The sequence below is a fragment of the Poromitra crassiceps genome (assembly GCF_964638095.1).
Source record: "Poromitra crassiceps genome assembly, chromosome: 14".
In the NCBI taxonomy this organism is placed as follows: domain Eukaryota; kingdom Metazoa; phylum Chordata; class Actinopteri; order Beryciformes; family Melamphaidae; genus Poromitra; species Poromitra crassiceps.
Window position 1 is genome coordinate 4,982,594 of NC_139633.1, and position 71,032 is coordinate 5,053,625.

At 43.0% G+C, this 71,032-nt stretch overlaps 6 protein-coding genes across 8 annotated transcripts in view; 3 read left to right on the forward strand and 3 right to left on the reverse strand.

Moving 5' to 3' along the window:
- The window catches only part of LOC310789357 (leukotriene B4 receptor 1), a 2,385-nt gene extending 1,338 nt beyond the window's left edge, over positions 1-1,047 (reverse strand). The window contains exon 1 of the mRNA XM_083650986.1: positions 1-1,047. This exon is cut by the window's left edge and continues 1,338 nt beyond it. Within this exon, the coding sequence (XP_083507112.1) occupies positions 1-1,037 (1,037 nt within the window). The 5' untranslated portion in view covers positions 1,038-1,047.
- A 2,551-nt stretch (positions 1,048-3,598) lies between these two features.
- On the reverse strand, positions 3,599-4,654 carry LOC310788755 (leukotriene B4 receptor 1-like; the record flags this gene model as incomplete). Its single annotated transcript, XM_083650319.1, has 1 exon — positions 3,599-4,654. The coding sequence occupies one exon, from the start codon at positions 4,652-4,654 to the stop codon at positions 3,599-3,601; it is 1,056 nt and encodes a 351-aa protein (XP_083506445.1).
- A 585-nt stretch (positions 4,655-5,239) lies between these two features.
- Positions 5,240-20,412, forward strand: LOC310788832 (E3 ubiquitin-protein ligase AMFR-like). Of its 3 annotated transcripts, none has more exons than XM_083650404.1 (14): positions 5,240-5,568; positions 6,020-6,369; positions 6,466-6,558; positions 7,038-7,202; positions 8,485-8,637; positions 8,988-9,028; positions 12,275-12,407; positions 12,813-12,946; positions 13,282-13,392; positions 13,825-14,021; positions 14,969-15,072; positions 16,214-16,348; positions 17,598-17,788; positions 18,228-20,412. In XM_083650404.1, exons 2-14 carry the CDS (start codon positions 6,106-6,108, stop codon positions 18,382-18,384), a joined length of 1,878 nt encoding a protein of 625 aa, XP_083506530.1. In that variant the 5' UTR covers positions 5,240-5,568; positions 6,020-6,105; the 3' UTR covers positions 18,385-20,412. The 3 variants fall into 3 exon arrangements, with proteins under 3 accessions (XP_083506530.1, XP_083506531.1, XP_083506532.1); XM_083650405.1 differs by having other exon boundaries at positions 16,214-16,330; XM_083650406.1 differs by having other exon boundaries at positions 14,969-15,009.
- Positions 20,413-20,804: 392 nt separating this feature from the next.
- Positions 20,805-27,741, forward strand: LOC310788987 (glucosamine 6-phosphate N-acetyltransferase-like). Its single transcript, XM_083650596.1, has 6 exons — positions 20,805-20,942; positions 24,604-24,767; positions 24,961-25,023; positions 25,302-25,429; positions 26,170-26,231; positions 26,406-27,741. Exons 2-6 carry the CDS (start codon positions 24,614-24,616, stop codon positions 26,551-26,553), a joined length of 555 nt encoding a protein of 184 aa, XP_083506722.1. The 5' UTR covers positions 20,805-20,942; positions 24,604-24,613; the 3' UTR covers positions 26,554-27,741.
- A 617-nt stretch (positions 27,742-28,358) lies between these two features.
- On the reverse strand, positions 28,359-37,628 carry styx (serine/threonine/tyrosine interacting protein). The gene is made up of 11 exons (XM_083651083.1): positions 37,436-37,628; positions 36,943-36,975; positions 36,361-36,414; positions 35,777-35,874; positions 35,570-35,630; positions 35,417-35,453; positions 35,273-35,312; positions 34,527-34,577; positions 32,588-32,660; positions 30,366-30,459; positions 28,359-28,914 (listed from the first exon to the last, which is right to left on the reverse strand). Exons 1-11 carry the CDS (start codon positions 37,490-37,492, stop codon positions 28,841-28,843), a joined length of 672 nt encoding a protein of 223 aa, XP_083507209.1. The 5' UTR covers positions 37,493-37,628; the 3' UTR covers positions 28,359-28,840.
- A 3,842-nt stretch (positions 37,629-41,470) lies between these two features.
- On the forward strand, positions 41,471-45,459 carry LOC310788757 (ependymin-like; the record flags this gene model as incomplete). The annotated part of the gene is made up of 4 exons (XM_083650321.1): positions 41,471-41,524; positions 44,100-44,283; positions 44,732-44,819; positions 45,339-45,459. The coding sequence occupies 4 exons, from the start codon at positions 41,471-41,473 to the stop codon at positions 45,457-45,459; spliced, it is 447 nt and encodes a 148-aa protein (XP_083506447.1).
- Between the last annotated feature and the right edge of the window lie 25,573 nt (positions 45,460-71,032).

Consider the following 71,032-nt stretch of genomic DNA (forward strand, 5'->3'; position numbering starts at 1 on the left):
TGGTCTTTGGACTCAGATAGACACTCAGAACTTTGGGTGGTCTGATGGCTCTGTCTCTTGGACACAAAGGACAACTCTCTATTGCCCTCACCTGGGGAGGTGCTGGAGATGTGGCGGAAGAGCTTCTGGATCCCCGTGTCCCGTAGCGAGCAGCGGAACGAGCAACATGCAGCAAACATGTAGAGGATGGGGTTGACGGTGCTGCTGATGAAGACCATGGCTCCAGCAATCATGGTCATGGCGGTCCTCACACTCTCCACATCCTCTGCTGCATCAGGGTGGGAGTCTTTAATGGCCAGGTAGACGAGTGAGAGGAAGTTGCCCACGTGATGTGGCGTCCAACACACGGCGAACACCACCACCACGCAGGCGATCAGGATCGTGGACTTGCGCTTGGACTTGAAGGTCATCTGAGTGATGCGGCTGAACAGGCAGCTGTAGCAAACCACCAGGATGGAAAGGGGCACGATGTAGCCCACTAGAGTCTCCAGTAGCACACATACCATCTCCTGGCTCTCTGAGGTGTACTGCCGGAAGAGACACTGCTCCTCATCCACCACCTGGGTCGGGATGACAGGGATGCTGAACAAGAACGCTGCGGTCCACAGGGCCAGCAGCACTTTATTCAGCGCCTTCTTTCTCTTCCAGTCAGCTGAGGCAAACGGGTGTCGAATGGCCACAAAGCGCTCCACGCTCATGAGCGTGATGAGGAAGACACTACAGTACATGCAGGCGTTGATGACGAACACCATGGCCTTGCAGGAGGCCTCTCCGAAGACCCAGGAGTACGCCAGCGAGTAGATCCACACAGGCAGGGTGATGAGCACCAGCAGGTCAGCGGCAGCCAGGTGCAGCATGAGCACCAGGGTGTGGGAGCGCTGGGTGACGTGTCTCAGGATAGTCCAGATCACCATCACGTTTCCCGGAATCCCCACCAGGAAGGACAGTCCCAGGATCACACAAGCCACCGCTGTGCCACCGGGAAACTCCTCAGGGGCCATGTCTTCTGAAGGAGGCCAATCCAGCGAGTGGTTCATGCTGCATGCGTGTGTATGTGGGTGCTGTCAGTGGTCTCCTCATGAAGAGAGAGAGACAGAAAAAAGTGATGCACAAGCAAGTCTTCACTTCCCTTTAATGTGCAGAGTGAACAGGAAGTGGACAGGAAGGGGTTTCTCAGAGGGACATCTGAGAGACAGAGAGGTGAGTCATCCATCTGGCCCGTGTGTCACGAGAGACAATGCGCAAGTCAAGACAAAGAGCGCAGATCTTGGATTAGGGTGTTGATAGAGAAAATTTACATCACATTAGCCTTTATTTGGACAATCACTAGTTATTAATATATTCATATACATTTCCATTTGTTACATATAGTTATGACACAGACATACTTCATATTTAGATGACCTGTGTACATACACAGATAGACATCATATTTGGATAACCTGTGTACATACACAGACAGACGTATTTAGATAACTTGTACCATACATTTGCAGCTCCTCTCTATCGCACACTGTGCCCTGTCACCGTGCCACGGTGCTCTCTACAGGGCCAGAATAACAGATAGGTTGAGTCTACAGAATGGCCTTCCAGTGTGCGTCAAGACATGTAATCTGATGTGCGTCAAGACATGTAATCTGATGTGTGTCCTATAAGTATCTTTGAGTTTCTGTTCAATGTATGTAAGCCTGTGTATCCATCCGTGAATATACAAGAGTGCATCTCTTGGCCAAGATCTATGTTCAATACATCATATCAGACGACTTCTTCTGACTCCTGGCTCCATCATTTCAACTGGTTTCCTTCAAGTGGTTCACTGTTTACCTTTTGGCTGTGAAATTTCATTCTCTATCAGGTGTTAACGCAAATAAATTTGCTTTGTAAAATGTGGTCCAAGTGATATAGTCAAGGAGATGAGATGCTTATGGATACAAAAAAAATCCACCCGAAAACAGAATTGACATGATCTTCCACCAGTGATCTCAACGAACTGGCGGAGCACCTTTGTCTTTATATGCACTTATATACAGGTCGCACTTGTGAATGAGACCTCGGTCTCAATGTGATTTTACCTGTTTAAATAAAGGCTAAAAAAAATGCATTATATTTTATAGAACAGCGCTTCTAGCACAACCATGATTCATTTAGATGTTAAAAAATTCAAACATTCTGTCAGTTCACAATGTTAAACTGCAGGGTTAAGGTTTACACACTGGTAGCCACTTGGTTGGGGTTAGGTTTTGGATATGGTGGGGGTCATTAGGTGAAGGGTCTCCAGGGGAAGGGGCTGTAGCCTCTCCCAAGCCTTCCCCTGGAGACCCTTTACCTAATGCCCCTGACCCAATCCCCACTCCAGTCCCCTTTCTCCAGCCTCCAAACAGGTGCGTCCGTGTGCTTCTCATACTGATGTACCGTGCCGGTCAGCATCCGATGCACAAGGTGCGTGACAAAGCGGTGGTATTTGACGCCGTCGGAGTGAGAACGGGCTGGAAACTAAGTATCATGAATATGATACAACTGATAATGATTCAACTGACATATCAGCTCCAAAGAACAATACATTATTTAGACATTTCTTCTTTCACACAAATAGGCAAGAACAGTCCTACTTCAAAATCTGGGTTACTCTGATCGAGTTTTACTAATGTGCACAATAATTATTCAAAATGAAACAATCAGTTTTCAAAACAATAAGTCAACATTAAGTAAAGTATTTCATTTCATTTCTCAACTAAAAAAAGCTGGAGGCCTCACCAATTGAAGGTTAGTATTTTAGCATTTTGTCATTAATGTACTGTAAGTATGAGGGCCTCAAAAATATGAGACAGAGTGCAGAAAATCACATTTAAAAGCTAAGGCTATCACAAGTAACTATCATACCCATTTAGAGAAACATAATAGCCTAGCCCTAGATCATAATCAAAATGTATTCATCAGTGACATCTAGGGGTGTATTTGAAAAAGGATGAGACGATATGGTATTCCCCTGGAAAAGTCTTCAGACAAAGAGCCAAACAACTTTCGATTTTTCAACAGCTGATATGCTCCGTTTTCTATTCAACCTGCATCATTTGCAGAGTGAAGAAGGCTATGTAATGCATCACCAGATACAACCTCTGCTGTCTTTAACACTCAGTGCAATATTGCAATGCAATGTGTAGTCTTAGGATAGTAATACCGGTATTTGTAAACATCCGTCACCCAGCCTAAGTTGTTGTCCATATGAATCTGAATCTGAATCTGAATCAGAATCACTTTTATTGCCACAGTATGCAAGTTACATGAGGAATTTGTCTTAGTGTCTGTATGCAGTGTAGCGGTCAGATCAATATACAGAAAGAAGAAGTAGGAAAGCTAGCTAAAGACAATCACAACGTTGCAAGTGCAATCAAATCGAGTAAATAATTATATACAATATGTACATGAGTGGAGGAGTGTTTTGTGGATAATAAGTATGAATATATGAAGGCATCCATTATGAAATCTAGTCTACAGAATTGAGCTAAACAACATTGCTCCCTAGTCTTCCTGTTATATTGAACAAACCAAGCATTGTTGAGGGAAGAAAAGTCACAGTCACAGTTTCACACTGACAGTTTCACCACTTTTCCTCACACAATGTCAATCTGCTCTCAACAATCTGCTCTGTATGTGGTTTAGGTGCCCTCTTGCCAATCTGATACTGTACTACTTGTTCCCTAAGTTTGTTGGTGTGAGTGGCCACTTCCTGGAACAGCCTGACCAATCGGGTCTCTTGGAGACTCCCTTGAAATTTCGTAGCAATGAGGGCGTACAGCACAGGGTTCACTGAACTACTAATGAAGGTGAGGGCCCCGGAGATGAAGATTAAACTCTCCGGCAGTGGCACACATCTAGGTCCATCATTTGTGCCCTGTGTTAGGATGCAAACCAGATCGATAATGTTGATGATATGGTAAGGCAGCCAACACAGTGTGAAGGCTATCACCACACTGCCGATGAGAACCATGGATTTCTGTTTGTGCTTGAGATGCTTATTGCCCTTGAGCCGGGCAGCTACTAGACAGTAACAGATACCAAGGATGGTGAAGGGAGCTACAAACCCACCCAAAGTTTCCAGGCATAAGCAGATCACCTCTTGCACCACAGAAGTGTACTCCTTCGCAAGACACTGTTCATCAGTTTGATCCACATGCTGGGTCAGAATGGCAGGAACTCCCAGAAGGAAAGCCAGGAGCCACACCACTCCCAGAAATATGTCCATAATGGTCCTGTTCTGCCATGCCTGCATCTCAAAAGGATACCAGATGAACAGAAAGCGTTCCACGCTCATGAGGGTGATGAAGAAGACACTGCTGAACATGCAGACTTTGATGATGTACACCATGGCCTTGCAGGAGGCCTCTCCGAAGACCCAGGAGTACGCCAGCGAGTAGATCCAGAGAGGCAGGGTGATGAGCACCAGCAGGTCAGCGGCAGCCAGGTGCAGGATGAGCAGCACGGTGTGGGAGCGCTGCGTGACATATCTCAGGATAGTCCAGATCACCAGCAGGTTCCCCGGAGCCCCCACCAGGAAGGACAGTCCCAGGATCACACTGGAAACTGGACGACCTACAGCGGACAGCTGATCTACCGCAAAGCCTGTAACATTCTCTGAAGTGGACAAGTCATTCATTTTTGTGATTTTAGCCTTCTCCGTAAAACGATATGTTAGAACTGAAAGTAATGAGATCAGTTGATGACCATGTAATGATTAACTTTGTGTGACGAACAGGCCAAAGGTCGTTGCAATGCAATGGAATTTGAATTGGTCTGGCGATGCCAGGCTAGGAAGCCTGGGAAATTAGTGTCAGAATGATTTTAAAAAAGGGATGTGGGGGTTTGACGGGCTGTCGGGAATTCAGTTTTTAAGATAGAGTGGTATTCTGGTATTAGCGGAAACTAGGCAGGATTATTTATTGAGTAACAAGAGATGGGACCATAGACTGTAAAAGGATGGGACACACTCTCAGACACACACTTACCTTGATTCTACATACTCTGGTACAGTAGGTGGCTGTATGCACATAGTTAAGCTGATTTGCGACCTACCGACGTAGAAGAAGAAGAAGAAGAAGAAGAAGAAGAAGAAGAAGAAGAAGAAGAAGAAGAAGAAGAAGAAGAAGAAGAAGAAGAAGAAGAAGAAGAAGAAGAAGAAGAATTTTTTTGTACGTATGACGTCAGACTACGTTTTCCAGGAAGTAATGCGATTAATGTAATGCGAAAAGTACGAGAAAATAACATTTTGTATTTTAGGTAGGCTATATTGTCAAGTAGATGTGATGTAACGCTACATAGATACAGCGAATTTGCTGACGAGATGGGAAAACAGTTTTTCATATGACTAAAGTTAAGATGACGTTGTTATGATGCGCAAAGTGTCTCCTCTCACATACAACCAGCTAGCTAACATTTAACTCGCCGAAAATAAACAAGACGAAGCTGTCAACTAGCTAGCTAACGCTAGCTAGCATCTTCACGTTAGGACATCAAAAGTCACGAGAAACAAGGGGCGTTGGCTATCGGATATAACTGGAATATTACCAAACTGTAAGTCAAGGTTTACGAACTTGGTAACGTTATCTATTGGGTCTAGCAAACAGTGGTTAGGTGACGTTAGCTAACTAGCGAGCTAGTGTTAGCTAACGCTAATGTAGCTGGGTAAGCTAGCTAAACAGGTTATGTTAGGGGCGTGAACGCCCATCACTAAATAACGAGTTAATCGTTAGCCAGCAGCAGACTTAAATTAACACACTCGGCTAACGTTAAAGACAGTCGTATCGGTAAGTATTTGGCACAGTTGTCATAACTGTCTTAACGTTATTTGGCTATAGATTCACTTTTTGGTAACGCTAATCGTCTCAGTTAAACGTAAACCGCTGAAAACCCATTTAACGTTACACAACACTGCAAGACTTTGTAAATCATCTAACTATTACCAACAACTATTACAGCTACTTTTCTATTGTTTATAACTGTTACACACATTCTGCCTTCACAGGTTGTTTGCAGAGTTCATTCAGCTCGGGGATCTTTATACGCTGATTCTCTTGGTGGTCTGAGAAGTATAGAGTCTAAAACATTGCAATGCCTCTACTGTTCTTGGAGAGGTTTCCTTGGCCTAGCCTACGGACCTACACAGTGCTGAGTGTGGCCCTGCTCGCTGGCAGCATCTTCAGTGCCTATACCACTGTGACTGACCAGGGCTTTGGCACCTTGGAGACAGATCATGAAACACCCACTCCCTCTGAAGTTGATCTTGAACATATAAGTGATGTCAATGATATTGGGGACACAGAATTGGCAACCGCTGTCCTGTGGTATCTCGTCACTGACAGTCTTTTTGTATGGGTGAGTTTTCATAATAGGACTTTGTAGTTTCTCATAAGATATGCTTGTTTGTAAGAAAGAAACAACAATGTTTCTTTCTTCTGTGTCCCTCCCCAGGTGTTAGTCAACACGTTTTGCTGCTCTCTGATATTAATCGCTAAGATGATCCAGTGTGTGGTGTTTGGGCCCCTGAGAGTCAGTGAGAAGCAGGTGAGTTGTGTAGTCACTCACAGCAGTCTTACAATCAGGGGTATAGTGGTAAATACAGAGGTGGGTAAAGTATCCAATGTGAGTAGTTCACCCACCTTGTTTCCCCTCATTGATTTATACAGTTGATCTGAAAATAGGTGAGTCAACTCTCTGCCTCATATCAATGAACTGTGTTTACTTGCATTTACCCTCCACTATGCCCCTGCTTACATTAAAGTTGATCATATCTGTTTTGTGTTATTATGAACCTCTTGCAAACAAGGCCCAAATGAGAACACAGGGACCCAGGCTCATGGAAATATGCATTGCAGCCATGCAGCTCGAGTGTCGACCCATCAAGAAACAGGCCTATGAGCTCAGTTGGGTCCCAGCTTGTATCTGTTACAACACAAACCTAACCTCCACTGTTTGAGATATCCTTGCACTTGTTACAGCTTGATATCTCTGACACCTCCATTTGCTCTGTGTTCATCCCTCAGCACATGAAAGACAGGTTCTGGAACTTCATCTTCTACAAGTTCATCTTCATCTTTGGCGTACTGAACGTGCAGACAGTGGAGGAGGTGGTCATGTGGTGTCTGTGGTTCTCTGCCCTGATCTTTCTACACCTCATGATCCAGCTCTGCAGAGACCGCTTTGAATATGTAGGTTTTTTTAAAACTACATTCTCATTATTATTATAAAGTCATTTTTACTTTGTTGTGACCCAGAGCTTATTTTATGGATGCCATTCCCACTGGGGCCATCCATGCCAAAAATGTATGTATCAAATGGTATATGTAGCATGTTAACAAGATTAGCTGTTTTTACACTAGTAATTTGGAGGATACACATGAGCTCAGAAACATGAGTTGAAAACAGTACATAAAGGTTCTTTTGAATGGATTATCATATTACCGTGCTTAAGTACAAACCTGATGAAACATGAGGCAATGGAAATAACCAGTTTTGCATTAAGCAGGAGTAGGGTTAAGCACGATCAACATGGATAAAAACAACAACAACTCTAACAATGATTATTAGCATCATTGCCCATCTACAATATGTCAAAAATGTTGCCCATGCATCATTTCTGTCAGACTTTGTAGACCTTGTTCCATTCCATTTGATAGGTAAGAGCCTGTTCCTGTTTGGGCTACAGAGTAAACATGATAGGGCCAGGCCTACTTTTTCTGTGACTTGTTTTAGCACTGCTGCTGTTTGTAGGTCTGCAGACTGAGCGTGATCAGTGCTGTTTCCAGCTCTGGATCTATTAATAGTACCTTGTGCTTGCATGTTTGGCGACTGATACTGTTTCAGCCACATCACTGACATTACCATGTGTATCAGATTGTGTTGTGTGTGTGTTAGAAGACTCTCAATATCAGAGTTAATCACTCAGAAGTAATGACATTTGAAAACAGTGTCAGGTTGATGTTATCTGTGATGTAATGCTGATTGGGTGTCAAGTGTTACCAGTAGGTCATTTCCGCCAGCCCAGCTGTCAAATGTCTGTTATCAGTTAGTGTATTTGAATGTCTTGTGGCCCTCCCAGCACGTGCAGCTCTGGCTGTAGGTCTATTAGGTCAGCAGTCTGTCAGTACTTACTTGGTTAATGTGTCACGGTCACCCAAGCCGTTCCTCCTCTCACACCACTCCTATAAAGGGAATAAGGACCTCTTCCTCTAGTTTCTAGCTTTGCGTTAATAATCACAAGTGTTGGTTGAACTGCCTGGTTACAGGAATAGGGTAGTATCAGTGTCCTCGGCTAATCTTGTGGTATTTTCAAAGAGTTAACTTTTGTAGAATTGAGAAAGGCTGTAGGCTATATGCTGTGTGTGTGTGTGTGCAAAACCCTCTCCTGCAGCCGAAAGAATTATTGGACCTACCCTGTAGTCCATTTTCAACCTGTTTAAATGTATATAATGTCCCCTCCCCCCCATACAGCTATCCTTCTCCCCCTCCACTCCCATGAACAGCCATGTGCGAGTGCTGTCTCTGCTGGTCTCCCTGCTGCTGGACTGCTGTGGTCTGGCTGTGGTCTGTGGTCTGCTGGGTGCTGCCCATGGCATGCACACCCTCGCCTTCATGGCAGCAGAGGTGAGAAACCAGCCAGGCACCACAACTGGGGCGAAATGGAAATCTGCTGTGCAAGATTTAAAAAAGAAAATGTTAACGTTGACAAATTTTCTCCCAAAATGAGTATACTTAAAATGTTATGTTAATTTTCTACATTATGTTATATTTATTTATTTATTTTTCATTTTCAAGAGAGGAGGAGCCTGATAAAATTAATGTACCATTTTAATTATACAAAGCATTCTCAGATACTATTAGTATTTTGCATTACCTGCAATGTCATATTTGGTATTTGTTTTTATGGAAAGATGAAAGCGCAAGAATGACATCATATATACACGTGTATTAACTGATACATATTTTTTTCCCAGTGTCTTCTGTTGACTGTACGCACGGGGCATGTCATCATGCGGTAAGTGCCTTTAAAGCCCCCTTACACACACACACACACACACACACACACACACACACACACACACACACACACACACACACACATCACAGCAGCACTGATAACATGGCCTCTGCATTTCGAATGGTTCGGGGGCTAATATTAGCATTACCATTTGTTTTTCCTCTGTTTCCATGAGCATCAGTTTGAAAGCCTTCTTTGTCCCAAAGAGGGGCGATTGGGATTACGCTAGCAGTGAAAACTCTAACCAAGGGAGGCACTCATGAATGGGTTTAACCTAAAACTAATACTTTTTTAAACTATTGTAAAAGTAGAAGTGTACTCGGAGAGCGCAGACCTGTCCGCCAAGGCCAATAGTCCAGACATGCAAATTTCTTGAGTCAGATCGGACGCGCTCCAAAATGGAATGGCTCCTTCCTTGGCCCATGCTACAACCTTGAACCTTCCACAAAGATTCCTGAAAATCGGGTCCGTAGTTTTGACGTAAACCTGCAGAGAGACACCCTCAAACAGACAGACAAACAAACAAGCAGCGAAAACCGAACCTCCTTGACGGAGGTATTGAAGCACCTTAGATTAGTACATTGCAGAATTGTGTTTGTGGGAACCCATTGCCCTGTTCTTTAGTGAATGATTGAGTGGTTCATGTGAAGTCCTTAGGTGTCTTTATCCTGTGTTTAGCATACATAGGGAGTAGATAAAGGTTCAACAGCCTGGCTGGGACTATTTCTACTATTTGTGGCCTTTTCTTGAGCCAGGCATGTTGGCTTAAAGCCATTCTATACGGGCGTTATGTGTAAGATGGGCAGCTTTGACCAATCTTATATTTCCACTGTACTTATATTCTCTAAACTTTTTGATGCGCTCCAAATGGATTTAGTCTCATTTAATCTCTTGCTATCTATTCCTGCTGAAGGAAACATTGCCTCAAAATCTTTGTATTCAAACTGAACTGATCTGAGCATCCGGTGTCAGCTCAATGGACAGCAAAGGGCTTTGGGACTTTATGAAAAGTATCACTAATATGAAGCCTAGTAGGAAGCAGATTGTTACTTTGAATGATGCAGAAAAAGCTAATGAGCTAATGATCTAAATGATGACTTCCTCAGATTCAACACAGACTCCTCCTCCCAGGCAGCTGGAGAGGGATTCAATCTTGATACTATCACATGTCATTCCTCTGACCGTCTTTTTATTGATCCTAATCAGGTTCAATCTATCTTCAGCAAAGTGAGCATGAAGAAATCAAAGGGGCCTGACGGTCTGCCAACCGTCATTCTTAAACAATGCTCTGCTGAGCTAGCCGACACATTGTGTCCTATTATTTCAGAGGTCAATTGATAGTCACACTGTTCCTGATCTCTGGAAAAAGTCTATTGTAATCCCAATTCCTAAGGTCTCTTGCCCATCCTCTAATAAAGATTACAGACCCATCGCTTTGACTAGCAGTGTCATGAAATGTTTTGAGAAAGTCATAGTCAACTCTCTCAGACTGGAGGTGGCACCATACATTGACCCTTGCCAGTATGCGTACAGGGCTGGGCGCAGCACTGAGGATGCTATCGTCAGTGTGACGCATCTGATAAGCAAGCACTTAGCGAGGCCTGCGGCGTACGCCCGGGTCCTATTTGCTGACTTTAGCTCAGCGTTTGACACGCTTAGACCTCATGTGCTTGCCCAGAAGCTGTTAAACATGCACGTTAACCCGTTCATTGTTAAATGGTTTTATTCGCTTCTATCTAAGAGACCGCAACAGGTCATGGTTAATGGCTCTCTTTCTAGCACCACATTTAGCAGTATGGGGGTGCCTCAAGGGGGGCGTGAGCTCTCCCTTCCTTTTTACTGCCTACACAAATGACTGTAGGAGAAGTCATTCAAATAATACTGTCATTAAATTCTCAGATGACACAATAATCTTGAGCCTGCTGTGTGCAGATGACTGTCCCTCAGTGTATCACAGGGAGATTTCGGCTTTTGAGGCCTGGTGTGAGGACAACAGTCTAATCCTAAACACATCTAAAACAAAAGAAATGATCTTTGATCCCAAAGCGGTCAAAGTCCACGACCCAGTGGTCATAGGGGGGAGCTGCATTGAACAAGTTAGCTCCTACAAATACTTGTGTGTAAAAATCGACAACCTGTTCAAATGGAATATACATGTTGATTATATGTGCGGTAAATTAGCCCAAAGACTCCACTTTCTCCGTAGGCTGAGACTGTTTGGAGTAAGTTCTAAGATCATGCTAACTTTCTACAATGGAGTGTTGGGTAGCCTAATAAGGTATGGTATGGAGGCATGGTTCGGCACCCTCTCTGTCCAGCACAAGTCTAAAATCAACAAAATGATAAAAACTGCTATGAAGATCATAGGGCAGAGGGACTTCCCTCCCCTCCAGACCATCTTCGAAAAAAAGGCAGTGAATCTGGCTCTCAAAATTCTGGACGACCCCACACACATTCTACACCCTGATTATAAGCTACTACCTTCCAGAAGGCGCTTCAGAGCTTGTAGCTTTAAGAGTAACCGCTACAAGCACTCCTTCCTCCCAACATCTATAGCCTTATTAAATAAACTGCCTGTCCTCCCACTAGGGGACAGTGTCCCTTATGTCCCTTGACATTATACTACACATGGTAGCTCACTTTGAGCTCGGCTGTCCCTGCAGCCTGTCTTGTCTTGTCATATTTTATCTTGCCTTAGTTTTATATATACATTTTTATCTTTTTACCTTTTATCCTTTTACAGTCAGTGGTTTTAATGTTTTTTTTAAGGAACTATGGTTTTATGATGGTATTGGTTTATCTGATGAAATGGAATGAAATGCGGTTTTGGGATAGTGCAATACTTGAAGTGCAATATTTGAAGTGCAATACGTGGTTAGGTAGAGTTGTTAACCCGTAGCCCAGGCTGCCATCATGTCTGACTATGTCTGACTATGTTGTCCTCTTGTCTATGTGCTGTTTGTCATCAGCTGTACTGTACTGTCTGTCACGTTTGTCACGCTCTATTGCTGCTGCACAAATGCCTAAGACAAATTTCCCTATGGGACAATAAAGTTAAACTCAAACTCAAATGAAGGCTGTGCCACGCAGGCAAATTCCTACAGCAGTGTAGTTGGGCAAATGTTTTTTGCATGTATTCATTTTGCCTTATTTTCTATTTCCCTATTATTAAGCTGAGAGTAAAAATTGTCCACCACAATTCTGTCTGGATATTGCCTTAAAGAGCTGTGTGTCTTCCTGTAGGTACGCCATCCACCTGTGGGATCTGAAGCACCCGGGGACCTGGGAGAGTAAGGGGACATATGTGTACTACACAGACTTCATCATGGAGCTGGCCATGCTCTTCCTGGACCTCATGCACCATATCCACATGCTGGTGAGACATGACAGACCTGTGCACTATACTGATAATGTCAAAAGAAAGAAGGTCCGCACACTGGGCTCCCGTTTACCTTTTGATTTAGCCATCCAGCAAACAGAGTGACGTTTCGAGCACACACTTCACTGCCTTCAGATTTTCTTGTCATTGTAAAAAATAAAATAAAACAAATAAATAAATAAAAAAGGTCAATGACAGAAAATTGAAACTCATTTGAAGTGCAGTCAGTTTTTCTTTCTTCTTGAAAACATGAGCTCAGTTTGACTTGTTTTTGACATAAGCCCTTTCTAAACATGCAGTGAACTGGTGAATATATCCAGACATCACTTGGATGGGCTGTATGAATGTACAGTTGAATCATTGACTCTCTTGCTCTTTCTGTGTCCATATTTCTCTCATTAGCTTTTTGGTAACATCTGGCTATCAATGGCAAGCCTGGTTATCTTCATGCAACTGCGCTATCTATTCCATGAGGTCCAGCGCCGCGTCCGCCGCCACAAGAACTACCTTCACGTCATCAACAACATGGAAGCCAGGTGCATTCTTCTTTCTTTTACCTTTTTTTTGGTAGATAAATTATTTCTAATGGAGTTGGCAGATATCCTACCCTATTGTTTTCCCGCCATTATTATGTGTGTCTCCTTCATATATTCAATATCACCAAAGGTACATTTTTGTGGGGTGTGTGTGGTGGGACTGGGGGCGATATGGACCAAAAATCATCATATTTATTTTCTACGAAGTGGGCTAAATGTTCATTTGTAACTTGTGTGCTTTCACAAAAATATTTACACAACGAGATGAGTTATACAATATTGTACCATGGCATGAACTTTGTGTTTTTTTTGTGTTTGCTGTCTTTTGTGTTCAGGTTTTCTGTTGCTACTGCAGAGGAGCTGGCAGCTAACGATGATGACTGTGCTATCTGCTGGGATGCCATGACGACAGCACGCAAACTACCCTGCGGCCATCTCTTTCACAAGTAAAGAGGGACCTTCCAATCGACAGGAGCTGCTGCTATGCATGATACAGATATAGACATTTGACTCGCACCACCAGCTTGTGGCTAGTATTGTTCTGCCTGTGCAAGCCTAGCCACAATCAAGATGGCTAATGGAGCGGGGCGGCGGGCAACTAGACATGCCAGGCCTGTGTGCTGTATGATTATATGGGCTAGTGCTCAAAATCTTGCATACAAGGGTATCTATCGTTTTTGTGGTCAAATTGAACAAGGAGCAACTGTTGGCTCTTGTAATACAAATGTCAGTGTTTTGGATCATAATGTACATGATAAATTTGACATTTCTTCTCTAAACTTGCCTCGATGTTAGAGTAGCTTGATAAAAATTCTGAGAAAATCTACCGAGTTTGTGACTTACTTGTCTGTATGTGTGCGATTATGTGTTTTCTGCAGCTCCTGTTTGCGCTCCTGGCTCGAGCAGGACACCTCATGTCCCACCTGCAGGATGTCCCTGAACATCAGCGGTGATGGGGCCCAGGCGGGGGGCCAGCAGCAGGGAGGAGGCCTGGAAGACAACATGGCCGCTGGAGGAGCTGCGGCAGATGCCAGACCACATGTCAACCAACATAACCACTTCTTCCACTTTGATGGTAAGTCCATCATCAGACACAAACCTGGGCATGGCAATAGCTGCGGGGTTCCTAGTCATACAAGACTGGGGATATAGTTTTTGGATGCATTATATCAAAATGTTTTGAAATGTCATGGGGATTGGTTACAACTTTTCAATGAAGTCTTTCATGTGAAGTAAGAGAGCTGTTGGACATAATGCTATTATGCAAATACAGTCTTTCCTTGAATATGAAATTCACGTCCCAGGAATAAGCTATGAAGACAAATACAGAACATACTTAAGATACCTCAGAAACCCGTTAGTGCCCGAAATCTACAAGGCTATCATATTTGCTAGGACAGGAACATCCATGGAGGGGAGTTGACAAATACATGCAGAGCCACATCCCAACAAAAATAAGGTGCGACCTCTTGCAAAGAAACAAACCTCTGTTGCACAGGAGCAGCTTGTGGTCGCCACCCAGTGGCCAATCAGTATATATTCAGCCATATATCAAACCGGTTTTATATATTTTTTGCACTGGCTCAACCCTACTTTGGCAAGTGTTTTTTTGTTTTTTGTTTTTGTTTTTGCCATATGTCCATAAGGCTAGACCCACTACTTCCTGTGGAACCCCTTACTTCCTTGGTTTGCTGTTATTATTCAATTCTAAGCAGATCAGTCAACAGATATACAGTTATTACAGGTTATTGATGTGTAGTTTTCATGTTTTAATGGATAAAGATGGTACATGCCAGTAGAATTTGTTGGACTGTCTGGTACATAGAATTAGAAAGCAGCTCATAGGGACTGTAGAATGGTGGTTGTACAGTTCTACCATCAGTTCCAATGATATTTTGAGTATTTTTTTTTATGCTTGAGGTTCACATTTTTTATCTTGTTTCAAGCTAGAAGTCTTTGGAATTACCTGACACAAATAGACATGACAAGTAATCCTTCTGAAATGCATGCATTTCTTTGCAGGCTCCCGTATTGCCAGCTGGCTGCCCAGTTTCTCAGTGGAGGTAATGCATACTACCAATATCCTAGGCATTGCTCAGGCCAACAACTCCCAGCTTGTTGCTATGGTGAGTGTATGTCTCCAGTCTGATGATGTGTGAGTGTATGTCTCCAGTCTGATCATGTCCTTGTTGGTTTTTAAGAGCAGTGATACACGTGGTATTTTGAGACGAGGTAGTTGGATAGTTTTACTAACAATACTTATTACATTAAGCCAAATGATATCTATGTTGATTTGGTCTAATATTCATTATCCGATGTCTACTGCCTCAAAATATGCTTGCTCATAAGGTGTCTGCCCTCTGTGTAAAAGCTTGTTGCCATGGTGAGTTTCTGGTACTAAGGTGACAACCTCATTGTTCACAAGAGATTTAGCACCACGTGTTGGGCTTTCACAATTAGATGCTCAATCTACATGATGTAAGCAGTAAACCATGGGAGGCTGTGCCTTAGGCTGCTTTCTCACTGGGAACGATTGCTTTCGGTCCGTTCCGTTCCACACCCGGGAACGATTCCCCCCCTCTCCCCCGCTGGTCAGCTTTCACATTACAACATTTCTTCCGCGCTCGGAAACGGAACAGAGTGCACTTGCGTCCTCAACTATGCCTGGAGTTGATCCTCGCCCGTGTGTTGTGTATGTGGTTTGGAACGGTTGGCTTTCACACTCGCAAGTGTTCCGTGCCCGGCCACGCCAAAGAGCTCCCCAGACCACCTTTTCAAGTGGATCCTGTCACGGTTCCCTGTTGTGCGCCCGGGCACGGAACGCAACGAAACGCAACGTTCACACTCGTCAAATGTTCCGAAACTGGGGTCAATTTGGGGGCAAGTGTGCTCAGGAACGGTACCTGGGCCCCAGTGTGAAAGCACCCTTACAGTCATTTGAAGATAGCTAAAACAGACATGGTTAGGCACAGTGCAAAGCTGCCTTAAGGGGCTTTAATCAGTAATTGGTAATAGTAATTCACCCCTAATGATAATCCCTGATTTCAGATCGTTCATTACTATTTAAATTCACAGGTTTCTGTTCATCAGGTATTTTACAGCGGCTTTGACATTCAGTTATTTTCATGTTAAGACTTGTTTATATTTGCCTTTTTACACTTACTAGAAAAATCAATCAATCAATTGTGTCCTGTCCTCTGCCTCCTCCTCCAACTCTCTCCCCCACTCCCTTTGGTCCTCTGCTCCTGCTGCACATCCTCGCATCAGTCCCATCAGATCCAGGAGATGTTCCCCCAGGTCCCCTCCTACCTGGTGCTGCAAGACCTGCAGCTGACCCGCTCTGTGGAGGTCACCACCGACAACATCCTTGAGGGACGCATCCAGGTGCCTTTTCCTACACAGGTCTGTCAGTCAGGGCTTTATTTTAAGCCACCTACAGATTTAAGAGTGTTACCAATCTTATAACTAGCTACTAGCATTTAGCATTTACGGGTGTAACGTTAACGTCAGTGTGTCGTTCCGTGTTTCATTTCTATTGGTTGTCAGTAGACGTACGTCGTACCAGCAGTCACACTGTCAGATTGTCACCGTAAATGTCTGACACTGTCAGAATTTGTCTCAGGCTATCTTTGGTCGCAAGACTGTGACATCGGCCGTTTTAGTTTTAGCAGAGCAGTCAGGGCTGGTGTTAGTCACATGGATTTCATTGTCACAAATGGACATGCCGATGTTGTCTTCACGATGAACATTCCGACAGAGGCAAGTATCACCTAATTGGGGTATCACTGCCAATGCTGGGTTCCCGTATAATTTCTGCGGAATGTCTTTGCAGCTCACTTGCGACTCATGGGTTTTGCCTTCCCACGTCTGGTTGTGCAGTTTTCTCCCTAGTTCCAATACTGCAATCATGTCTTTCGGAATGGCGCATGTGACTGACGAGTTGTCATGCGGTCCCAATGTCAGGGTGTCGTCATAATTTAACGCAACACCTTTCAATCCCCTGGCTGTTTGTTGGCACACCCAACAGTCCTCTGTTCCTACCAAATGTTCATGATGCAACGCTGTTGCAACGCAGGCCAAATTTCCTCCACACCTGACTGTCAGTCTGGTTACATGGCGGTTGTTTCCGTTGGGTTTGTCCAGGGACATGTCTTTAGTCAGCCATCTTTCCATCTCAATTTCCCCATCGCCTCCCAGGTTATCTAAACGTCGGGGCCATGTATTGCCTTCTATCTTTAATTCATGCCCACTATAAGAGATTGTTTCAGTTTTAGTATTCGCTACACATCGGTATCCTCTTTTGACAACTTCGTCTCGGTTCTGTACCCCTATTAATATGAGGTCATAAGCGCGGGGGTCACCTGGGAGTCTGTTTGTTGGCATCCGTATGCGTCCTGTCCATTCCACGTGTTTGGTTATCACCACTGCTGCTGAACCATCAGCCAGTTGCACCTCTCTCTCTGCGTGATGCACGACCAGCGTTTTTGTAGCCACAACCAAAGATTTCACCACGTTTCATTCACGTTGGTCATCTAAATCGCACAATGTGAACGGGGCTGTAGGGGCGGGTGTGGCTCACGAGGTAGAGCGGGTTGTCCAGGAGTGGCTTTGGATAAAAGCGGGTCAGTACATGGCTGTGTTCCCTCCTCAGGCCGCAGAGCGTCCCTCCATCCAGGTGAGCCCCGGCACAGGGGAGGAGGCAGGGCCCAGTGGAGACGCAGAGCCAGGCCCCAGTGAGCCAGACAACATGGAGGTCAGAGGCAGTCGCTTCTCCAAGTCGGCCGAGGAGAGGGAGAAGATGCTCAAGCATAGGAAAGAGGAGATGGTCCAGCAAGCACGCAGGTGGGTTCAATGGAAGCAGCAGGACTAAGACATGTTTTACATTCCAAATAAATGGCTTTTGTTTTTGAATTGAAAGCATAGGTCTTTTTCTTTGTCAGGGATGTGACCACACTTGATAGAGCCTCATAGCTGCACAGATTCTGTTTTATCCAAATAGAATGACACCTTTCTGATAATGGCCTCAGTCCTCGTTCCAAGCAGGACAACTCTTGATACTGTCAAACGAGTAAGAGAAAGAGTTACCAGAGTGGCTGAATAGGCTTGATTGTACCAAATGAATAAGTTGTAACATGACCAGAACACCCAATGTGATTTCTGTTCGACATTTATTAATTTATAATCGAGATATAGAGATACCTGATTTGCTGCTTCTCTCCATATCTTGCATTTTGTGTTGACGTGATCATATTCTTACATGTGCACCATTACTTCCTTATAGGAGATATCTGATCAAGAGTCCAGATGAGCAAGAGGAGGATTTGCCCACACTGGAGGAGGACTCTGTCCCAGAATCGGACTTGACTGTGCTGAGACGTAGGACCATGGCGGCCGCTGCAGAGAGGCGCATGCAGAGCCAACAAGACCCGGCACCCTGATACCACACCCATTTACTGGCTCACGGATTAGCTTCAGAAATAGCTCGCAGGAGTGTCTATCCCACTGTCACCCTAAGAGGCACTGACAGAGGTAGCTCCACCTTCCCCCATTTGCTATACAATCAGTGGTATCACCCACGCAAAACGATAATAAAAAAGCATTGCAAACAGCCTTTGGCTGCAAATGGACTTTCAGCTGTTTTGGGCTGCCTCACTAAGATGAGACTATTGCAAATGGCCTCAGCTTCATCAATTACAGCGTCAGTTTTCTTGGAGTATTTTTAAATGGAGGTGTTCTCAGTCAACAAGTGCAAAAGTTGCGTTGCCCTTATTTACCTGCCGCACAGTACAACCACCAGCTTCAGTAGAGATCAGTATCTGCCATCCTTAGGACTGGCTGTCGGAAAAGAGCATGCATCGCATTCAAAAGATGCAAGTCGGTTTTGAAGGTGCCACTGCTAGGCTAAGCTACTATTTGGGTCTTAGTTATTTTCCTTTGATCGGATTTATTTTTAATTGTTTTTATTTTTGCATTCATGGGGGGAAGGGGGTTCAACTGATGTTCAGTTGAATTGTTCAGAAGGGGGTTCAACTGAAACTCAACTGATGTTTTTGCGTGTATTATTTTATGAGATGAGTTTCAACTGTGAATTAAGAGTAGGCTAGACGATGACAACACGCATCCTGTAAAGTTTTTATTTCTTACCTCAAAAAGTAAGAGAAGAGTTAAGAGTCACTTTAGTGTTTTTCAGCCTTTCTGTCAAATATGAATGTACCTATCGAAATAATGCTGCAGACAAAGTGTTTTTGACCCTCATGGGTTGTTCTGTATTCAGTGCGTGCTGTCTCCCATTGTAAGCAGTTTGCGTCTTGTTCATAACAACGGGGACAGGTGGGAATGTGAAGGTGTGTGTTACCTTTCCCCTGAGATTCTGAGGCAACAAAGGGGATGCATTACATTTTGTACAAGAAAAGCCGGTGTTATCCTTTCTCATCCTTCCTCAAATCACGCGCTCCTTGCGAGCATTTCTGTCTGAATGAGTCTTGTTTTCTGCTCAGAATAATAATTGGGTCCTCGCTCATCATTTGTGCTGCCTTGTCGATTCACACTGAGGGGAACTAAGCAGGAACAGCATACTGGTGGGGTACTTTAAACACCCCGTTCATAGATTCCATCCAAACCACTTTTTCTTTTCTTTTTTGATTGCCGGTAAACAAAAAAATATATTTCTAGCTGGTGGTTATGGTGTTACCTTTGTTAACTTTAACCTATTTGAGTATTTTATGCTAACAACAAAATTGAAGAACTGGTGATTTTGCATTACAAAAGACTGGTAGCAAGGGTTACTGAGGGTTGTCTCCTCATGGTATGAAATGCCTCATTAATTACAACTTCATCTCAACAGTGTTGACTGGGCCCTTGCAGGCTCAAATCAATCTGTAGCTGATTTTGCAGTTATATATAAACAGACTCATACTTGGAGATGATGCATTATAAGTGTTGGGTTTGTGTGATTACAGTGCAAAGGAGGTTTGAGTTGAGTTATGCATGAATCTAGACAAGTGCTTTTGTTTCCTTCCACTTTATCCCAAAGAGCATCCCACAAACTTCCACTAAAAGCGGAGGTCTTGTGATCTTTCATGTGTTATTTTATATTGGTCAAACCCATGGTTCTGGGGTTGTGAGAAGATGCAATACAGGATTTTGATTTCAGATATTCACTGTTGGTCAAAATGTAAAAAAGAAGAAGAAAAGATCAGACAGTGTGAAGACAATTGGTTTCATTGAATTAACGACTTTTCATATTCATGACATTTTCCTAATCGTGGGTTATGTTTTTTGTAACCATTACATATTTGATCCAAACTGAAATACTTTTTGGACTGAGCTTTCCTGTATTGTTGTGCCTAAATCAAGAATGGTTATAATTATGGATAATTTCTGTAAATAATGTTTTTTTTTGTAAAAACAAAAAAGTGTGCTATTAATGAATACAAAAGACTCAATAAACAGGGCTTCTACAGCTTTTTAACAAAATGTGATCTTTTTTTGTGAGGAACCCCATTGTTATTAAAGCAGTCATGCACTGGGAGAGTCAAATGTGTAGACTAGATGGGAGATGGATTTTTGTTTATTCAAATAGCTGTTTTGGTTTGGTAGGAACTAAGATAATGAAGCCATGCCTACTATTCATAGTGATCCAGCTGTCTAGACACTGGACCCTTGAGTTTATTATTACTCCCATAAATGTGTGTGTGTGTGAGAGAGAGAGATTATTTTATTTTATTTTATTATCGTTTTATTATTCTAGCTAGCATGTCATTAAATATTTTGCTGACGTCATCGGGCCGCGCCCCTATTTACCTCCAGCATCTCTGCCACGTCATACAGAAGTGCTCATGATGGCCAGGCGGAAACAACAGCCCATGCTGTACGGTCAGTGATGTAGCCCAGCCTCATACATACAAAACCAGGCTGTCTGTCACTTTCACTTTACTTCTGTGTGTTCTCGGTTATAGCCCGTTCAACCGCCAACGTTACTCCTGGTGTCACACTGGTAAGTAGCGGCAAGTTATGTTATGGAAGGGAATGTGAACGCCGTGTATAGCTAACGTTATATAGCAAGCTAGCTGTGTGTCTGGGTGGAGTTTGAAGGAAGCCCTCGGTTAGCTGGTTATTTGAGACGAGACAGGAGAAGACGAAGATGTTCTATAAATACAGCTGTCATCAGGTAGTGCCTGAGCTGTAAGCTAGCTGTCAGAGCCACAACAGAACCTAGTAATAGCTACTTTAGCTAGCCAGCCAAACCTGTATGATCAATCAGTCAGTCATTTATTTGTCAACGTGGGCAATTGGTGTTGCAACTTGCAGGGAAATAAATTATCTTCTGAATCACAAAATCTGTAGCTACTTGCCTACTGAACCCAGTGGATATGGTCGAGCTATTTACAATTGAGACGACAAGGGGGGCGCCATTATCTCCTCCCCTCACAGCAGGGTGGTCATCTGTAAGTTAAGTGAGTGTCTTTCTTAAAAGCCCACAAACACAATACAGTCATATTCTTGTGTACGTGACTTCTGATCCGGGAATTGAGCCCACAGTGCATCAAATTGTTGAATTCTGCCCCCATGTATAGCCTTAATTGCCCTAATTACCTAGGGCAATTAGGTTGTATTTGTGATGTAATCAGTCACTCGAGCAATTGTGATGCCATCAGTGATGTCACTCGAGCAATTGTGATGTCATCAGTGATGTCATAAATCCTTCCTGGCTCAGCCTATATAAGTGGAAGCAGTGTGTGTTTTTACACGCAAGCATCCGGTCCCATAAAACATCACCAGCAAGCATCCAGTCTGTCCATAAGAGGAAAAAGCAGCTCCTGCTGGTATATCAGTTGTGTGACCCCACAGACCTGCAGTGTAGGACTGAAGAGATACAAACTGTATATCAGTTGTGTGACCCCACAGACCTGCAGTGTAGGACCGAAGAGATACAAACTGTATATCAGTTGTGTGACCCCACAGACCTGCAGCATAGGACCGAAGAGATACAAACTGTATATCAGTTGTGTGACCTCACAGACCTGCAGCGTAGGACCGAAGAGATACAAACTGTATATCAGTTGTGTGACCCCACAGACCTGCAGCGTAGGACCGAAGAGATACAAACTGTATATCAGTTGTGTGACCCCACAGACCTGCAGCGTAGGACTGAAGAGATACAAACTGTATATCAGTTGTGTGACCCCACAGACCTGCAGCGTAGGACCGAAGAGATACAAACTGTATATCAGTTGTGTGACCCCACAGACCTGCAGCGTAGGACCGAAGAGATACAAACTGTATATCAGTTGTGTGACCCACAGACCTGCAGCGTAGGACCGAAGAGATACAAACTGTATATCAGTTGTGTGACCCCACAGACCTGCAGCGTAGGACCGAAGAGATACAAACTGTATATCAGTTGTGTGACCCCACAGACCTGCAGCATAGGACCGAAGAGATACAAACTGTATATCAGTTGTGTGACCCCACAGAGCTGCAGTGTAGGACTGAAGAGATACAAACTGTATATCAGTTGTGTGACCCCACAGACCTGCAGCGTAGGACCGAAGAGATACAAACTGTATATCAGTTGTGTGACCCACAGACCTGCAGCGTAGGACCGAAGAGATACAAACTGTATATCAGTTGTGTGACCCCACAGACCTGCAGCGTAGGACCGAAGAGATACAAACTGTATATCAGTTGTGTGACCCCACAGACCTGCAGCGTAGGACCGAAGAGATACAAACTGTATATCAGTTGTGTGACCCCACATCAGACCTGCAGCGTAGGACCGAAGAGATACAAACTGTATATCAGTTGTGTGACCCCACATCAGACCTGCAGCGTAGGACCGAAGAGATACAAACTGTATATCAGTTGTGTGACCCCACAGACCTGCAGTGTAGGACTGAAGAGATACAAACTGTATATCAGTTGTGTGACCCCACATCAGACCTGCAGCGTAGGACCGAAGAGATACAAACTGTATATCAGTTGTGTGACCCCACAGACCTGCAGCATAGGACCGAAGAGATACAAACTGTATATCAGTTGTGTGACCCCACATCAGACCTGCAGCGTAGGACCGAAGAGATACAAACTGTATATCAGTTGTGTGACCCCACAGACCTGCAGCATAGGACCGAAGAGATACAAACTGTATATCAGTTGTGTGACCCCACAGACCTGCAGCGTAGGACCGAAGAGATACAAACTGTATATCAGTTGTGTGACCTCACAGACCTGCAGCGTAGGACCGAAGAGATACAAACTGTATATCAGTTGTGTGACCCCACAGACCTGCAGCGTAGGACCGAAGAGATACAAACTGTATATCAGTTGTGTGACCTCACAGACCTGCAGCGTAGGACCAAAGAGATACAAACTCCCCAGGTGGCTATTTATCGCTCAGCCTCCCTCTCCATCTAACATCAACTCTGCCAGTACCTCATCCACTCTACAACAGCGAGGCAAGTAACTACTACTTTTGTAAAAACGGAATCAGATGATGAAAAAGCTACATGCTGCAAAGAAACCTGAACCTGCTTTGAATCCCTTAGTTTTAGCTATGCAATGTTCTAAGCAGACTGGATGGCATGCAGCAGAAGCAGATGATAGAACGCTCATCCATAAGAGACTTGAGACTTGACTTGGACTTGTGACCAAAGACGTGAGACTTGACTTGGAGTATAGCTAAAAGACTTCAGCCTTGACTTGGGGACTCTAGCTCAAAGCCTTGAGACTTGCCCGGCCACGACCCATTGCTGCGCAGCAGTTATAATTGTGTTTTGATGCTATGGAAACTAGAAGTGAAGCGCAGTCAACTGACACATTGGAGTATTGACCTATCTAATTATGTTTACTGTAATTAATTAAATATTAAGCCATTTGACTTTGCAGGTCACTTACCTGCCGTAAAAGACAGGTTACAGTATTGATAACTGTTGGCCTTGTTCTGTGAATGGTAGCATTGTGTTAGATGGCCACCTCTCATATTACATATCCTGGATGGGAGGAGACTGGTAGCCGAAACATCTGGTATAAGAAATAAGAGACTGTTAACCCCTTAATGCACTCATGGGCTTCTGTTAAAATAATGACAACATTTCCAGTCTATTTGTCAGTACAAAGTTCTGTGACTTTGACACTCAGAGCAAACATATTGCCAAGGCATGGTTGAGAATAGTAGTTTTGCAGATGTTAACACCTTGACATGGACGATTCAAGTATGCCATTCATTCATTCATTCATTCACGTGTTTCAGTTTCATGCACGTTTAATTCGAGCGTGTCTGTGTTTCATGGTGCTTTTAGAGAACGGATGACAGCATATATAAAAAGGAGAATCCTATCCTATAATTGGTTGTGTGTCTGTTCGTCCGATCGCCTTCAAAATTGGACAAAACATGACATCTGGGTTTTGCCATCAGAAATCCTGTTGTCAATTCATTCATGCCTGTCACTTTTTAAGAGTTGGGCACCAGACGTAGATATCTACCTACTGCGAGACTACAAGTGGTGGGACTATAATTAGGGGGAAGAGGAGTGCTTTGTTCTAGTTTTACCCAGTCCAGCCAAGTTTATGTACTCGTGTGTCTGTGTGTGTGTGTGTGTGTGTGTGTGTGTGTGTGTGTGTGTGTGTGTCGCGCGCACCCCTGATCCCCCGAGCAGAGACTGAGGAATGCTGCTGGACGAGACTCCACTCTTTGAGCCCTCTCTGCTCCAGGAGCTGGACTGGAGCAGCAACACCGTCTCCTTCTCTCCCCCCATCTCGCCCTCCAACCCAGGCCAAGGCCTGGTGCTCCGGCCACTCTGCACTGCAGACTTCAACAGGGGTAAGAAGACAGAGACCGGACTGACAAGACATATATTGTGACACCTTCCTTCCTTGAAATGGTTAGGAGCGTTGGTGATGTCAGTCAGTTGCTTTAAAGGCCACCGCACTGCAGAGGAAATGAAGACTTGACAACAGGTAGAATGGAGATGCCTCTCCAGAAGAGAGCCAACCATGTTGTTTTTGTCTTCCAGGATTTTACAAGGTTTTATCTGAGCTCACCCAGGCAGGTGACGTCACACCAGAGCAGTTCATTAGTAAGTCAGACTTCTCTCACATTGTTACAGGTTCTGATGGGTGTTTTTTTAACAACACTGTCATTAACACATGCATTCAATTCCAGTGCACCCAGTCTAACTCTGTCTCAGTCTAACTTGGTCTCAATGCCCCAAGCAATTGTCTATAGCTATTAGAGTCTAAGTTGCATTTCAGAGGGGTATATTGACACTTTGCAGAAAACATGAGTATAAAAACACAAATTGGAATGAAAAGACAAGAGGAGAAAATAAATAAGATGCTCTTTGTTGTCTCCCAGAGAAGTTTGAGCATATGAAGAAGACGGGAGACTACTACGTCGTCGTGGTGGAAGACACAAATCTGGGACAGGTTGTCGCCACCGCCACGCTGATCGTAGAGCACAAATTCATCCACTCCTGCGCTAAGGTACATTACAGCCTTAACAATGCAGGCAAGAAAAGGGTTAATTCTCACATTTTCCCTTACATCCAATCCCCTTCATATACCTACCCATTGATGTATTGGTAAATGGATAAATTGGGTAAATTAACTTGATGCACTTCTCAGCAAACAACCACCACCATGAACAAAGCCCACTTATGTTTTTAGAATATCATTTTCATGTTTTCTCTTCAGTCTGATATGACCTATTAATATACTGTAACGTAGTTGTATGCTATGAGTCAACATCACAAATATTTATAACGGCTTAAAAAAAGTTGACAATGATATGAATTAACATCATAGTTAGACAAGCATAAACAAATATGCATGAGTAATCTGGGCTAGCAACAGGATGTCCTATTCCCTCAACACAGCTCATGACAGAAGGCCAAAAACTAGAGTTGACTTGGAAAACAGAACCACTGACTAGTCTCCGTTTTACACCATCTCAAACTGAAGCAACGTTGCTAAGATGTTGCAGTTGTGCAGAAGAGGTGTTGCTATAACAAGGTTAGCAGATAAAAATCATACTGATATTCCAAAATATGCCACCGATATTTGACAGTAATGACTTCCATGTCCAGCTCATTTTACCTGGCTTTTGATCTACAATGTGACTTATTATGGGATAAGTTCTTGATCTGATCATTTTGTATACTGTCTGTCGGTCTGTCTGTTTGTGTTGGCAAGAGTGAAGACCCACTCTGTTGTTTTGTTTGCAGAGAGGCCGGGTGGAGGAGGTAGTGGTCAGTGACATATGCAGAAGGAAGCAGCTGGGGAAACTGTGAGTAGCTCTGCCTGAAAGACACATTTCTGTAGCAGCCTGGTAGATTTGATTTTTAGATTCTCGTGTAAGTGTTCCCAAAATCCACACAAAATGATTCCTGAAATGTAGTAAGCATCTCCCTCTGTATGTTTTCCTGCTCATGTTTTCGTTCTACCTTTCTCTGTCTTGTAGGTTAGTTTCGACATTAACTCTTCTCAGCAGAAAGTTGGATTGTTACAAAATCACACTGGAATGTGCTCCCGACAACGTGGCCTTCTACCAGAAGTTTGGCTACTCCGCCTCACATGAGACCTACATGCAGTGTCGGTTCTTCGACTGAGGACAAGAGACTTCACACCCCTTTTTGGGGGGGGGGTTTGACCCCAACTTTACAGACCCATGGAGATCAGGATTTGTACGGACACAGTGCCGGAGTGTAGGAGTGCTGCTCTAGGATGAGTTTTGCCTTTTGGATCACAATGAATGAAACTGCTTTCAGCACACTTCCTCAGAGAGTTTAGAAGTCAATATTTGCTCAAGCCCGTATCTTAGCCTAATGCCATCCTCCGCCCCGTTGGTAACCATTGCTACCTCACCAGGGTGGAGCTCAGACATCATCTTACACCGCCCTCTGACGAAAGGAATGTCACTTGCATATCAGTCTGCTATTCAATTCCTATTTTGTTACATTGTAAATTACTTTGTACAGACATGGAACAAAATGCTAAATATATCTGGTCGGGTCCTATTATATAATTGCAATAAATGCAATTATCGCTTTGGAGATGAAGATGGTACTAATTTATTTATGTTTCTGGTTCCAAAGCAGTTTAATTTTTAAACATTTTCTACAAACAAGAGTTACTGTTTTCTATGAGAAATATCCTGGCAGGATATACTGAAGACCCTGACTGATTTGATCTTAGCCTCAAATGTCTGTCATTTTGATTTATCCTAAACTCACCAATTTTACTATTCTGGTCCTCTCACAAAAGAAAAACAATTAATGGATGAACATGAAAATTAACATGATTGGGGATTTATTTTTATTTTTATGTAGCCATATTTATTTTGTAGAGAAATTGGCTTTGGGTTTTATTATTCTAATATGTGCTCTTGGTAGAGTGCTGCTGAAAGTTGATTAGCAATATCTCAAGACTTTGATCTTTGAGTATAATGTTGCTGGATACCTGATGAAGGCTCTGATACTACAATCATGAATTGCTAAGTCAAGACTGTAATAATGTAATATACCGGTACATTTCTTTTGAACAAAAAAATCTTATATTTTATAAGGTAATAAGTAACTGATGGGAAGTTCTGATTTGTATTTTGTATGGTGAATAATGAATATCAGACATTTGATCACAGTTGTGATTAGGTCCAAAGGATTTTTGGGGGGTACGGATACACTATTTTTTAATTACTTTTCTTAAATTTCCTGTATCTTATTTAAGTTTTGTAGTTAAGTTTGTTAATTATGCCATTATGAACTGGGGAACATATTTAATGTAATTTATTTACAATTATGCAATAGTCAAATAAAACATCTGATGATCTACACAGTATTTGCTTGTCGGAGGTTTCTAGTTCTAGAATACAAATAGATGAAACCTATGCTACAAATCAATTTTGCCAGGATTCCCATTTAAGTAAATGATGGTACATTTATACAACTGAGAAGCTGGGCATGGGAGTAATTTAGTCACAGTACTTAATATACTGTAGTAGTATTACTGTATGATGCCAGTAAACTAAACTGGTGCAGTTATTTAGAAAACGTATGCGTTTGTTCCCTAACCTTGTCCTGCAATTATGCCAGTCTAAACAGAGTGGGTGTTTTAAGTGTAGATACTAGTCATAAAGCAGGGCAACTGCTGGACTGATTTCTGGGGAGATTCATTTTTAAATAGTCTTAAATGCTAACCTGACATCTGTTAAGTGTTGGACCTGTAACCATTTATCTTAGGACCATCAAAAAAGTTACTCACAATCTTATTTTTCAGTCTGTGACTGGAAAACTAGTCTCTAAATTATCAGAACATGATCAAAATGCTGAAAAAGGTTGTGTGAAGCATTTCCACACACTACTGTGATGATACACGCATCTGAACACAGGATTAAGTCAGACTTCTTTTTATTAAGCAGTGAGTTGTTATTTTTCATTCCTTACTATCCCACATTAAGCCTGTTAGTCCATAACTCCCATTATTCCCAAACAAAGGCTTTAGTTATTCCTATTGGCATGTCTTCCTCTGGGCAGATGTCCTGGCTACTTTCCCTTTCGCAGACTGCCCCCTTCTGGCCAGAGTAATAATTCAAGTATCGAAAGTACATTATTGCAATACTGTCCCGCTGCAAATGCAAAATGCTTTAAATACTATAAAACTGAAGAAAAAAAATCCCATCAGTGCATACAGCTTGAGAAAACGAAAACAAAACAAAGAAAAAGATAATTACACAAAATTGTTATCAAATTCTCCCATTCCCCATAAGCTCTGCATGTCTCAGACATCAGGAGTGCTCCCCCTCCCTCCCTCCCTCGGCCCTCCCCCTTAGAAAAAGTTCAAATATTTACATTTTTAATACCAATAAAAATGTAAAAAATTGCTAAGTGTCAGCAAAGCTCATCCATTGTGTGCTGCTGTGACCTGCATTCCTCCAAAGTCCTCGTCTTCTTCCAGGCTGCGTTTACGGCTCCCTGGTTAGGAAACAGTGAGTGAGGAGGAGAAAACAAATGAACCTACAGCAAGACATCGACAAGAATACGTCCCCCCTCCACACCCAGACGTGACGTGACGTGTGTGTCGTTAAAAAGGAGGCTTGTGATGAATTGAATCAAAATAATCTTCTGCTGTAGAATTGTCCTGACTTTTTAAACACTAAAAACACGGTCTGTGCTGTATTGAAGTAGAGAACAGTCAGGGAGAAGGGAAAGACTTAAGGGAGGTGTGAGGAGCCTTGAAGGCAAAGTTTGAATGTTAGCTTCTGTTTTGTTTTGTTTTATTGGCGAGCTATTGTTACAAAACAAGGTGGCATAAAAGATGAAGAAGACAATAACATAACAGTTTACAAATGACGTGCGATAATATGACATTGTTTTTTGTTGTGTCTTTCAATAATGCCTATTCATAACGCTAGCTGCTAGGGAAACTGAGGATAATTAATGCAGTATTTTCAGAGAAACCAGCCACAGTTGAATTAGATAAGTAGTTAGCAATAGTTCACATTTTAAGGGGAAGAGGGACACAGTCAAGTGAGAAATGTAAACGATATGAATGTATATGAAAGCTCCGTTTTAATTGGCTAAGGTGATATTTTTGTTGGTTTATGTGACATAAGCACAGAAGATAATAGTCAGTAGACAGTGGAGGCACAACAATACACCTAATTGATGCATTGTTTGTTTGCAATCATGTTATTTTGTTTCATTAATTCTTGATGCTTTGGCAATATTGTTCTTGAGACCTTCATGCCAATAAAGCAAATTTGAATTTGATTATACATTAAAATAAACAGATGAGAGCTGGACTTGTATAAAAAAGGACTTGTTTTATATGGCTTTATATAGCTCCCACCCCTTAACCCATTGATACCTGATGCAGCATTTGTGTGTGTATCCCTTTAAGACCGCGTCAATGCGGTTTGCGGTCTTAAAGGGATACACACAAATGAGGGATATACACGCAAATGCTGCATCAGGTATCAATGGGTTAAACTAATCTCACTACTATAATAAGGCATAGTTGAGCAATTGTGAGCCGCGAGGCACGCTAAAAATGAGCACGCGAGGTGCTATATTTCTAGTATCACTGTTTCTGCCGTCTATACGCCTGGCTCAACCTTTGACCAAGCCAAACAGCTTCGTCATTGTATCAAAGCCAATCAAATGCTACTCAACACATACAGCCTGCTACTCAACCCATGCAGCCTGCTACTCAACACATACAGCCTGATGCCAAACCCTAGTGTTTTGAATGTAGCCGTGGATTGAGACCAGCTGCTGAAGAATGCAAATGCACATTTCTTGGCAACAGCTTCAGCCAGACCTGCTGGCACAGTGATCAAATAGCATGAGGAGATACTGTAGGTGTGGCTATGAGGAGACACTGTAGGTGTAGCTATGCAGAATGACATGAGGTATATACAAACCTGCCATGCCAGCCTGTAAGGAGAAGGACCTGCCCAGCTGCATCGGCGACATCATTTTGATCGTCAACTTGGCTAAGTAGATCGCTTCATATTCCTGGGAAACAAGTTACTCATTATCACAGCTATAAGGAAATCGGTAGCTGACCTCTCTATCGATAAGATATGTAAAAAAATAAAACATAAAAACAATAAGGTTTTTAACACATTGACTGCCAGCCATTTTTTTCTTGCTGTAGGTAGCTTCTGCCAAGCCGTTTTTTGAGGATTGTGGCTCATTTTACAAGCGCCGAGGATTATTTTCTGCTTGGAGTTTGTGAACATACAATATCTCAAAAGTACTAATAGAATGTGTACTTTCTCTGTCTAAAAGAGTTAGTTTGTAGAGTTAGTAGTTATGTAAGCATTATCAGTTGAATACAGCATGGTTTTAGCATGAGAAAAAATATTCAGAGATAAACGGCTTTTTGTGAAATTCGATAGAGCTGTCACTTTAACCATTCATTTTTGGCTCTCTCTCTCTCTCTCTCTCCCTCCCCCTCTCGCTCTCTCTCTCTCTCTCTCTCTCTCCCTTCCCCTCGCTCTCCCTCCCTCTCTCTCTCTCTCTCTCTCTCTCTCCCTCCCTCTCGCTCTCCCTCCCTCTCTCTCTCTCTCCCTCCCTCTCGGGAGGGAGACGCACTAGGTTTAATCCTAGTGAGAGGGGGAGAGGGAGAGAGAGAGAGAGAGAGAGAGAGAGGGAGGGAGGGAGAGAGAGAGAGCGAGAGAGAGAGAGAGAGAGAGAGGGAGAGAGCGAGAGGCAGAGTTGCTTCAACTCCTCCCTCTTCTTGGCTGCCGCGGCCGTCACAGTCTCAGTGCTTTTGCTGCTCTCCTGTGCCTGTCTGCAGGCTGCTGTTTGAGGAAGTCGGCATGGACTCGCTCGCTTCTTGGGAGTTTTGGTTGAGAGAAGCTTTTGCGATTCTGGTCATATTTATGCTGCGTGTTTCAAAGTGTGTTCCACCTGTAATGTATTATGTAAATTTGCAATCCCGCATCGCCAGCAATCAGTGCGAAAACGAGAGCGTTTTCCCCCAACCATTTTCATGAGAATGTAATACTGTAAAATCGCCTCGCCATTTCCTTGAATGGCTTTGCTCCCTTTTTCTTTGATTTCGCTCGTCTGGGGGAGCACTGTCAACACTTAGTGGGTCGGTAAAATAGATTATACACATTCAATACCTCCAATAATTGTACAGGAGACGTAAAAGGGATTGATCAACGCCCCACCGTCAAAAAAAAAAAAACGTTTTTTTTGACGTATCCATACGTCGCTGGCAGTCAAGCGCTGGATTTTTTTTGACGTATGCATACGTCGCTGGCAGTTAACGTGTTAAGTTTATTTTTGGGGCATTTTTGCCTAAATTTGATAGTTCACAGGGGAGAGACATGAGAAAGACTGGAAGAGAGAGAAGGAGTGACGTGCAACAATTTAAACCCACGCTGTACCACCTCAGCACCAGGACGCACCGGGAATAGGATTTTACATGTCTCCATATCCTGGCTAATATCTGAATATCCCTGTCATCATATTTGTGCTCCCTAAGAATATGAAATTATTCTGAACAAGATCTGGCATTTCTGTGCACTGACCCTTGAGATTATGCTAAACAAAAGCATCTGATATTATTCAGTCTACTCAAATATTCCCAACGGTGTAACACAAGTGTCAGACCAGATGGCCAAATTACAAGTGGCTTGATAAAATGGCTCACAAAGGCCCTTTGAGAAAAGACTGTACAGGTGGTATGTGGATACGGAGCTGACCGAGATCAGGGGCCAGAACCATAACTGGATCATTTAGAATAGGATTACACAACAACAGTTAATAGGTCACTCGCATTGAGCATTGACTCACACTTGGAGATACTGGGATATTATTGCTATCGCATACCCCACATTTAATTATTTTTCAAAGATAAAGGAAACATAATTGTAGTTATTTTAAAGAGCAAACAAAACCAGTGCCATTTTGCAGCCCATTTGAGATACGGCGATGTGTTCGCCCGACAAACTCAGAGAAGCTCATGGCAATATACAGTATCTTGTTAACACTACAGGAACAGATCAGTTGCTTGATGTAGCTACAGCATAAGTGATTTGTTCACAATCACGTATTGATTGGCCTGTCGCAGCCCACGGGTTGACCAATCAGAATTCAAAACGCTATTTCTCTCCATGTCAGAGCTTACCTGTAACTGATGTACAAAGCCCACGTTGGGGTTGATGCAGAACCTCCTCTCCTGGACATGGCTGAAAGCCTCCCTAGAGAAGAAACAGAGCAGCAGGTTACGACAGCAGCCGCTGGAAGACTGAGCAGCTCAACATCGCAAAGCTCAGCTGGCAGCTACTGTGTTATCTTGACAATTCTGTCCTGTAGCAGCAAATTCTAAAGATTGTGATTACCGTAAATTCCGGACTATAAGACGCACCGGTGTATAAGCCGCGGGACCAAAATTGACTATTTTTTTCTTCTATAAGCCGCACCGGACTATAAGCCGCGGGTGTTTTGATGTTTAATTACCATATGAAAGGGTTCGTGCACAGAGAGGAATGTCGGGAAAGAGATCGCTGTTTGGGGAAGCTCCCATTTATTAACATTTCAACAAAACAAAACAAAAGTCAGGTCACTAATCCCCAGACAAAATCACACAACAATAGGCTACCGTATATGTGCAGCAAACCTGTAACCAGAGAAGTCAAGTCACTAATCCTCGTCTTCCTCTTCTTCCTGCGTACTGAAACCACCAAAGTCCTCATCTTCAGTGTCGGAAACGAACAGGTTCAGGGTGGCTTCGTCAACCACTCTCCTCTCTCCTTCAGGTGCCATGGCACGAGTCCGATACCTCACGAGTCCGACACCTCACGAGTCCGAAAAAAGAGGCTAACTTCCCCCAGACCCTAACCCAAAACCTAACCTCTCCCACCCCCACGCCTAAACCTAACATCCCCCAGACCCTAACCCAAAACCTAACCTCTCCCACCCCCACGCCTAAACCTAACCTCCCCCAGACCCTAACCCAAAACCATGAGGTGTCGGACTCGTGAGGTATCGGACTCGTGAGGTATCGGACTAGGGGGCAGTCCCCGTGGCGTCATCCTCTTCATCCCGCAGCAGTCCAGCGTTTTGGAACCCGTTGGTAATTGTGGATGTTTTCACACTCCTATAATATTCCGTGATCTTCCTTTGTGTGAATTCGCCGAAGTTTGTGATTTTCTCCTGATAGTCGGGAGGGAGTTGTTCAGTAGTTCTCCCCCGGACGGACAGTCCCTTTTGCCCAGGTTACGCGCGGCTGCTCTGTTTGATCGGCGGCTGCTCTCTTTTAATGCGAGATTGACTGCTTTCAACTTGAAAGCTGCCTCGTGTGAATTTCTGCGTACCTTCCCCATGGTAAGTGAGAGTGTTGCTTCTACTGCTCGTCTTGTTGTGAATATTCCTTGATCTTCCTTTGTGTGAATTCGCCGAAGTTTGTGATTTTCTCCTGGTAGTCGGGGGAGGGAGTTGTTGCCCGAGTGGCCGTTTGCTTACCGTAATTACCATATGTAAGTGGTCACGCACAGAGGGGATTGTCGGGAAGAGATGGCTGTTTGAGGAAGCTCCCATTTACCGTATTACAACATTTCAACAAAACAACATAACACAACACCACCGTTGTTTATTTTTACAGTGCACACAGTGTCCGCGGTGTGGTGAAAAGAGGGCAAGAGAGGAAATTAAAACAGAAGTGGATTTATAGTTAGAAAGAGTGCTAAAAAAGAGAGATTTTTTTTTTTTTTTTTCTGAAAAAATCCATAGATAAGACGCACCGTTATATAAGCCGCAGGGGCCAAAAAACGGGAAAAAAGCCGCGGCTTATAGTCCGGAATTTACGGTAGTGATGTTAATTGGACATTTGGTTTCATCTTTTTGCACATACTGTATTATAAACAAGTTAACCTAAAACCCTCAGCAGTGGCGCTCAGAGTGATAAACTATACATAAATACTGGTGCATTTTTTTTTTATGTGCATCTTAAGCCTTTAATTGCATCTAAAAACAAGGAACAATCACAAATATTTATTAGAGAAGTCAGAATGTTTGATCCTATTGGGAAAAATGGGAAAGCAATTAATTTGAGATTGGAAACTTACCTGTATTTCATCCCGAAGGTCTCCATAAGGTATGCAATCACTAAGGCAGCACTGAAATGATAAATGGAGACATTTGATGTCCAGCAGTATTTTTTGTATGATCAACTTTTTATTGAGTTTGTCACATGAAAATCGTACACGAGGTACCATAGACAAGGATTCAAATACATACAAACAGCAGGGGTGAACCATGAGTGAATTATGGTATTTTTGGTGGCAGTTAAGCCTGCAAAAATGATTTTCCTAAGGGCTAACCTGGTGTTACCACTAAGGATGGAGTCATCATTGAATAAAAATAAACTAGGCTGTTCAGGAATTTGGGAATTTCAGGATATTTTCAAGACTCTTCGTCACCTTGGACCAGAGGTTCCAAACAGAAGAGCATTCCCAGAGAATATGTTCCAACAGTACTCTGGCTACATTTAGTACAGTTTGGGTGTGGCATAAAAATGTATGCACAAACTTATAGTGAATGAGCTGATGTGCCGATTGGTTTTTTGACAAGATAATATATGAGCCAAAATATGGCCCCAGTTAAGTGGAAGGCCATGTCCCTCGAGGTCACGATTCCACAAGTTAATCACCCCCAGAGTTGTGCCATGTTCAGCTGTAATTTATACTTTTTTTTTATTATTATTATTCTTTTTTACTTCACATCCCTTAGAAACTAGCATCTAGGAACATTATTGGAACATTATATAGGATACATTGCACAGTATAATAATTATAAAATATAAAAAAAATACCTTCTTGAAATCCCTGCATTACCATGAACCAGTACCTTTCCTAGGGGAGGAAGACCAAAGATTGTTGATAATACTGCTCAAGTTAGTGTATTATCTATTCTATTTATGACAACACATTCAAAATGGAAATTGATGCATCATTACCTCCAGTTGCTAAGCAGCTATCAATAAATTCTTTAGTCTGTTAGGAGGTAGGAGCAAAATGAAATGGTAAAACACATCATGCATAACAGAAAACGCACATGGTATGTCCCACATCAATATAGAAATGTTGTTAACAAGGAAGCAATAACTCACCATAGGGAAAAATCTTATAATATTTTCCACTGGATTGTCAGCAATATCTAACACAAGGTATCTACAAAAAATATGACATTTAGTGCATGGGCTAGCAAAAAAGCAGCTATTCTAGGTTAACATCTATTCACACAAAAATGCACTGATGCAATGTGAGTTTCACATCAAATGTTCAGCTATAGCGAGGTCAGATGATAGAGTTCTTACCTAAATGTATGTGGGAAATTAGGCTTGATAAAATTGGCTTCAATGTCTTGACGGACACACACAATATGCGTTATGCCCTGTCTCTCAAGGATTGGCAGCTAGACAGAGAAAAAGAACAGACATCACATGAGCTATAACAATAAGAGACTTAACGATAAAGTGTAATTTACACTCTGATGTGAAAGCCCTCGCCATGCTCGCTATAGGGCAGTTCCCCAAAAATGTGACTGACCGTCAGGTCGACGCGGCTGACGTGAACAGCGCAAGTACAGTAGTATACTATAATGTAGATGGGAGATAACAGCAGAGAGTGAGAGCTAACACCAAGTATATGCACTACATTCTCTCCTTGGGCTAACTTCTAGTCATTGAAATTAAATCATAGTGAAATCACACAATTTAATCATTTTGCTGGGGACTGCCCTGGGACATTCTGAGTATGTATGTCTAGCGTTAGCTGCCGCTGGCAACATCCCAACTCCAGGCTACGTTGAAAGCATGTTTTTCACTGCAGACCCATAGTTTCTCTCGGTCACTCTCCCTGCAACTACTGTCAGTAGTTAGTTAAATTGTTTAGAAATTACCTTGCTTTTCAATGCAGCAGAGTAGGGACCTAAAAACAACCCTGGTACTATCTCCTGAAAAGAAAGACAGAGCAGGATGACATCACTGAAAGCACAGATATAGTTACATTTACAGTATGTTCAGTTGTTTAGAGGTTAAACCTTGTTTCTGTGAGTGATTATGTATTATAGGATGAAGCAAGAGCACTGCATTTACAGTAGGAGCCAGGCTGTCTGTCTGCTAACAATAGTAGCCAATGATACCAAGGAAATCCTCAACTTTGTCCAAACAGACAACAGACCAGATTGTGATCTTGTATATATGACTAGTACTCGCATTGGGGTATAGTAGTCAAACCTATGACACGTTTACCAAAATGTACACACTTGTTATTTTAACTGCTAACGTTAGCAACTGAGAAAAATGTCAAGACAGTATTTATTCAGCTGTGGGGAAAGGCCTTTTGGGATCCACGCCCTGTTTTGGGGAACCACCGCCTTCTGTGAAGACACTGCTGTCAGAACGCCCTTGCTAACGTTACGGAAGGAATTAGCAAACAAATTATAAATAATATAAAAAATGCCAACGTTAATGTTATGTACCTGCATTTCTCGTCTCATTGGATATGCCCAGTCCTGTGAGATAGGAAATAAAATGTTAGCTAACGTTAATAATTGCTCAAAGTGCTCCGGTCAACATGGGTATGATTGCCCAATTTGCCCACATAGCTACGTGGCTAAGTGAATGCCTGGTAGGAAGCTAGGCTATTCAGTGTTCTGGTAGGAAGCTAGGCTATTCAGTGTTCTGGTAGGAAGCTAGGCTATCTGTGTTAGCATAACGCTAGTAAACAATAACTAGGCCGAGGGGGCACATAAGGTGGAGATGGACATGGACCGACATGGCTAGCTAAATACTGACGAGTTCACAAATCGACTGCAATGGGTTTGCCCAAAAAACACGATAGCTTCTCTCCGTTATTTAGCTAGCAAGCAATACAGCTAGTTAGGACTGTTGTGGTGATGATAGCTAACATTAGCCAGGCAAACACACACACACATGACATTCCAGTTAATGCCAGTTGCCGTGCACACATACCAGAAGATCCTCGTTGGACGCGGGCAGAGACGGGAACTGGAGTTTGTTCTCGTCCATTCTGCAGTGTGTGCGTGCGGGCGGGCACCGGCGGCCCGGCTGGCTCTGTGCACGGTGTCGCTGTTTGTAACGGCGGGTTAGCTGGAGAACCGTGTCGGTTTGTTTTCAGCTTGTTCCACATGCATGTCCGCCATGCTGCTGCTGTCCCCTGACAGCTCTGTCACGTGACCACGCACGACTTGGACGGTGGACGTGTGGAAAGAACAGAACAAGAAGGAGCCAAAGGAGAGCAACAGCGGCATCTAGTGGTCACTGTCCGACACTCACAGGTAACTTTGTTACAGTTTAACACTTGACAAGTTGACAACATAAAATACTAAACTTGACCTTAGTTTAACTCCTGTAGCTAAATTGTTCCCTAGCAACAGAATTCCAGTGAAATCATACCGGTATGTAAAAATCGGTAACGCTTTAGAATACAGCCCGCAAATAAGCATGTAGTTAGAGTATAACAACGGGGTTTAGGGCTGTAGTTATAGTCTAACTACGGGGTTTAAGGAGTGAATTATAAGATCTGTACTTATAGTCTAACTACGGGGTTTAAGGAGTGTAGTTATAGTATAACAACGGGGTTTAAGGAGTGTAGTTATGGTATAACAACGGGGTTTAAGGAGTGTAGTTATAGTCTAACAACAGGGTTTAAGGAGTGTAGTTAGAGTATAACAACGGGTTTAAGGAGTGTAGTTAGAGTATAACAACGGGGTTTAAGGAGTGAAAAAATACTTTAACTAGAGGGTAACAAGATCTGTACTTATAGTCTAACTACGGGGTCGCGGGCTGTATTATGAAGCAGGGGACAAATGTTTGTACTTATAGGCTAATTATGGGGTACCACACTGTACTTACAGGGTAACTACGGGGTTTAAGGAGTGTAGTTAGAGTATAACAACGGGGTTTAAGGAGTCTAGTTAGAGTATAACAACGGGGTTTAAGGAGTCTAGTTAGAGTATAACAACGGGGTTTAAGGAGTGTAGTTATAGTCTAACAACGGGGTTTAAGGAGTGTAGTTAGAGTATAACAACGGGGTTTAAGGAGTGTAGTTAGAGTATAACAACAGGGTTTAAGGAGTGTAGTTAGAGTATAACAACGGGGTTTAAGGAGTGTAGTTAGAGTATAACAACGGGGTTTAAGGAGTCTAGTTAGAGTATAACAACGGGGTTCAAGGAGTGTAGTTAGAGTATAACAACGGGGTTTAAGGAGTCTAGTTAGAGTATAACAACAGGGTTTAAGGAGTGTAGTTAGAGTATAACAACGGGGTTTAAGGAGTGTAGTTAGAGTATAACAACGGGGTTTAAGGAGTCTAGTTAGAGTATAACAACGGGGTTTAAGGAGTGTAGTTAGAGTATAACAACGGGGTTTAAGGAGTCTAGAGTATAACAACGGGGTTTAAGGAGTCTAGTTAGAGTATAACAACGGGGTTTAAGGAGTCTAGTTAGAGTATAACAACGGGGTTTAAGGAGTCTAGTTAGAGTATAACAACGGGGTTTAAGGAGTCTAGTTAGAGTATAACAACGGGGTTCAAGGAGTGTAGTTAAGAGTATAACAACGGGGTTTAAGGAGTCTAGTTAGAGTATAACAACGGGGTTTAAGGAGTGTAGTTAGAGTATAACAACGGGGTTTAAGGAGTCTAGTTAGAGTATAACAACGGGGTTTAAGGAGTCTAGTTAGAGTATAACAACGGGGTTTAAGGAGTCTAGTTAGAGTCTATTGTTATACTCCGTTGTTACACTCTAACTAGACTCCTTAAACCCCGTTGTTATACTCTAACTAGACTCCTTAAACCCCATTGTTATACTCTAACTAGACTCCTTAAACCCCGTTGTTATACTCTAACTACACTCCTTAAACCCCGTTGTTATACTCTAACTACACTCCTTAAACCCCGTTGTTATACTCTAACTACACTCGTTAAACCCCGTTGTTATACTCTAACTACACTCCTTAAACCCCGTTGTTAGACTATAACTACACTCCTTAAACCCCGTTGTTATACTCTAACTAGACTCCTTAAACCCCGTTGTTATACTCTAACTAGACTCCTTAAACCCCGTTGTTATACTCTAACTACACTCCTTAAACCCTGTTGTTATACTCTAACTACACTCCTTAAACCCCGTTGTTATACTCTAACTAGACTCCTTAAACCCCGTTGTTATACTCTAACTACACTCCTTAAACCCCGTAGTTACCCTGTAAGTACAGTGTGGTACCCCATAATTAGCCTATAAGTACAAACATTTGTCCCCTGCTTCATAATACAGCCCGCGACCCCGTAGTTAGACTATAAGTACAGATCTTGTTACCCTCTAGTTAAAGTATTTTTTCACTCCTTAAACCCTGTTGTTATACTCTAACTACACTCCTTAAACCCGTTGTTATACTCTAACTACACTCCTTAAACCCTGTTGTTAGACTATAACTACACTCCTTAAACCCCGTTGTTATACCATAACTACACTCCTTAAACCCCGTTGTTATACTATAACTACACTCCTTAAACCCCGTAGTTAGACTATAAGTACAGATCTTATAATTCACTCCTTAAACCCCGTAGTTAGACTATAACTACAGCCCTAAACCCGTTGTTATACTCTAACTACATGCTTATTTGCGGGCTGTATTCTAAAGCGTTACCTAAAAATCAGTAGCCTACATCACATATTCCAGTAGATCACAAGTACAAGTAGCTACATCAACAACACACAGGTTGAGAAAGAAAGAAAGAAAGAAAGAAAGAAAGAAAGAAAGAAAGAAAGAAAGAAAGAAAGAAAGAAAAAAAAGTGTGACGTCATCCACACACACACACACACACACACACACACAGAGTCTATTGGAATTTCAGGCATTGCAATACATTTTGTTCTCTAGTTAAAATGGGGCTTTATCTAGGCCACTGTAACTCAAAGGGATGGGAGGGGCGAGTGAGCGGGGTGGGTAGTAACAGTGATGGTGGGGTGGGTAGTAACAGTGATGGTGGAGTGGGTAGTAACAGCGATGGTGGGGTGGATAGTAACAGTGATGGTGGGGTGGGTAGTAACAGTGATGGTGGGGTGGGTAGTAACAGTGACGGTGGGGTGGGTAGTAACAGTGATGGTGGAGTGGGTAGTAACAGTGATGGTGGGGTGGGTAGTAACAGTGATGGTGGGGTGGGTAGTAACAGTGATGGTGGTGGGGTGGGTAGTAACAGTGATGGTGGGGTGGGTAGTAACAGTGATGGTGGGGTGGGTAGTAACAGTGATGGTGGGGTGGGTAGTAACAGTGATGGTGGAGTGGGTAGTAACAGCGATGGTGGGGTGGGTAGTAACAGTGATGGTGGGGTGGGTAGTAACAGCAATGGTGGGGTGGGTAGTAACAGTGATGGTGGGGTGGGTAGTAACAGTGATGGTGGGGTGGGTAGTAACAGCGATGGTGGGGTGGGTAGTAACAGTGATGGTGGGGTGGGTAGTAACAGTGATGGTGGGGTGGGTAGTAACAGTGATGGTGGGGTGGGTAGTAACAGTGATGGTGGGGTGGGTAGTAACAGTGATGGTGGGGTGGGTAGTAACAGCATGGTGGGGTGGGTAGTAACAGCATGGTGGGGTGGGTAGTAACAGTGATGGTGGGGTGGATAGTAACAGTGATGGTGGGGTGGGTAGTAACAGTGATGGTGGGGTGGATAGTAACAGTGATGGTGGGGTGGGTAGTAACAGTGATGTTGGGGTGGGTAGTAACAGTGATGGTGGGGTGGGTAGTAACAGCATGGTGGGGTGGGTAGTAACAGTGATGGTGGGGTGGGTAGTAACAGTGATGGTGGGGTGGGTAGTAACAGTGATGGTGGGGTGGGTAGTAACAGTGATGGTGGGGTGGGTAGTAACAGTGATGGTGGGGTGGGTAGTAACAGCGATGGTGGGGTGGGTAGTAACAGTGATGGTGGGGTGGGTAGTAACAGTGATGGTGGGGTGGGTAGTAACAGCGATGGTGGGGTGGGTAGTAACAGCGATGGCGGGGTGGGACTGTGCCAGAGACCTGGCAGTGTTGTTGCAGTTCCTACTGGTCGGTGATGGAGGTCAATGGAAGTCATAGATTACATAATGGCCCTTTCTTAACTTGCAAGTGCTCCCACCTGCACCTGTTAAAGTGTCACTCTCTGCCTTAAAACCACAAACTACTTCACCCTGCATGGGTCACCTCAGCTCAACTCAACTTGTTTTCAAAACCAACACTGCATTGTGTGACCTAAATAACACCATATTCAAAATCTACTGAAACATTTAGAGTGTATTGAATCACTTTATCTGAGATAAGATAAGGTAAGTTTACCTTCAGTTGGAGGGCATGAGACGTGCAAAAATTGAGAGAATAGATATCTATACAGGTTAGAAGGAAACAAGTCTTTTTAAATAAAACAAAAATAAAATAAAAAGTAAAATTGTCAAATTCTGATAGAATCTGGACTCCCAAAATAGAACTCATTAACCCCCAAAATGATTTTGCCACATTGGTAACAGTTGTGAGTTTCATAGACATGGACCGACATGGCTAGCTAAATACTGACGAGTTCACAAATCGACTGCAATGGGTTTGCCCAAAAAACACGATAGCTTCTCTCCGTTCTTTAGCTAGCAAGCAATAAAGCTAGCGTTAGTCAGTTTCCCTTTAACAAACTTATCAGGTTGTGATTGCGGTAGCGATCCCTGATGAGAAACTTTATAAAGAACCTTATAAAACCAAACACTAACTGAGCTGACAGAATGATAAGGTTCTATCTGTGTTTGGACCGTCATCAAAATTCAACCAAAAAAAACATCAAACCCAGGATTTTGATATTGTATATTCAAAGCATGGGAGTGTAGGTCTTGGGGGACTAATACAGATTTATTACCAGTTTTGCCAGCTGGGATGTCAAAACGTTGATGCTCTGTAGCTTTTAACTGCGCTCAACCCAGATAGAACCTTATAATACCAAGGTCATAATGCACTGTAGACCAGAGCTGAAGCCAAGGAAAACATGGAACCTCTGTTTACATGTCCTGAGTGCTGATTGGAGATTAATTTGACCTTTCAGCTTCTTGTGGATAGCATAGGATACCTATTAGGTGAATGACGTTAGATTTTGGTAAACAGCTGCTGCAACCGCCCACTAGATACTGTTTATAAGGAGTCTCTGTGACAGACTGTTAGGAGAGAGTGTGTTTCCTGTGCAGACTGCGTGTTGTGACATTGTGTTGTGACAGAATGATCAAATCTATCGTCCTATTGATCTTCCTGGCAGTGGGATGTTTCGCCCAACCTGACCGTTGCGGTGAGTAAAATAAATATATAGCATTTTATTCTGTACTTTTTAGCATTAGAAATCACACGTAAGGGTTTGTTTTTCTGAATAAAACTGTAGTAGCCTAACATATTGAATAGGACAACTGCATACAATGAAGTATTAATCACCCAACTCAACCTTTTGCATTATATTGCAAGTAATATATTTGTTTTGCATACAATACACACAGTTACACTGCATATGCAACAAATGTAATTTAATTGCATCATTAATTCACTTCTTCGACTATTTTAGCCTGTTTCTTTTTTTATTATATATTGACTAAAGACTCCTTATCTCTAACAGCATCTCCACCTCTTCTGTCTGGGGCTTTGACTATGGCAAGTGTTTCTTTCAAATGAAATATTGATCAAGTTACAATCATAGCATAGACATTTCTGAAACTAGGCCCACATTTGGTCATGTTAAAATTAGACGATTAGTGATTAGAAGCTCTTATATCAGGCTAACACGTTACTGATATAGGGCTTTGTGTGTTAATAAGTATCCTTGTAAAAATACCATACGACTATAGATGACTACCATATCCTGTATATCTGAACCAAAGTGTTATCCTAATGATCTCTCAGGTAAAGAGTCTGTGACCTGTGAAATAAATCCAAATTCTCCCTTTCACAGGTCGGTGAAAAAAAACATACGGTGTCCCATGCCGTATTTATCTATGATGCTGCTGGCCAGCGTGTCAGAATCAGAGCGATTGTCAGTCTTGGCAACACAACTTTCCACTCCGATGCTCTCCTGAACTACAAAGAGGTATGTATCATTATGAACTAGAAAAGTGCCCGCTACGCCTACGACATCATCAGTGATGTCATACCCCACCGCTACAGCTACGAAGGAAAATAACTAACTTGCACATTTAGAGAGAAAGAAAAACATCAGTCAACAGCATTTTTCAATTAAAGGTGAAACAACACAGATATGATGGTTTTATACAGTTGTTACAAAGGCTCCGCATCAATGCCAATTCGCTGGCCGCCCCCCCCCCCGAGCATATATACAGGCTATATACCAATGCACTAGCTCTGCAGGTTCACGGTTCGACATCCACATAGCTTCAATGCCCAGGAGAGCACAAGCAGGCTGGCTGGGTTCAATGTATGACTATTTTACAATTCACTATAGGCCTACACAGAAACAGGTGCTTAGATTTTAAACTTTTTATGTTACTCAATATCATGTTTTGTGGTGTCCTCTCTCGACTCTGCTCCATTCTACAAAACTCAGATCCTACTCATTCCCACTCTAATCCATCCCTCTCTACATCCAATATCATTTCCCTGTGTCTACCAGCATGTCATCTATTCCATCCATGAGCGAAACCACACCTGCGTCAAGTCTCGCCTGGAGGGTGACTTCCATCCCCTGGAGATCCCCAAGGATGCCCATCCCGTGGCTGTTGTCTATGTGGGCAGCTCCTCCGCCCCTCTGGATGGACTGGAGATCAGTGCTTGGATGGGAGAGACGAAGACCAAGTGTAAGAGAGCCGACGTCCAAACAAATAATTTTGTATTTTGTAGATGCCAGTCTTAGATTAAAATGTTAAACAATAACTGGGAGATACCAGATGCGATGTTTTTAAGTAGCCTATGTGGACACAGGGACATTATGAAGTATCTACATTATACATACTGTATTATATCACCCATCAGCCTAATTACCTGATTAATTTTGCACACACCCACCTATGCAAAACACCCATTGCTTTTCAGTGCCATAATGTAAGAACCACAAGAGAGTATTTCAGCTTTAACCTTTCGTCACAGACAATTAGCAGGAATTGAGCAATGCTATTAAACAGGGGCAGTTTTAATGTATTCAGGAATTCATATACTGATCTGCAGTTTTCATCTGGCTGCTTAAAGCTGGCTTTTATTCTGGCACTTTATTGACTCACATACTTTCATTCTTGTGTGATTATTCAGCCAAGTACCTGATGTCAGTCACCATCTCTGGTTGTATTCCTGTGAGCACCACCTACCACACTGACAGAACTGGATGGGTGACGATAAGGTCAGTCTTTGATCTGTAACTCATGCACTTTAGCAAACATGTTTTCCAGCAAACACACACCATATCACCCAGACACCCACCGTGTCACCAGCATATGGAAAGAGATTTCAACACTAACAGAGGTTATCGCTGATAATAATGCAAATCTAACTACAATTACATCAAATAAATATATATATTTAAAATGGTCAGAAAAAAGAAAATCAGAAAGAAAATGCAAATAGTTTTCAAAATAAAAGAAAAGGCTTGAAGTAACAAGGATTATTGGGACTGGGAGCAGCCAATATCACATTTCATTTCATTTTGAGATGACGGGGATAGGCAGGCACAGGCCAAAAATGTGAAAACTGTTGACCAAAGTCAAATAGGGTTATAAGGTGAACATGCTTATAGAATATGCTGTCAGAAGCAGAAGAAAAAGAACAGAAAGAATATTTTGGAATTTTCAATTTTTATCTGTAAGTTTCAGTAAGTGAATAAAAAAATCACATCTTGCTCTGTCTTCCTATTTATTCACAGCTTTTATAACAACGTAATTGGCGTGGAGAACCCCGAGGCGCTTGAGCCCCCGCCTTACTGTCAGGACGTCCAGCTCAGCGACGGCCCCTCTGACTTCTACAGCGTGTTTGAAAAACACTGAGTGATCTCCTATGGCTCAGTGCTGGTTTTATAGCACTCAACCTCTCAATAAAAAAATACGAAATATTCACTCACTCGACGTTGAGAATGATGTTTTGACTGAATGAAGAATAAAGATAGAGCTGTTATAAAACAAAATGAAACAGAAACTGTGATCGCATTGGAAAGAAAGTTATACCAAATCACGACTTTCTTCAGTAATAGCGCTGACGTATGACGTATAACGTATGAAAAATGTTTCTGTCATGGATAGAAGCATGGATCGAGAGCCTCTGAAACACTGTGATCCACGACAGCTGAAGGCAGCTCTCAAGTGGTTAGCCTGCACCTGCCTCCTTGCTTCTATTAAAACAATGTTGAATGTTGTCTTTAAAAAAGCAACATAGTAACACTTCAAATGTCTACATAGTGGTATGTGGACACTGGACCCTTTCAGCTCAAATTCCCAATGCACACAAGCCAGCCAGTAGATCAGTCATCCACTTGTCACCCACCAGATGGCAGTCTAACATAACATATTTTAAAGCCAGCAGAAGGTGCTGGGCATGGCCGAATCCATCAATGCCTGGGAACTTCAGATAGTAGCTTGGTTTTGGTGAAAATGCTCATCACTTTGTATGGGGCTGCAGTGCCGGTGTTAATGTACCTCTCATTTTGACACCGCCTTCCAGCCGACGGCTGTTGGGTTTGGTGTGATGAGAAGACCTGGAGCTTGAAACACGATCAATAATAAATGGGGTGTGTCGGGCTTCTGATTCCTTGTATTGGCTATATATATAGCAGAACATCAGTTCAATGTATTGTTGTCTCATAGCTGTTTAGATGAGGCTGTTGATCCCATCCCTCAAACACTGCCGGTGTCTATTCATTTGATGTCATCTCCTGTAAATAAGGACAAGAAAATAGGTTTTCAACACAATGTGAATGTGATCACACACTGTCATGAATATTTTACACAAATATGAACATGTTCTTACAAATCATTTATGTTTTCTCTACATCATCGCCATCATATTTTGTTAATGTGCCTGTGATAGAATCTTGTGTTTGGTCTGGACCCAATTAATATCAAACTTACAATAACGAATCATGACCTTTCCACACAGGGACCTTCAGTCAGAATGGTGTGCACACACACACTGCAGGGGTGTAGTGGTAAATACAGAGGTGGCTAAACTATTCAAAGTGGGTAGTTTAGCCACCTTGTTTCCCCACATTGATTTATACAGTTAGTCTCACCCCTCCACTGCCCCATTGCACTGTAGGTTGCACAAAGCACTTCACGTTGCATTGTTTTCACACATGCATATACCGAGCATTGTTTTTTGTGCTGTTTAAGTTATTCTGTGGTTTAAGTTATTCTGCGGTGTTAATTATGTATTGTTATTTCATAAAAGTGTCACTTGTAAAAAAAAAAAAACAGCTTGCGTTAATTTGTCTTTTTTTTATGTCTTTCTCATAATAATAGGCTCCAAGTCCGAATCCGAGGCAATTAAGCCTCACGTCATCCTGCCTGCTGCCCCGGTCGCTGCTCCACCCTCTGCAGATCTGGGGAGAGACTAGCACCATGCTTCCTCCGACACATGCGCAGTAGCCAGCCGCTTCTTTTCACCTGCAGTGGGGAGGTTCACACGAGAGAGACTGAGGGAGAGGGAGAGAGAGAGGGGGAGAGAGGAGAGGGAGAGAGACTGAGGGAGAGGGAGAGGGAGAGGGGGAGAGAGGAGAGGGAGAGAGCCTGAGGGAGAGGGAGAGAGGAGAGGGGGAGAGAGGAGAGGGAGAGAGACTGAGGGAGAGGGAGAGGGGGAGAGAGGAGAGGGAGAGAGCCTGAGGGAGAGGGGGAGAGAGGAGAGGGAGAGAGACTGAGGGAGAGGGAGAGAGACTGAGGGAGAGGGAGAGAGAGAGGGGGAGAGAGGAGAGGGAGAGAGACTGAGGGAGGGCATGCAAGTATGCGAGGCAGGGCCAGCTGAGCGAGCTGCAGCGCGGGCGAGCCTAGGAATTGAGCCTAGGAATTGAGCCTAAATAAATATCCTAAACAAATCAATTGAAAACCAGACTATTATAGGCTCCCCCTTTTTTCTTTTCTTTTTAGAATATCCGAATACCAAAGTTGGAAACCGAATACTCGAATATTCAGACACAGCCCTAGAATACACACCAGCAGTATTTCACTGGAATGGATTCACTCCGTGCTAAAAAACGCCTCACCCAGGATCATCTATAGGCTATGTGGTGTGTCCAAACAACAGCAACTCCCGCTCTCTCCCTCCTACTTGTTCTTGAGGCTCAGCACATCATTACTAAGGTACTGATTACAGGCGGAAAGCGATACAAGCGAGGAGGCGGCCCCTGATGCTTAATTGGTCGGATGTAATAACGGGGAGGTGATATGTGGGCCCTTAATTGTGTGTTTACCGCACTATTTATTGGAGAGCGTCCCTCCCTGGGCTGCTTGTTGATGAGGTGAGCCGTGTTTTCTGCTGGCGTGCCATCAATCCTGCTTCATTAAGGACACGGCGTACAGGAAGTGAGACGTTCACAGGGTTTGTCTCCCAGCATGCAGTGGGCAGAGGCGTCAAGCTGCTTTAATCACTTTCAAATTCCCACTGACATCAAATTTGTTGAGGAAAAAACTCCAAAACAATAAAGAGATTATGATTTGTTGCCTGGTTGATTTTCCCTTTTTAAGTTGATAAGTTTGTGCGAGAGGGAGGAAATAAATGAGGAAGTGAATGAATGAGGTGGTGATGATGGTGGTGATGGTGGTGGTGGTGGGGTGGTATAGCCTACTGTATGCCACAAGTTCTCCTTTCTCTGCAATTCTTGCTTGAGCACATTTTTCAAAGAAACCTCTGATCCAACACTTTCTCACTCCCAACTAGAGATGTAACGGTATGAAAATTTCACATCACGATTATCGTGACCAAAATGATCACGGTTATCGTATGAAAATGTTAAAAAAGTACTAATACACTCACAGAAATCATTTCACCAAGTTGAAAAATCAAACCCAATTTCGACCTCTGTACGATGTGCGAGCAATAATCCCAAAATCCCCCAAATGTACGATAATTTGATCATTTTGTGACACTCGAAGTCGAATCCTACTCTATCACTCTATCTGTTTTGTTTATACCAGAGAGTGGCATCAGTGGAGGACCAAAATGCATGAGTCATTAGCCAATGGACAGCCAAGAAGGGGTCTCACGCTACTTTTGAATGCTAAAATAAAGCTGATAATGTACAATTTGATAAAAAACTAAAAAACCAACAACTTTCAAAGTACATCACAAACTGTCAATTTTGCTGCAACTCCACAGTGCTGCTTAATCCACGACCTTACTTCCTGGAACTCTTGAGAGTAAAAACTGGTCCATTGGAGTGAATGGAGATGTCTGTTTAGACATCTCTTCTCACTACGTCTTTGCAGCCATTGTACATTTATTTTAGCATTCAAAAGTAGCGCGAGACCCCTTCCTGGCTTTTCATTGGCTAATGAGTCACGCATTTTGGTCCTCTGCTGATGCCACTCTCTCTAGAGCAGGGGTGGGCAATTATTTTTCATGGGGGGCCACATGAGAAACCCAGATTGTTGCCGGGGGCCGAACAAATATTGTCATGCCGTAACCCATGGATGGGTAACTTTGATGATAGAGAGGGCCACAAAAAATGTCCTCGCTACCAAGTTTTGCTGAGGGCCGAACGGCGCCAGCGCGAAAGATTTGGTGCATTTGAAGCCAGGTTTAGAGGAATAACTCATTTTAAATTAACAGTTGTGATGTCATTATTCAGTCTTAACCACCAATATTTGATCCTTCACTCACTCCTATGTCACCACCTGCTTTCAGGGCTTGAAATTAACTTTTTTGACCACCTGCCAATATGGCTGCTAGATTTTAAAGTTACCAGCCAATTAGAATTTCCACTAGCTGAAATGTTTTTGTTGAAATAAATCAGAATATGAGTGGGTTCATTTAAGCATAAGTATCAGTAAGTGTCCCGGGATGATCAAAGCCTGGGTTGAGGGTCACACGAACAAAAATGCAGTCTTGAAGCTAAATAAATCCAAAACCAATGAGTTATTTGAGTTATTTAAATTTCTACTTCAATGTAGCCTTTTAGTCATAAAGATTATTGAAAGATATTCCATATTCCAGACTGAAATGTTATAACAGAAGTGGAGTATTGGCCAGAATATGACATGAACATTTGGACACTTATTCAGCGGGTATCTTGCATGTTGCGTTCAGGTGCACTGTGTGTGTAAAATTTTTTTTTTTTTTTTTTTTTTTTTGCAATTCCATCGCAGCGGCCCGCGGCCCGCATTTTGCCCATGTGTGCTCTAGAGGACACTAGTATCCACGGCTCTGGAGGACACTAGCGCTCTGGCCAATACGTGCTTGAACGTGAGTCATGATTGGTTGGGAGGGAGGAGGAAATAGAACCCGGCCGTGTTCTTTGTGCTCATGGTTGTGCTATGCCGCCATGTGTTGTGCTGGCGCGGCGCGCGCCACAGAGCAGAGCAGAATGCGGGAAGATGCTGGGCGAGCTGTGTAAACTATCAAAGAAAACGTAAAGAAAACGAGGGGTGCCAACCAGGAACATGAAGAAGACGGGGCAGAGCCGAGAGGGGAGCCGCCTGGACTGCCAAAAAGTAAGCACAGAAAACAAATGTACCGCCGGACTGAATGGGAAAGCGACGTTTATTCACTGGCTGGCTCAAAGCTGTTGCAGGCTAGTTTAGCTTAACTCTTTCGGCTAGCTAGCCGAGTTCCGACGACAAGGCTATTGCAGGCTGTGGCTATGTTGTGAAACAGAACGTTGCTGTATTTGGGTTTAATACAGTTATTTAATTGGATATTACAAAATACACTTCACAAACAAAGTGAATACTGTTTCTCTATCACAAGGAAGTAGACTTGCTATGCTCACTCCCTAACAGGTGGCAGTGTGAGCTGCCCCAGTCAGTAGCCTGTGTCAGCCATTATTTGAATGGGGATGGCTATGACAGTGCATCATTGTGATTTGGGCATTGGGTGTTTGTCACATACAATTAAATGATAGGCTATTTGAGCACTTTTTATGGCAGAAATTTGTTTTTCGTTTCTTTTTTGTGTTAAATTAATGTAGGGAAATCTTTGCTGCAAATGAGGAGACATTTTGGAGTTTAATCTAGCTTGAAATGCATTTCCTTTGTGAAAGCCATGGATAATGTTGTCTATGTGCTGCTGGTGATGATGTTTTAATCTGTGTCTGGACTGGTGTGCTGTCACCAAAATGTGTTTTTAATCTGTGTGTCTGCCTGGTCGGTGTGCTGTCACCAATATGTTTTCATCTGGTGCGCCATCACCTTTTAATCTCTGGTTAGGACAGGTGCGCTGTCACCGTTTAATCTCTGGTTAGGACAGGTGCGCTGTCACCTTTTAATCTCTGGTTAGGACAGGTGCACTGACACCTTTTAATCTCTGGTTAGGACAGGTGCGCTGTCACCTTTTAATCTCTGGTTAGGACAGGTGCACTGACACCTTTTAATCTCTGGTTAGGACAGGTGCGCTGACACCTTTTAATCACTGGTTAGGACAGGTGCGCTGACACCTTTTAATCACTGGTTAGGACAGGTGCGCTGACACCTTTTAATTAGGGATGCACCGATCGATCGGCACGTGACCGGAAATGGCCGATTTTCACGTGATCGGCCTCGATCGGTGATCTGTTCCGGTCACTCTAAATAGCCGATTCTGTGAGCCGATTTTCACATGACATGCGCGCACCCCAAAGCACCGAGACAGGCACCCAGCCACCACACCACACACGCCAGCATAGTACTTCCTCGTTGTGGATTTTTTTCACCGTCAGTGAAGTAGACAAAGCTCGCAGTTTGTCACACATGCAAGTCGAAAATAAGCCGTGGAGACAGAGATGCGGCCGAGTCCCGCTCGGCTGGAGTCCAGTCAGAGCGGCTCGCTTCACCTCACTGGCCCCTCTCTCTCTGCTCTCTCTCCCCGGGAAGCGGTGCTCCAGCAACCCGCCACCGCGCACAGCCGGCTTGGCGAGGTGAACGCGAGCATTGTGTCCAGTTTGATAACCATTCCCCGACCTGCTTTTCCATTCCACATCAGCGCAGCTGCCTCAGCCTGTCAAGTCATGTTGTAACGTGACGTGGATACAGGAGAGACTATTTGTTTCGTATTGCAAATAGAACGACATGAGAACGACGGACATAATAATAAAAATGCATCGGACTCACAAGTGTGCAACGTTTTCTGTGCGTGACGATATTTTTTCGGATGGCAGATAAAAATACGCATACCAAACTTCGGACTGTGTGTAAACTCCGCCTGATATTCAGACTGAAGATCGTTACTGTAACTCATAAACTCATTTCCCCTCTACTCAAGAGGACTGGTCTGGAGCCAGTCTATAAACTCCTTGTCCATGGATCATTTTGATGTTCTGTTGCACCTGTTTTCTTTTGGAAAAGTAAATGCATGATAGCTGTGGGATATAGGCTATTGGATTTAATTTAATTTTTGTATTCATTGTATTTGCACAAAAAAGCTCTGTCCAGTAGCCTAACCTGGAACACTTTTATTTTGAGTGTTTGAGTGAGAAGGTCCTACTTCATGCAAATGATAAGAATTGTTTATTTGTTTATTTGGATCCCCATTAGATGTAAGAATTGTTCTATGAATCTTAATTTTTAAACAAAGTTCAAAAAAACGTTTGTGTAAGCTGTCAATTGTTGTTTTTAGAAAAAAAAATCGGAATCGGCAAAAATCGGTATCGGCAAGTCAGACTATTCAAAAATCGGAAATCGGAATCGGCCAAGAAAATGGCAATCGGTGCATCCCTACTTTTAATCACTGGTTAGGACAGGTGCGCTGTCACCTTTTAATCTCTGGTTAGGACAGGTGCGCTGTCACCTTTTCATCTCTGGTTAGGCCTACATTCACACAGGACGCCGAACGTAAGCAGAACTGAAGCTTGAAGCAGGCACAAGCTGCCCACAACTCCCATTGACTTCATGCCTCACGGCTTCACGGATTCAGCGTCAAGCTTGGAAATTCGGCGTCAGGCCTGAGTGATCGCTTCGGCGTGAGCATGGCTTCGGCACGGCGTCAGCGTGGCACGCGCGCGGGTGGTGTGAACGGCTTCGCCTGTTAACAAGGACGCCACCGAAATGAAACTTGTGCGTACAGCGTAGGTACAGCTTCGGTTGAGCGTTGCGTCGGCGTCCTGTGTGAACGAGGGCTAGGACAGGTGCGCTGTCACATTTTCATCTCTGGTCAGGACAGGTGCGCTGTCACCGAAAATGTATTGCCTGTCAAGGTGCGCCATCACCACATTTTGTCAGTATAGCCTATATGAGCAGGTCCCGGTTTGTCCATTGTGCATCGGGCCGGTGCTGACTCGTTACGCTGCTGTGTGTGTGTGAGTATATGTGCACGTGTGCCTCCGTGCACGTGAATATATTATAGTCACTAGTGGAAATTGGTGAATGAATGCACACACTGTCTAAGTCTATGTTGACCAAGAATGTGCAGATTAGTGGTACTGTCTTCCAGTCACTGTGGGTGGAATAGTTTTAATGGCTTACCGGCTTCACATGCACCCAAGGCATGATGAGTGCTTTGTGTGTGCCCTCCACAGGCCCACATAGGTTACTGCACCTGAAGGTCTTTTGATGAATAACTGGGTTCCTCCAATATTGACTCTCTGCAGTGTTGGCTGATACAGCAGAGCATGATTAAACTCCTTATGGAGTTATTGTAGAATGTTAAAAATTCTAGGCACGCTTGTCAGAAGAAAGCACGTTTTGGCATTCTACATAATACACAGATCCTATATTTCCTGGTGGAAAATCATATATTACAGCTAGCAAAATGTTCACATTATAGTTTACAGCTGTGAAAATGGCCATATTACCAGTTAAATTTAGCATTTAATTTCATAATTTTTCAGCCAGCGGAAGGGTTGGGGTATAGGGGCTTTCAGCTCACTGTTGGGGGACTGAACCTGTGACCTGGTGGATGGTCTCTCCAATCATGATGCCAACCTGCAGCAACACCACGTTCACAATGGCATGGTCACTTTTCCGATGATAACAATGTGAACTTTAAAAAAAAAACTTTTAGAAAGGAAAAGGTTGTGCCATTTATTTCATCTGACAACACAGTGTATATTTATTTTCAGCGCCGTCATGTCTGCAGCCTGGCATTTGATCACAGAGACCCACTGGTGAGAGAAGAGAAACCATGGCAATGTATTCTGCTGCCCTGGACTTGAAGGCGATCTGGGTTGTCAGGGAAACGTCAGCCCAATCATAGAGGTTTTTACTGTCAATGAATTGTACATCTAGGTAGCTACATATTGACCAGGTGTTTTGTGCCTGTTGGCCAGGTTGCCAGTCAACGATCGAGGTGATCTATGATCAGACTGCCTGAAAAAGATAGACAACAGAGGGAGAGAGAGAGGCTTATGTGAATTATAAATCTATTTGATGCATCATATTAGAGCAGGGGTGGGCAATTATGTTTCATGGGGGGCCACATGAGAAACCCAGATTGTTGCCGGGGGCCGAACAAATATTGTCATGCCGTAACCCATGGATGGGTAACTTTGATGATGAGAGGGCCACAAAAAATGTCTCCGCTACCGCTTCGTTTTGCTGAGGGCCGAACGGCGCCAGCGCGAAAAATTTGGTGCATTTGAAGCCAGGTTTAGAGGAATAACTCATTTTAAATTAACAGTTGTGATGTCATTATTCAGTCTTAACCACCAATATTTGATCCTTTTCTCACTCACTCCTATGTCACCACCTGCTCTCCGGGCTTGAAATTAACTTTTTTGACCACCTGCCAATATGGCTGCTAGATTTTAAAGTTACCAGCCAATTAGAATTTCCACTAGCTGAAATGTTTTTCTTGAAATAAATCAGAATATGAGTGGGTTAATTTAAGCATAAGTATCAGTAAGTGTCCCGGGATGATCAAAGCCTGTGTTGAGGGTCACACGAATAAAAATGCAGTCTTGAAGCTAAATAAATCCAAAACCAATGAGTTATTTGAGTACCGGTAATTTAAATTTCTACTTCAATGTACCCTTTTAGTCATAAAGATTATTGAAAGATATTCCATATTCCAGACTGAAATGCTATAACAGTATTGGCCAGAATATGACATGAACATTTGGACACTTATTCAGCGGGTATCTTGCGTTCAGGTGCACTGTGTGTAATTTTTTTTTTTTTTCATTGCGGGCCACACAGGTGGCGCCCGCGGGCCGTATTTTGCCCATGTGTGAATTAGAGGGTTCACACACACGCACGCACGCACACTAGGGGTGTCAAAAATAATCGATTATACGATGCATCGCGATGCGGACGTGCACGATTCTGCATCGATTAACAAATATCAAAAATCGATTATTAATTTTTTTTTTTTTTTTTTTTTTTTTTTTTTTATAATCAAATAAAATAGAATGTAAGTACATGCAGTTGTTTATTTTTATTATGGATCATAATACAATGCAATTCCAAAAGCACTTTTTTTTTAACACATTGACTGCCAGCCATTTTTTTCTTACTGTAGGTAGCTTCTGCCAAGCCGTTTTTTGAGGATTGTGGCTCATTTTACAAGCGCCGAGGATTATTTTCTGCTTGGAGTTTGTGAACATACAATATCTCAAAAGTACTAATAGAATGTGTACTTTCTCTGTCTAAAAGAGTTAGTTTGTAGAGTTAGTAGTTATGTAAGCATTAGCAGTTGAATACAGCATGGTTTTAGCATTAGAAAAAATATTCAGAGATAAACGGCTTTTTGTGAAATTCGATAGAGCTGTCACTTTAACCATTCATTTTTGGCTCTCTCTCTCTCTCCCTCCCCCTCTCGCTCTCTCTCTCTCTCTCTCTCTCTCCCTTCCCCTCGCTCTCCCTCCCTCTCTCTCTCTCTCTCTCTCTCTCTCCCTCCCTCTCGCTCTCCCTCCCTCTCTCTCTCTCTCCCTCCCTCTCGGGAGGGAGACGCACTAGGTTTAATCCTAGTGAGAGGGGGAGAGGGAGAGAGAGAGAGAGAGAGAGAGAGAGGGAGGGAGGGAGAGAGAGAGAGCGAGAGAGAGAGAGAGAGGGAGAGGGAGAGAGCGAGAGGCAGAGTTGCTTCAACCCCTCCCTCTTCTTGGCTGCCGCGGCCGTCACAGTCTCAGTGCTTTTGCTGCTCTCCTGTGCCTGTCTGCAGGCTGCTGTTTGAGGAAGTCGGCATGGACTATCTCGCTTCTTGGGAGTTTTGGTTGAGAGAAGCTTTTGCGATTCTGGTCATATTTATGCTGCGTGTTTCAAAGTGTGTTCCACCTGTAATGTATTATGTAAATTTGCAATCCCGCATCGCCAGCAATCAGTGCGAAAACGAGAGCGTTTTCCCCCAACCATTTTCATGAGAATGTAATACTGTAAAATCGCCTCGCCATTTCCTTGAATGGCTTTGCTCCCTTTTTCTTTGATTTCGCTCGTCTGGGGGAGCACTGTCAACACTTAGTGGGTCGGTAAAATAGATTATACACATTCAATACCTCCAATAATTGTACAGGAGACGTAAAAGGGATTGATCAACGCCCCACCGTCAAAAAAAAAAAAACGTTTTTTTTGACGTATCCATACGTCGCTGGCAGTCAAGCGCTGGATTTTTTTTGACGTATGCATACGTCGCTGGCAGTTAACGTGTTAAAAGTAGCCACACAGTGAGAAAAAAGAAAGTGAGAAAAAATAAATCATGTATTGCGGAAAAAGTGATGCATCGATTTAAGATGCATCGCGATGCATCGTGATGCATCGTTTAATCGAATCGAATCGAATCGTTGACAGATGAATCGTAATCGAATCGGGAGGCCAGTGAAGATTCACAGCCCTAACGCACACGCACACACACACACACACACACACACACACACACACACACACACACACACACACACACACACACACACACACACAGCAGCCCAAAGCTCACCAAGACCTTGTAAACTTTTCCCTCTGTGGAACAAACATTCACATGTAGGACAGCAGCTCACAAAACCATTTCCACTGCTCACTGCTGTTGAGTGTCAAGAAAATGTATCAAGCAAAAGTGACATCTTCAAATCATCTTCCCATATTTTTCTTACCATGTCTCTTGGCTGCCTGCTGACGCCTCTCAGCAGAATTAGCCTTCATGAGATGATCGTCGTTGATCTCAGTTATTTCAAGTTCATCTCGTTGGACAGACCTCACCATGCTGCATCTCTCTCTGCTTGTGACGTCTGCATCTGTTGTTTGACTCTATATATGTTACAGAACTCTGTCAGCATGTGGGTAAATCACACATCAAGACCACATTAACACAGGGAGGAAGCTGACAGTTAGTCTCCAACACGCCACAGTTCATACATGCATGTAATATTATGAGTCTTCAGTAAAGTACAGCAGCAGTTCTCAAACTTTCTTGGCTTCAGTACCCCCTTTCCTTGATTTCTGAATCTAAGTACCCCCTTTACCTGACTACATGTTGCTTAGAGAAAACTATACCAGATGATGCAATGCATGAATGATAACTCAGCTTTTGCAGAATATAACATTACAAAATAAGAAATGTAGTGAAAGAGTTGCAATTATTGCCTCCTGAGCAGATTTATTTTAACTTTTCATTTATTTCCATGATTTATTCTTATAGATTCTTTCATTTCCCCCTTTCTCTCAAGTACGCCTGTAGTACCTCCACGTACCCCTAGGCCTAGGGGTATGTGGACCCCAGTTTGGGAACCACTGCAGTACAGTATAAGTTTTCCACCTCTTTCAACAGGGCACACTTTGCAAGCCTCACATGACAACTCCACCTACAATACACAGTGAAGGCCTATTAGGGCTATGAGATTAAGCCCCGCCCCCACCTTCAGTACGTCAGCTCAAATGTCAAGCGAGTTCAAACTGAATCAGTTCAGATACTCTACTGGGTTCTATTCTGCTCTGCTCAACACGACAGGAACTGACTGTATTTTGATGTTCAGGAAATAGAGAAGCAGCTAGAAATGTTCACCTTAAAGGGGAAAAGAACAAAAGAGAAAGTCACAGACAGCTTTTCCGGTCTGTTTCTTATCACCAACCACAGTTCTTCCACCAGAATTTGGTGGTAGTTGGGTTTGTGGGGACGTGGAGGAGGGGGTCCTAGTGCCTCTTTTATTCTTGTATTGTAACTCTTGTAACCACTGGTGAAAGTGCACCGGAACGAGCCTGGTTCCGGTAAAAGATTCAGTGGCTGAACGCCGCACCAGGAAGCTGCCTGTCAATCAAAACCTACAGAAGACCCTCACGATTGCATTTAAAGGACAAGGAAACACATCTGCTGAAGTTATGTCGACATAAACAACAGTTAGTTTTCTCATAAATTGCTTCTAAATTCTACAAAAGCCTGTCCCGTTCGCAGCATGATGTCAGATCCATGAACATTGCATGCGGCAGCGCATCGGGAGCACATGTTAATTGACTGTGCAGTGTGCAGTGAGAAGCCTAAAGTTTTCATGGTTGTCTAATCAAATTATTGGTGAGGATTTGTGCTGATGATTTCATTTGCGGACTCAGTTTATTGATCACCAAATTTAGAAAAACACTCTCTGGTGGCCATATTGGCCAAATGATAGGAAGATGGTCATGGTTGTCAAATTAGAAAAACCATGTGACTGTCTACTGAACTTTGGAATTTTTGAGAATTGATCAGGTGAATTTTAAAGAAACGGGAAGTTCCATGTCAAGAATAGAAGGCCTCAAATATACGTTTGACTCAATCTCGCTATGGAAACGGATGGCCTCCCGTCTGGAAACTGCAGCACACAAGGAACAGAGAGCATACTTTCACTTTCAAACAGTGGATACATTTTTGTATCAGTACGCGTACCCCAGTTTGGGAACCACTGCAGTACAGTACAGTACCGTACAGTACAGGAGGCTACAGTACAAGTACTCAACTCCTTTCAACAGGGCACACTTCAGCTACAACCAATAACCTGCACCCTCAGTCTAGCATGCACTAAACGGAACAGACGTCTGTGAGTCTCAATAGGTGGGTTTCCATCCAAACCTGAGTGGAAACACTGCAAAATTCGCAATAAACCTTTTCACGCTTGAGGGAGGTGGAAAAGTAGGTGTATCAAGAAAAGGAAAATGCGATAAGTGCAGTGCACAGATTAAGTGAATCTTTAACCAAACTCCATTAAAAAAACATGCTGTTTTAATGGAAGAGGACTGTGGGATTAGGCGAGTCATGCCAATTGGCTAAAAGGTTATGGTTCGGGTTAAAAACACGATAAAAAAACACAAGACACATCAAGTCTTGAACCAGGTCTCTCACAATAAGAAAGTTAGCGGTCACCTGTAGCGGCTGAACAAACATGACATTCTAACCATTTTAAAGCAGTTTTTGTTCAACTAAAATGTCTTTGGGCTGTGGACCAACATTATGTCACTTTTTTGTGATACTGGGTTGCATCTTTGCTTGTACCTTCTGCATCTGTGGCTAATGTTAGACAGAACTCTGTCAGCATTTGACTCAATCACACCTAGACCACACTGACGCAGGCAGGAAGCTACAAGACAAGACAGGACATGTTTACAATGAATAATAATAACCTATGGAAAACAAAGTTTGTTTTTATAGGGCCAGAATCATCAGAGACATTCATTTGTGAATGCAGATTTGACAATTTGTGAATAAGGAGAAATGTTTTTGACATAAATATGTGCATGAAACACTTCAAATAAATTGTTTATGATATCACTTCCAACTTGAGTGGTCTGTATTTGTTGATTGTATGACATGTATTCAAGTTTGGTGGATTTGGTTGTGGACAGGAAAACATTTTGTGCATTACATATTTTTGACAAATCTGACCCAATACATTTTACACAATTCTGTCTCAATATTGACACCATCTTATTTGGGATTAACTCATCACATTTAGACAGCGTTTATTTCAAAGTAGTTACTTTTAAAAACAACTAAAATATAGGAAAAATAGCAAATACACACAAAATGATAATAGCACTGGAAACTGTACAGTGATGTAAAACAGCAAAGGAAGACAGGAAATGAGCAAACTTAAATGATGCTGGGATGGTCCTAACGTTTGACCAACATTTTGCAAACAGATGATATAAACTGTACTTTACACATACAGCTTTAACATACAACTGTGCTTTAAACATGTTATATACTGAAAGACAGCAGCTGTAACAGATGATATAAACTGTGCTTTAAACATGTTATATAGGCTACTGAACGACAGCAGCTGTAACAGTAGCTGATCCAAGTTTTGTCTCTCCTGTACAATCTACTATAATGCATAGGTAGATATTTAACGGGGGCACGGTGGCTCAGTGGTAGAGCTGTCGCCTCACAGCTAGAAGGTCCTGAGTTCGATTCCCGCCTGGGACGCTGCGGGCGCCCGAGGGTGTGTCCTCCCCCCATATCCGCAGGCACCCGCTGTCCAGCTGGGCTATCTCGTCAAAAGGGCCCTTCTGTGTGGAGTTAGCATGTTCTCCCCGTGCTCCCCAGGGGTTCCTCCATACAACATCGGTATGGACCCCCACTAAAAACATGCAGAAGATCGTCATCTGACCAGTGACGACTACAACCGAAGTTGGTCCCCGGGCGCTGTACACCAGAAAGCTGCCCACTGCTCCTGGCCTGCCCACAGGAGGAAGGACAAGCCTGGATGGGATAAATGCAGAGACTATATTTCACCGGCCACCGTCAGCATGAGTGTGTGGCTGGACGCATGCATGTGTTGGGTTGGGTTGTCGTGTGACAAATAAAAGACGGGTTTGTCCGTCTAGTTCTAAAACAACAAAAAACAAGGGGCTTTAACAAAGCTGTTATTAATGAGGAACTGTCACACCTTCATCTCACAGATCCAGCCCTTCTTTCTGTCACATGACAGATCATTCCAATTCTTCAAAGGGTCAGTAGTATAATAATTCAGCTCAGCACAGTACTCGTTGTTAAGGTAATTGTCAGGCTTCCCCTGACTCCAGTACCTGAAACAGAGGAGGACAAGGAGTCAAACCCTGTGGTGAAGACATCATCCATACTGTAGCTACAGTGACTCTGAAGTCTCACACCAATGAGTCAGAACAAATGTGATCAGGTCTTACTCTGTGGTCAGAGATGATCCATCCACCCATCTCCAGATCCCTTCTTCATCTCTGTCTGTCAGACCAATCCACATCTTCTTCTTTAGTCCAACCAGGAATTTCTGTTTGTGGAGGTGGAGATGCAATTAGAGGGTTCATACACACACACACACACACACACACACACACACACACACACACACACACACACACACACACACACCTGTTCCTCTTTGCTGTTGATGATCACCAGATCAGCTGCTCTCTTCACACAGGCCTGTCTGCTCTCCTCCCAGGTTTTCAGCTCATCAGAGACGTAGTACCACTTGGAGCCAAATTTTGTCCAACAATTAGACCTTTGGGCTGCAACAAATCAACAAAACAAAACATGTATGTTAAATGATCACACTCACACATAAAAGAATAACTATGCTGCTTTCATAATGATATCATTCAACTTATTATGATCAAAATTGACTCACTATGGGTACATAAACCCTCTCTCAGGATGGTCTGTAACTGGTCTCTCTCTCTGGTCAGGTTAGCATTCTCCCCCTGCAGATTTCTCTCCTCGTTCCTGCTGGTTCTGTCCTGAATAACTGCCATAGGAGATAAACAACATGTTGGGGTCTCATATAACATTCACATGACTTATTCAGATGATCTATAACAGCCATCACCAAACTGAAAACTCACATAGGACTGCCAGGCTGATGATCCCAGCCAGGAGGAGAAGACACAGCAGCCCCAGAAACACTGTGGCAGCTCGGAAAGGATTCCTCTTCTCTGAGCTGACAGTGACTGGACTGACTGTGGACACAAATTAACTGTGTTGGAGAGCGTTGCTTTAAGAGTCATTAGTAAGGCACAATGTTACAGTACTAGATATGATACAAACATACTCATTATTAAACTTGTTAGAGTACGTTTGCATTCTACACGTCAAAAGCATGTGATACAACTTTCACAGTCAAGTTGTTCTGTCAATCATTGTTTTAAGATGCAATATGATATGCTCTGTTTTTAAAACAGTAAGCAAATGTCATTAAATACAGTACGAAGCAGACTTAGTTTGCACTTTTACAATTAGTGGCCTGTTGTCTGCACAAGATGCTGTGAGATTGTCTCTCTTTTATGTTTTAATAAATATTGGCTTGAACAAAAATGGAATGATGTGAACAAAAATTCAAAGAAACAAGACTACCGTAGTTTTAAAAAGTAACGCATTACAAAAACTGAAAAGGTGTCACTAGTTGCCACAGAAAAGACAGACAGACAGACAGACAGACAGATAGATAGATAGATAGATAGATATAGATACTTTGCTGTTGACCCTCAGTAGTGTCCGGTGGCGTACTCTCCTCCGCTGAGGGGTTGTTATAAGTCCTCACGCTGTCTGCGCTCTCATAGATGTCCACAATCCTCTCCTCCTTCTCGCCTCTCTGATATCTAACCTTCTTGGTGAGGTCTACCTTGGCGTACAGATCCTCAGACATCACTGTATAATCACCGTTTTCTCACCACACATCAGCTGTGAACCTGAATCAGTTCAGATGTGCTCTACTCTACTGTAGGCTGCTCTATTCTGCTCTGCTCAACACCACAGCAACTCACTGATGTTCAGGAAATAGAGAGGCAGATAGAAATGAAATGAACAGTAGAGGAAGTCACATGGATTACTGTATATTGGTTTTCCGGTCTGTTTCTTTTCACCAACCACAGCACTTCTGACAGGTAGTTGGGTTGGTGGGGAGGAGGAGGAGGGTCCTATCAACCTTATTTTTGAATGCCCCCTCTAAAATAATTATGGTTTGACTGATTGTTGCAGCTTGCGCATTTTCTCGTTAAAACTCAGACGCTGGGGAAAAAAAGTTGCTTGTCACAATAAATCTTTCGACGACTTATTTGAGGGAATGTAATAATTTTTTTATTACACAAATAAACATGAAAAGACATCAAGCTAAAACTGCATGAAGGAAGTGAAACCAGGGTGGAGCCAAGGTATGTGAAACCATGAGTACATCTCCATGGAAACACATCATACCCCAGACACATTTTCAACCATGTGTGCTATCTCAGATCAGAGGTACTACAATTACCATCAGTTTATTGTATATTAATGGAGACATGGGGTGGGGCATCACACCCACACACTTTTGAGTTATTTACAATCTCAGATCTATCTATCTCTGTGGTCAGAGGTGATCCATCCACCCATCTCCAGGTCCCTTCTTCATCTCTGTCTGTCAGACCAATCCACACAGTCCAACCAGGAATTCCTGTTTGTGGAGAAATAATTAGAGAGTTCACACACACACACACACACACACACACACACACACACACACACACACACACACACACACACACCTGTTCCTCTCTGCTGTTGATGATCATGAGATCAGCTCCTCTCTTCAGACAGGCCTGCCTGCTCTCTTCCCAGGTTTTACGCTCAGCACCAGGGGCGTAGTACAACTTAGAGCCAAATTTAGTCCAACAATTTGACCTTCGGGCTGCGACAAATCAACACAACAAAACAAAACAAAACAAAAACATGTATGTTAAATGATCACACTCGCATAAAATAAGAACTATGTGAACTGCTTAATGATAACATTTAACTTGTGATAAAAATTGACTCACTGTGGGTACATAAACTCTCTCCCAGGATGGTCTGTAATAAGTGGTCTCTCTCTTCAGTCAGGCTGTTGCAACTGGTCTGTAACTGGTCTCTCTCTTTAGCCAGGATGTTGTTACTGGACTGTAACCGCTCTCTCTCCTTAGTGAGGTTGTTGTAACTGGTCTGTAACGGGTCTCTCTCTCTGGTCAGGTTAGCATTGTCCTGAATAACTGCCATAGGAGATACTGTAAACAACATGTTGGGGTCTCATATAACATTCACATGACTTATTCAGATGATCTATAACATCCATCACCAAACTGAAAACTCACATAGGACTGCCAGGCTGATGATCCCAGCCAGGAGGAGAAGACACAGCAGCCCCAGAAACACTGTAGCAGCTCGGAAAGGATTCCTCTTCTCTGAGCTGACAGTGACTGAACTGACTGTGGACACACATTAACTGTGTTGAGGAACGTTGCTTTTATAAGTAATTAGTGAGGCACATTATTACCAGTTATGGTACAAACTTACTCATTATTACACTTTGTAGAGTGATTTTGCATTCTACATGTCAAACACATAAAGCAATACAACTTCCACAGTCAAGTGTTCTGTCAATCATTTTAAAATGCAACGCAAGATGCTCTGTTTTTAAAACAGTAAGCAAATGTCATTAAATATGAAGGAGACTTAGCTTGCACTTTTACAATTAGTGGCCTGTTGTCTGCACAAGATGCGGTGAGTAGGGGTGCACCGATCGATCTGCACGCAATCTGTATCGGCCGATTTGGACCTCAAATATGTGATCTGCTGTTTCCGATATTCCTTTAATGTTGCCGATCGCATAGCCGATCATGCTGCACGTGAGAAACATGAGGCAGCCCATTTTCATGTCTTCAATGTCTATCGTTTAACTTTCATATTGTGCTCTAACGTTTATATCATTGTGTTGCAAAGCACACGCTTTGCTTTCATCAGTGTACTCACCTCCATGCACACACCGCACCAGACTGTCAACACACCTCTTGCGTCTTTGAATCACACAAATCAGCTGGTGATTAGAGCAGACTCAGCAGAGAGAATTTACCTCCAGTCCTCCCGCCTACCGAGGCATTTGCATGCTGTTAAATCCGTGTGTATTAAAGTCCCAGATTAACGTGGTAGTCGGGGTAGTGCACGCGCACACAGACAATTTCCACGCAAGCATTGATGTTCCCGCGGGCACTTTGAAGGAAGCGAAAGTGTGCTGCTATGTGGATGTGCGCTCCATTCAGACGGACTTTCTTCCTTTCTTTGGACAGTTGACTTGAACATGTTCTAATCCCTCGTGTGTAGCTTGTGATTCTGTTGTTTCTCCCGTCATGTAACCCTGTCACCATTATGTAGATCGCACTCATAGTGCTGCTAATTATAACACTGTAACTCGGCCTCGATGGGCGGGTCGTTTTGATGTTCGTTCGATGCGGATCCCAATGTATGACGGTTATTGTGCATAACCCCGGTTCTATGAGTGGGAGCTCTTTGGCTTTAGTCATGGTTCAAGACTGGTGTTTAAGAGTAACTGACTTACAGTTTACCTAATTATCATTTATATATTATTAGTTGTTAATTATCACTATAATTGGCCTATATAACAGCAAGCTTGGTTACTGACCTGTTTGTATATATTATTGCCTCCTTTTTCCAGACCACACACAATCCTACTATTCCTGTCATAATGCTGTAAAAAGCCTATACTGCTGTACTGTACTGAAGAGAACTGACAACTAAACGGTTGAACTCCCATCTGTCTCATGTTGGCAGTTTCCTTTAGCCTACAAAATATAAAATAAATATATATATATATATCGGTGATCGGTAATCGGTAATCGGTGACCGGTCGATGATCGGTTGGGCAGATATTTCTCATAGGTGATCGGCAATCGGTGATCGGTGGCAAAAAACGTGATCGGTGCACCCCTAGCGGTGAGATTTTCTTTCTTTTTTAACTTATATAATAAATATTGGCTCTAACAAAAATGGAATGATGTGAACAAAAAGTAAAAGAAATAACACTAGTTTGAAAAAGTAGCACATTACAAAAACTGAAAAGGTGTCACTAGTTGCCACAAAAAAGATAGATAGATAGATGGATGGATGGATGCATACTTTGGTGTTGACCCTCAGTAGTGTCCGGTGGCGTACTCTCCTCCGCTGAGGGGTTGTTCTAAGTCCTCACGCTGTCTGCGTTCTCATAGATGTCCACAGTCCTCTCCTCCTTCTCACCTCTCTGATATCTAACCTTCTTGGTGAGGTCTATCTTGACCTACAGATCCTCAGACATCGCTGTATAATCACCGTTTTCTCACCACACATCAGCTGTGAACCTGAATCAGTTCAGATGTACTCTACTCTACTGTAGGCTGCTCTATTCTATTCTGCTCTGCTCAACACCACAGCAACTCACTGATGTTCAGGAAATAGAGAGGCAGATAGAAATGAAATGAACAGTAGAGGAAGTCACATGGATTACTGTATATTGGTTTTCCGGTCTGTTTCTTTTCACCAACCACAGCACTTCTGACAGGTAGTTGGGTTGGTGGGGAGGAGGAGGAGGGTCCTATCAACCTTATTTTTGAATGCCCCCTCTAAAATAATTATGGTTTGACTGATTGTTGCAGCTTGCGCATTTTCTCGTTAAAACTCAGACGCTGGGGAAAAAAAGTTGCTTGTCACAATAAATCTTTCGACGACTTATTTGAGGGAATGTAATAATTTTTTTATTACACAAATAAACATGAAAAGACATCAAGCTAAAACTGCATGAAGGAAGTGAAACCAGGGTGGAGCCAAGGTATGTGAAACCATGAGTACATCTCCATGGAAACACATCATACCCCAGACACATTTTCAACCATGTGTGCTATCTCAGATCAGAGGTACTACAATTACCATCAGTTTATTGTATATTAATGGAGACATGGGGTGGGGCATCACACCCACACACTTTTGAGTTATTTACAATCTCAGATCTATCTATCTCTGTGGTCAGAGGTGATCCATCCACCCATCTCCAGGTCCCTTCTTCATCTCTGTCTGTCAGACCAATCCACACAGTCCAACCAGGAATTCCTGTTTGTGGAGAAATAATTAGAGAGTTCACACACACACACACACACACACACACACACACACACACACACACACACACACACACACACACACACACACACCTGTTCCTCTCTGCTGTTGATGATCATGAGATCAGCTCCTCTCTTCAGACAGGCCTGCCTGCTCTCTTCCCAGGTTTTACGCTCAGCACCAGGGGCGTAGTACAACTTAGAGCCAAATTTAGTCCAACAATTTGACCTTCGGGCTGCGACAAATCAACACAACAAAACAAAACAAAACAAAAACATGTATGTTAAATGATCACACTCGCATAAAATAAGAACTATGTGAACTGCTTAATGATAACATTTAACTTGTGATAAAAATTGACTCACTGTGGGTACATAAACTCTCTCCCAGGATGGTCTGTAATAAGTGGTCTCTCTCTTCAGTCAGGCTGTTGCAACTGGTCTGTAACTGGTCTCTCTCTTTAGCCAGGATGTTGTTACTGGACTGTAACCGCTCTCTCTCCTTAGTGAGGTTGTTGTAACTGGTCTGTAACGGGTCTCTCTCTCTGGTCAGGTTAGCATTGTCCTGAATAACTGCCATAGGAGATACTGTAAACAACATGTTGGGGTCTCATATAACATTCACATGACTTATTCAGATGATCTATAACATCCATCACCAAACTGAAAACTCACATAGGACTGCCAGGCTGATGATCCCAGCCAGGAGGAGAAGACACAGCAGCCCCAGAAACACTGTAGCAGCTCGGAAAGGATTCCTCTTCTCTGAGCTGACAGTGACTGAACTGACTGTGGACACACATTAACTGTGTTGAGGAACGTTGCTTTTATAAGTAATTAGTGAGGCACATTATTACCAGTTATGGTACAAACTTACTCATTATTACACTTTGTAGAGTGATTTTGCATTCTACATGTCAAACACATAAAGCAATACAACTTCCACAGTCAAGTGTTCTGTCAATCATTTTAAAATGCAACGCAAGATGCTCTGTTTTTAAAACAGTAAGCAAATGTCATTAAATATGAAGGAGACTTAGCTTGCACTTTTACAATTAGTGGCCTGTTGTCTGCACAAGATGCGGTGAGTAGGGGTGCACCGATCGATCTGCACGCAATCTGTATCGGCCGATTTGGACCTCAAATATGTGATCTGCTGTTTCCGATATTCCTTTAATGTTGCCGATCGCATAGCCGATCATGCTGCACGTGAGAAACATGAGGCAGCCCATTTTCATGTCTTCAATGTCTATCGTTTAACTTTCATATTGTGCTCTAACGTTTATATCATTGTGTTGCAAAGCACACGCTTTGCTTTCATCAGTGTACTCACCTCCATGCACACACCGCACCAGACTGTCAACACACCTCTTGCGTCTTTGAATCACACAAATCAGCTGGTGATTAGAGCAGACTCAGCAGAGAGAATTTACCTCCAGTCCTCCCGCCTACCGAGGCATTTGCATGCTGTTAAATCCGTGTGTATTAAAGTCCCAGATTAACGTGGTAGTCGGGGTAGTGCACGCGCACACAGACAATTTCCACGCAAGCATTGATGTTCCCGCGGGCACTTTGAAGGAAGCGAAAGTGTGCTGCTATGTGGATGTGCGCTCCATTCAGACGGACTTTCTTCCTTTCTTTGGACAGTTGACTTGAACATGTTCTAATCCCTCGTGTGTAGCTTGTGATTCTGTTGTTTCTCCCGTCATGTAACCCTGTCACCATTATGTAGATCGCACTCATAGTGCTGCTAATTATAACACTGTAACTCGGCCTCGATGGGCGGGTCGTTTTGATGTTCGTTCGATGCGGATCCCAATGTATGACGGTTATTGTGCATAACCCCGGTTCTATGAGTGGGAGCTCTTTGGCTTTAGTCATGGTTCAAGACTGGTGTTTAAGAGTAACTGACTTACAGTTTACCTAATTATCATTTATATATTATTAGTTGTTAATTATCACTATAATTGGCCTATATAACAGCAAGCTTGGTTACTGACCTGTTTGTATATATTATTGCCTCCTTTTTCCAGACCACACACAATCCTACTATTCCTGTCATAATGCTGTAAAAAGCCTATACTGCTGTACTGTACTGAAGAGAACTGACAACTAAACGGTTGAACTCCCATCTGTCTCATGTTGGCAGTTTCCTTTAGCCTACAAAATATAAAATAAATATATATATATATATCGGTGATCGGTAATCGGTAATCGGTGACCGGTCGATGATCGGTTGGGCAGATATTTCTCATAGGTGATCGGCAATCGGTGATCGGTGGCAAAAAACGTGATCGGTGCACCCCTAGCGGTGAGATTTTCTTTCTTTTTTAACTTATATAATAAATATTGGCTCTAACAAAAATGGAATGATGTGAACAAAAAGTAAAAGAAATAACACTAGTTTGAAAAAGTAGCACATTACAAAAACTGAAAAGGTGTCACTAGTTGCCACAAAAAAGATAGATAGATAGATGGATGGATGGATGCATACTTTGGTGTTGACCCTCAGTAGTGTCCGGTGGCGTACTCTCCTCCGCTGAGGGGTTGTTCTAAGTCCTCACGCTGTCTGCGTTCTCATAGATGTCCACAGTCCTCTCCTCCTTCTCACCTCTCTGATATCTAACCTTCTTGGTGAGGTCTATCTTGACCTACAGATCCTCAGACATCGCTGTATAATCACCGTTTTCTCACCACACATCAGCTGTGAACCTGAATCAGTTCAGATGTACTCTACTCTACTGTAGGCTGCTCTATTCTATTCTGCTCTGCTCAACACCACAGCAACTCACTGATGTTCAGGAAATAGAGAGCAGTTAGAAATTAAAAGAACAATAGAGGAAGTCACAGGCATTATATTGTTTTCCGGTCTGTTTCTTTTCACCAACCACAGCACTTCTGACAGGTAGTTGGGTTGATGGGGAGGAGGAGGAGGGTCCTATCAACCTTATTTTTGAATGCCCCCTCTAAAATAATTATGGGTGCAAGGTCCGGTTTAGATCGTGACTGATTGAGATTGCGCATTTTCTCAAACTCCGACGCTGGGGAAAAAAAGTTGCTTGTTACAATAAATACACTCGTTTGACGACGTATTTGAGGGAATGTAATACTTTTATCTATCACATCCGCTATTTCTGTTGCTCTTTGAAAAACTCTGGATATTTATTGACGAGATTTTTTGCCAAGCTGGACGCGCTACGGGGGTTTACGGTTAAAATCGCTAAACCGGAAGTCAAACTGTGGGAGATTGTTGCTCACTTCACGGAGATCTACGGGCTACACTGGGGTGGGCAATTATTTTTCATGGGGGGCCACATGAGAAACCCAGATTGTTGCCGGGGGCCGAACAAATATTGTCATGCCCCGTAACCCATGGATGGGTAACTTTGATGATAGGGAGGGCCACAAAAAATGTCCTCGTACCAGGTTTTGCTGAGGGCCGAACGGCGCCAGCGTGAAAAATTTGGTGCATTTGAAGCCAGGTTTAGAGGAATAACTCATTTTAAATTAACAGTTGTGATGTCATTATTCAGTCTCTTAACCACCAATATTTCATCCTTTTCTCACTCACTCCTATGTCACCACCTGCTCTCAGGGCTTGAAATTAACTTTTTTGACCACCTGCCAATATGGCTGCTAGATTTTAAAGTTACCAGCCAATTAGAATTTCCACTAGCCAAAATGTTTTTCTTGAAATAAATCAGAATATGAGTGGGTTAATTTAAGCATAAGTATCAGTAAGTGGCCCGGGATGATCAAAGCCTGTGTTGAGGGTCACACGAACAAAAATGCAGTCTTGAAGCTAAATAAATCCAAAACCAATGAGTTAATTATTTAAATTTCTAATTCAATGTAGCCTTTTAGTCATAAAGATTATTGAAAGATATTCCATATTCCAGACTGAAATGCTATAACAGAAGTGGAGTATTGGCCAGAATGACATGAACATTTGGACACTTATTAAGCGGGTATCTTGCATGTTGCATTCAGGTGCAATGTGTAAAAAAACCGCATCCGGCCCGCATCCGGCCCGCGGGCCGTAGTTTGCCCATGTATTAGAGTGTCGAATCATTTTCAAAGATATTCAATTAAGATCTTAAACAATGGCCAGACATTGTGACAAACACAGCTGCATAAACCAGCTTCCGTGGACGCTTCCGTGGAAGACTGCAGGAAGTCAGCAGTCGAAACATGTCACGGTGCGAAAAAATAGACGACTAACTCTGTTTATGAGAACATTTAAATGACTATTGAATTAAGTTAGACAAATTGGACCTTTTTGGACGATCTGAATGACTGTTGAGTTGGATTTGAAAGAGGTGATATTCTTGGCTTGTGTTTGAAAGCAGAGTGTTAGCACGGCCTCTCAGTGGACTATTGCAGGATAAGAAAGAGCAGACAATAAAGGAAACGGAGCCAGCACACTTATTAAGCAGAGCAAAGAGCACCATGTCAGTATAACAAAGCCATGACAAAGAAGAGAAGTGGACAAAGTAACACACTGGTGGGAGAGAGAGAGGGTGGACATTTTTCTTATTTTCTCCTGTGAATTTCTCTTTGTATCCGGCTTTCATTTACTCTTCTATCTTTCGCCCCATCTCTGTCTCTGTCTCCTCTCCTCTCCTCTCCTCCTCTCCTCTCCTCTCCTCCTCTCCTCTCCTCTCCTCTCCCCTCCTCTCCTCTCCTC

What these genes read in the sequence shown, in the direction of transcription:
- LOC310788987 (XM_083650596.1), top strand. Translation starts at nt 24,614, where the DNA reads ATGCTGCTGGACGAGACTCCACTCTTTGAGCCCTCTCTGCTCCAGGAG. An exon ending in TCATCCACTCCTGCGCTAAG is followed by an intron (nt 25,430 to 26,169) that starts GTACATTACAGC and finishes TTTTGTTTGCAG; the next exon opens with AGAGGCCGGGTGGAGGAGGT. An exon ending in AGGAAGCAGCTGGGGAAACT is followed by an intron (nt 26,232 to 26,405) that starts GTGAGTAGCTCT and finishes TCTGTCTTGTAG; the next exon opens with GTTAGTTTCGACATTAACTC.
- LOC310788832 (XM_083650404.1), top strand. Translation starts at nt 6,106, where the DNA reads ATGCCTCTACTGTTCTTGGAGAGGTTTCCTTGGCCTAGCCTACGGACC. An exon ending in ATCAACAACATGGAAGCCAG is followed by an intron (nt 12,947 to 13,281) that starts GTGCATTCTTCT and finishes TTTTGTGTTCAG; the next exon opens with GTTTTCTGTTGCTACTGCAG. An exon ending in CCACTTCTTCCACTTTGATG is followed by an intron (nt 14,022 to 14,968) that starts GTAAGTCCATCA and finishes ATTTCTTTGCAG; the next exon opens with GCTCCCGTATTGCCAGCTGG.
- styx (XM_083651083.1), bottom strand. Translation starts at nt 37,492, where the DNA reads ATGGACGAGAACAAACTCCAGTTCCCGTCTCTGCCCGCGTCCAACGAG. An exon ending in AATTTCCCACATACATTTAG is followed by an intron (nt 35,631 to 35,776) that starts GTAAGAACTCTA and finishes TATTTTTTGTAG; the next exon opens with ATACCTTGTGTTAGATATTG. An exon ending in GCTTTGTACATCAGTTACAG is followed by an intron (nt 30,460 to 32,587) that starts GTAAGCTCTGAC and finishes CTTGTTTCCCAG; the next exon opens with GAATATGAAGCGATCTACTT.